Genomic DNA, 72089 nt, shown 5'->3' with positions numbered 1-72089 from the left:
AATATGAGTCAGTATTCTCAATTTAGTTTAAAAAATATGACTTGACACCTACTGGGTACCATGCCCTGTCCTAGGGGCAGGGGATGAACAGATGAAGACCTAACCCTGGCCTCAGGGAATTTCCCTGAAATGGGAGAGACAGCTATGAAAATAGGTAATCATGATGTAAGTGGGTGAGTGCTATGTTTGGGGTGTGTAAAGGGTATTTAGCAAGAGTAGTAACTGACTGAGAATCAGTCAAGGGCACCAAATTGACTCTCTGTCCTTTAGCCCCAGAAAACAAGGTGTCTCAATATACCAGTAATAACACTTCTCCTTTTTAAACCTATAGTCTATCGAACTATTATTATGGACTAGACACTGTGCTAATCACTTTTCTGTTGACTTATTTAATCCTTCCAAAAACCCCATGGGGTAATAAAAAATTAGAAAATGACTCAATGTCATGTCATTCAAGTTCAGTCACTCAGTCGTGTCCAACTCTGTGCGACCCCATGAATCGCAGCACGCCAGGCCTCCCTGTCCATCACCAACTCCCGGAGTTCACTCAGATTCATGTCCATTGAGTCAGTGATGCCATCCAGCCATCTCATCCTCTGTCGTCCCCTTCTCCTCCTGCCCCCAATCCCTCCCAGCATCAGAGTCTTTTCCAATGAGTCAACTCTTGGCATGAAGTGGCCAAAGTACTGGAGTTTCAGCTTTAGCATCATTCCTTCCAAAGAAATCCCGGGGCTAATCTCCTTTAGAATGGACTGATCCGATCTCCTTGCAGTCCAAGGGACTCTCAAGAGTCTTCTCCAACACCACAGTTCAAAAGCATCATTTCTTCGGTACTCAGCCTTCTTCACAGTCCAACTCTCACATCCATACATGACCACAGGAAAAACCATAGCCTTGACTAGATGACCTTTGTTGGCAAAGTAATGTCTCTGCTTTTGAATATGCTATCTAGGTTGGTCATAACTTTTCTTCCAAGGAGTTAGCGTCTTTAATTTCATGGCTGCAATCACCATCTGCAGTGATTTTGGAGCCCAAAAAAATAAAATCCGACACTGTTTCCACTGTTTTGCCATCTATTTCCCATGAAGTGATGGAACCGGATGCCATGATATTCGTTTTCTGAATTTTGAGCTTTAAGCCAACTTTTTCACTCTCTGCTTTCACTTTCATCAAGAGGTTTTGTAGTTCCTCTTCACTTTCTGCCATAAGGGTGGTGTCATCTGCATATCTGAGGTTATTGATATTTCTCCCGGCAATCTTGATTCCACCTTGTGTTTCTTCCAGTCCAGTGTTTCTCATGATGTACTCTGCATAAAAGTTAAATAAGCAGGGTGACAATATACAGCCTTGATGTACTCCTTTTCTTATTTGGAACCAGTTTGTTTTTCCATGTTCAGTTCTAACTGCTGCTTCCTGACCTGCATACAGATTTCTCAAGAGGCAGGTCAGGTGGTCTGTATTCCCATCTCTTTCAGAATTTTCCACAAGTCATTAGGGGAGTGCAAATTAAAACAACAATAAGATATCACAACATGCCTATTAGAATAACCAAACACCAGGATGCTGACAACATCAAATGCTAATGAGAATATGGAGAAATAGGAACTCTTATTCATTGCTGGTGGGAATGAAAAATGGGACAGTCACTTTGGAAGGCAATTTGGGGATTTTTTTTTTTACAGGGGTAAAGATGCTCTTACTATAAAATCCAGCAATTGCACTTCTTGATATTTACTCAAATGAGTTGAAAACTTATGTCCTGACAAAAATCTACACATGATGGTTTATCACAGCTTTCTTCATAATTGCCCAAACCTGAAAGTGACCAGGATGCCCTTCAGCAGGTGAACGGATAAATAAACGGTGGTACAGTCAGACAATGGAATATTATTCAGTCCTAAAAAGAGATGAGTTATCAAGCCATGAAAAGACACAAGGATCTTAAATATTTTTAAAAAAATAAAATGAAAGAAGCTAATCTGAAAAGGCTACATACTATAGGATTCCAACACTATGACATTCTGGAAAAGGCAAAACTATGAAAACAGTAAAAAGATTAGTGGTTGTTGGCAGGGATTGGGGGAAGAGGAATAAACAGAGCACAGAGGATTTTTAGGGCAGTGAAACTACTCTGTATGACATTGTAACTGTGGATACATTATTCAACCAGACACCAAGAGTGACGCGTAAGGTGAACCGCGGACTGTTAGTGGCGATGAGGCGTCAGTGCAGGTTCCTGGAACGTCCCCCTGCGGTGCGGGATTGTCCGCTGTTGGGAAGGGCGCTGCTTGTGGAGAGGCAGCAGGTATGTGTACAGAAGTGAAGTGAATTCGCTCAGTCGCGTCCGACTCTTTGCGACCCCGTGGACTGTAGCCTACCAGGCTCCTCCATCCATGGGATTTTCCAGGCAAGAGTACTGGAGTGGGTAGCCATTTCCTTCTCCAGGGGATCTGCCTGACCCAGGGATCAAACCCAGGTCTCCCGCGTTGTAGGCAGACTCTTTACCGTCTGAGCCACTCTATCTCTAGACCATGGCAAACTCAAACATACACTAATGTCAAACGTGGTTCACGGTGTATTAACACCCACGTGCATGCGTACTCAGTCGCTGAACCGTGCCCCCATGGACTGCCGCTGGCCAGGCTCCTCTTTCCACGGGATATGTACAGAAAACCTCTGTATTTTCTATTCAGATTTGCTCTGAACCTAAAACTGCTCTAAAAAAAAATACAAAGTTTATTAAAAACAGGAAAATAGTTGCCATTCATGTGTACTGAGCTGACTATGTCCTGGGCAGTGGGTTATGGGCTTTGGACTTGCCCTAGGGCCTGTGGTCACTGTCTCCTTACACTAGAGAGCAGTTAACGCTCTCAAGGACTAAGGAAGGAATTTGTCCAAGTTCTCCAGGAGAAGCCAAATCCCATCTTCTGACTCAGAACCCAGGCCACTGAACCCTGTGCTGGACTCTTATTTCGAAGTCCAGACACGCATAATCTCACATTTGGTATAGTCGGCGGCCAGTCTGTACACCACCGGCAGAACTACATTTAGTTTCACGTGTCCATTCATTCAGTCAGCACTTTGGTGGACAGGGGTCTGGCTCCCCTCATCGGGGGCCCGACATTGTGCATTATTGCGTTCCTTTTCACTGTCCTGAGAAGCAGGAAGATTGAAGTACCCGTCCTGCTCCCTCTGGCTCTGGCTTCAAGGATTCGATGTGAAGCACCGGCATTGTAACCAGCCAGCACAATGACTGACCCCTTCCTTACACATGCCTTATTGGATCATTTGAATGTGTGGCAAAGTCTCCTTAATGAAATGGCCTGCTGCCAAAGAATACCAGGAAATTAATATATATATAACGTATGAAGCAGTGCCTGGCACAGTTGCAAACCAATGAACCATCAATTCTAAATGAAGTTGCGCATTTGCCCCAAAGGCCTGGTCTCAGGCTGAGCCAAGATGAGGTTGGGGGAGGAAGCAGGGTAGAGGAAATTCTTCCCCTCCACCCCAGTAGCCAATCTTTTGGTCAGAATTTGCCAGATCAAGGCTTTAATTCTCTCTTCATTTTGGCTGCCACCACCCGACTGGCACTAGGCCTGTGTGCATAAAATCAGTGTCGCCTGTGCAGACAGTCGAATGTAAAACAAGGCCAAGAAGTCAACTTTGAAGCCCACATGGGGCCTCATGTGCCTTGGATAATTGTTTACAGTCATTCAGAGTATTATCGTCTCTCCTTATTATGGAGTGTTTGCTTCCCAGCATCAATATACCCAGATGGCTCGGGTTCAAATTGGCTCCCTCACCTCCTAGCTGTGTGACCTGCGGAAAATGACTTAACCTCTCTGGGCCTCCATCTCCTCATCTGTAAAAATGCGAGAGTAATGATCCTCCTAGGGTCATGGTATGAATTCAATAAAGTAATAAGATGGCTAAATTATTGTCATCACTATTCTACTGGGGACGGATAGATGAAGTGCCTACATTTTTGCTCCTGAGGGGCCCAGAAGAGAAGGTGGAAGGCCAGAATTGCAGTAGCTGCTTGGGTGGGAGCCGTGGCACAGCCTGGTGTCCTGGTCATAGACCTGGGTTAACTTGGAGCACACTGGAAACAGTTCACAGTGTCTGGATTTAATGGTGTTCTACATGCAACTCTAATGAGTTCCAGAAGGAAGGACCATGGCTGTTTATCTTCCTTCCTCCAAATCCTAGTGCAGATTCCTCTGCAGTGTAGATGCTCAATAGATACCTGCAATCAAATGGAGTTCAGCTCTAGACTTTTGTTTCCATGTGGTGTGGACCATGTCAGGTCCATCATTATAACCTTGCAGGGCTTAGCACCCAGCAGAGACCAGCACATGCTTGCTTGCTTGTTGAATAATGAATGAATCAGTCAGTATTGCTCACCTTCTGTGAGATGGATGTCATGACCTTCAGGGACACAATGTGTATAAGAACGCAAGTTAATAGCACACTGAACCCTAGAGAGAAATCGTTTATGTTGATATTTAACTCATGTCTTATTGTTGCTCAGTCGCTAAGTTGTTTCTGACCATTTGGACTCTAACCCACCAGGCTCCTCTGTCCAAGGGACTTCCCAGGCAAGCATACTCGAGTGGGTTACCACTTCCTTCTCCAGGGAATCCTACTGACCCAAGGATTGAGCTCACCTCTCCTGCACTGCAGGCAGATTCTTCACCGCTGAGCCTATTTCCCGTAATCAAGTGGTGGTCCATCTACTTGCAGAAAGAGGAGGGAGTGGAGTTGAGTCAGTGAACATGTGTGGGTCCACCTTTAGGCTCTCCACTTCACAGGATCCCTAACTTTCAAGTGACTCGGTTTCCTCACCTGCAAAAAAGGGATAGTAATAGTTATTTCAGAGGATTTATCTGAGGATTAAATAAGGTTTAATTTAAATAATTTAAATTTAATTTACATGATTAAATTAAATCTTAGGGCACACAAAGCATTTTTATATGCCAGGTGCATTTACTAGAAGCTCCTGAGTTGCTGCTGGGGCACAAAGATGGCCAAACACTGGCCACTGCCCAGAAACTCAATATGTGGGGAGGGAGGCGGATGAGAAACTAATTCTCACACCAGCCAAGATGAGGGGCTGCCTGTGTCCCATCCTTTGACCCTGGAACTTGATAGGAACAGTTTATGAAAAATTTTATGGAAAATATATTACTATATTATATACTTATTTTCTGGTATCAGAGAAGATAAAAAATAAGGACAACATTTCTCTAAGCAAAAATAAAAAAAGGTTATATACCTTGCAAAAGATTCATACAGGACTGGGGAAATAGAAAATACTAGCAACCTTGAGACTGGGACATCGTATGTAAACAGGACGTCTGCAACAGGCTTCGCAGGGTGGCTTGGAAATGAACGGGTGGAGAAGGGGGCAGTGGGTGGGGGAGGGCACAGTACAAATCTCAGGCTGGGAAGGGAGAGCTGTCGAGAAAAGCAGGGAGGGGACTCTGGGTCATGGGTGGAGATTGTTCTGTGTACCTGTGACCACACAGCGGCCAAACCCTCTGGAAAGAGCCAGAAATCCCTGGCTGGGTTCAGATTCTGATTCTGCCACTCACAGGCAAGGCGGGACGGGCCACTTCACATTCTCTGAGCTACTGTCTTTCTGTGTACCCCAGGAACAGAAGTACCTCCTGTTGTGAGAGGGAAGAAAGAAAAACACGGAAAGCGTGTGACTGTACCCAGGACAGGGTCTGACATGCAGTAAGTGGGAACTTGGTGTTAGAACCCGTTTCTCACTTGCTTTTTGCCTCCATCTCCCCTGAGTCCCCAACAAGCAGAAATCTTCAAAATTCCTGTGCAGCTGGCTGAGCTGTGGGAAATGGAGGGAGACACCGGGCAGGTGGTCAGGAAGGGTCATTTTACCCTTCGCCATACACTGGGCATGAAGACCAGGGCTCTGGGATGAGGGTCATGTGTAAGGGGCCACGTGGGCTCATACTTTCTGGAAGGCCCCCCTCACTTCCTCACCCCGGCACGAGGCAGATGGTGTTCCCAGTCCATGGAACAAAGGGAAGCCATTGGCATCAAGGTTTCTGTGCCCCCCGGATCCTTCATTTTCAGGATTCGCATGGTCATCTCCCTTCCCCCATTCATCTCTTAGATCCTAGGCACCTCTCCACCCTGCCTCCCCTTGCCAAACCTTCAGACATCACTGTCATGTGAACTAGGCAGGCCGCCAGCCGGCCAGCGCTTACACAATCCATGGCGCCTACTTAAAGTGTCTGAGAGACTCACCACTCTGTCAGGACCTGGGGGCAGAGAGTCATTATCTCACTCTCTTTCTTTCTTGTCTTTCTTTTTTTTTTTTTGGTCTTGTAAAGATAAGTAAAGAATTGATATTTTCCCCTGAGTTTCCTTCTCGTTCTTTAAAGGGAGAAATAGGGGAATTCCCTGGTGGTCCAGCGGCTGAGACTCTGCTTCTAATGCAGGGGGCATGCATTCAATCCTTGGCCAGGGAACTAAGATGCTGTGTGGCCAAAAGTAAAAAGGAAGAATAAGCGAATCAAAAAGTTTCATATCATTCAGACCATAGTAGATTCCTAACATGACAAATGGGCCCCTTGGAAAGGATCCATCCAAGGGGACTTCAAGGAGACTAAGTGATGGGTTGTACTCCCTGAATGAGTCCTGAATCATATATTTCGTGTAACTGGCTGGTTATGTAGTCAAAGATTTTTGGCAACCCTGAGTCCACCCAGGTTACAAACAGACTCTTTTTCAGACTAATATTTATTCCACCCCATATTGTCTTTGACAAAGGTGAACAGGACACTACTTGCCCTTCAACCATTTACATTCTAGTAACTTCGAAGAATATAATTTCCTGAGTTCCGCAAACAGGTATGAGTGTGCAAGGGGAGGAGGAGAGAGGGGAGTCAAGTAGGGGAGGGGGTGGGGTTATTTAGGAAGCTCCTCCCACTCAGGTTTCTCAGGGTGCTGAACATGAAATGATCTGGGAGTGCAGGAAAGACCCACTCATCATTCAGAATCTAAAAGGCTAAAACATATTTTTCATTTTTTAAATGATGGTGACATGTGGTAGGGAAAGTGTAACATCACATTTTTTCACAGATTTTTTAGTGTAGTTGACCTTTTGTGAAACTAGGACGCATCAAGCGTGAAAGTGGGTAATATTAAGAAATATGTTGGGACAGTAAGCATAAATCTGGGCTGTGCCAGGCAAGTGAGGACACACGGTTACCTTGCTGATCTGGCATCTTCATACAGCTGGAACAAGGCATAGAGTCTTGCGTGACGTTGGACCAGCTGCCGCAAACCTCATGAACTAGCACCAGCCTTGCAGGTGAGCTGCCAGTTCCTTCAGCAGCAAATCAGGAAGATGATGAAAGTTGTTGTACCCAAGCAGCCAGTACTGACAAGCGGCGGCCTGAGGATGTTTTGCCCCCAAAAGCAAAACCTAGAGAGAAATTTTAGTGCCAAGCTCTATTCAGCTCAATAGCTCCTTATATTTCAAATGATGACTTTGCATCATCAAGAAAATATACATTTACTCATCAGCCAATGGTGATCATCTTCACTGGGCTAGAAATTGGAAGTAAAGATGAATGAAACACAGTTTTAAGGAGCTTAGAGCCTGGAGCAAGAAACGGATGTGAGGAAAACAAATAACAACAACGCAGAGAAATTGCTATTGAAAGCAAGTTCATGTGCTCAGCGTACAGTGAGGCCAAACAAATGACAGCTTCTGGGTTTGGAGCAAGAAAAGGTTTATTACGGGGACACAGAAGGGTGGCTCAGGCTCCCCCCGCCCCCACCAAATCCGAGACTCCCTGAAGGGTTTTAGCAAAGTCTTTTCAAAGGCCAGGTGAGGGAGAGGGGTCACAGAGGATGTGATCAGCTCATGCACAGCTCTCTAATTGGTTGATGTTGGCCTAATAGGGCAATGACACAGCAGTGAACCTTGTCAGTCTCTAGGCTCCAGGAGGCCTGGGGGCTATGTGTTCCTGGTCATCAGGCAGTTAGCATCTTCCATTTGCCGGGGAGTTTCCACATGTGTAAAACAACTCAGGAAAAGTGCATCAGATATTATCTAGGTACTTCAGAGAGGACCTACAGCAGAGGATGTGAGGGAAAGATTTGCCCCAAGAGGGCCCAAGAGGGTAATGTTGGGTTATAAAATGTGTGTAGTCAGAGATGTGTGGGTGGTGGGCATAGCAATGCAGGGAATGGAAATGGGCTCATTTATTCTGCCTGACATGACGGAGGGCTTCTCAGAAGAGGTGACAATGAAGCTGGGCTTTGAGGTATAGTTAGGCATTCAGGAGACAGAGAATGGACAGAAAGGCTTCCTGACCAGGATGAACAGCAAGGGGACCAAGGTGCTTGGGAAGCAGCAGGGCACTCAGGGTCGACCCAGCACCACCAACGGAATGTCCTGTTTTTGAGACAAATTGATGGCACCTTATCGTGTGTCCGAAGGCTTAAAAATAATCAAGCTAACTGCCTATTAAAACTATACAAAATGTGAATATTTTTGATGAGAAATGTAGAGAAAATGGAAAAAGTTAAGCAATAAGAATTATTTTCCTCTCTATTTTATGAAATAAATTTTCTTCTAAAATTTCAGTTATCTATTGAAGTTAAAAAAGGAAAAATATAAATTATAGTTGATAAAATCAAATAAAAATTATTTTAAAAGCAGATTAAAAATATGATTTAAGTTTAAGCAAGTTTAAAAAGGTTTTTTAAATGTTATTGAAGTATTGTTGATTTACAATGTTGTATACACAAGTGTTAAAAGTTTCAGTAATACACACATAACATAAAATGTACCATGTGAACTGTTTTTAAGGGTAGAGTTCAGCGGCACTAAGTACATTTACATTGTATAACCGTTACTACCATCCATCCCCATAATTTCCTTCATCTTGCACAATAGAAACTCATTAAACAATAACTCCTCATCTGTCCCCTTCTTCAGCCCCTGGCAACCACCTTTCTACTTTCTGTCTTTATGAATTTGACTACCTTAGAGGGGCTTCCTGGGTAACTCCAAGGGTAAAGAATCTGCCTGCAGTGCAGGAGACCTGGGTTCGATCCCTGGGTTGGTTAGATTCCCTGGAGAAGGGCGTGGCAACTCACTCCAGTATTCTTGCCTGGAGAATTCCATGGACAGAGGAGCCTATGGGCTGTAGTCCATGGGGTCACAAAGAGATGAACACGACTGAGGGACTGGCACACACAGGGGCCTCATATAAGTGGAATCATACAGTGTTTGTCCCTTTGTGAGTGACATTTCAGTTAGCAAATCATCCGAGTGCTTCATGCTGTAGTTTGGGTCAAAATTTCCTTCCTTAAAAGGCACATGTTCTAAATATCTTAAACATATTTTTTCCAGAAATGTTTCAATGGTCATCCAGCTACTAAATAGCAAGCTCCAAACATGTTACACTGAGACCTCCATCTGTACAAATTCGAGTGTCAAATCCATTGCTTAATATTGCAAAATCCCTCAGACTCGAAGTGCTGCTGATGCAAACTCGAAACGTGAAGGGAAGTCAGAAAAGGAGAACCCTGGTGTTTTGTGAAACTGTCCATTCGTACTCTCCGAGGAGAAAGATGGAGTCAGTGAGTGAACTTGTGTCTTCTCCTTCACGAGCTCGCCTGTGGCTCACACACTCTGCTCTCCGAGGCGGCGGCAGCTCCACTGCTGACCATGATAAAGCATGCAATCCTTCCCAGCACTCGAACGCACCTGCCCTGTGTTGCAAGGACAGAAGGCAGAAGATGTGGAAGCATTTCCCAGGGGCCTGAATGGTGTCCGCGATGAAATTGTTAGGGGAAGCACGCTGTTTGAAACAGCACACCCTGGCCAGGCACCATAGTAGCCATTTGCGTGAGTTGTTTTATGACAGGAGATCCTGATAAGGAATAGGGAACTAATAAGCCACCACCAACTGGAAGAGTTCCAGAAAGGTTGAAAGGAGACACCGCGTGTCAGTCGACTTCCCAGAATCCCTCTCACTAGCATCCATCTTGGTTGAGCGATGCGTGCGCCACCAGGAAAGACTGAATTAGAGTGATTGGCCAAAGACCACCCAGAAACTAATCCCATCACCATAAAACCCGAGGCTGTGAGCCACGCGGCAGAGCGGTTCTCCTGGATGCCCTTTCCCAATAACATCGCTTGGTTTGTCGGCACATGTGTCTCCTCGGACAATTCATTTCTGAGTGTTAGATAAGAGCTCAGTTTCGGGCCCTGGAAGGGGTCCCCCTTCCTGCAACAAAATGACTCTTCAGGTGCACGGGTCGTGCTGTCTCCCAGTCCACAGGGACCGAAACACCTGGGTGATATTTATTTTAAGGCATTTCTGCATCTGATTCTGACATATTGCAACCTCGGAAGTGCAGGGCCCAGAGCGGGTAGCACCCTAGCCTGGGTCTGAGGGCATCACTGTCCAGAAGCAACAAACTCTATCTTGGCAGCATTAGTAGGTGTTTCCCCTCCTTCCTTCATCAGCGCCCCCGTCAGCAACACCAGAGAAGCTTACAATCTAAGGAAAATTCCCAGACCGTGTGGGGATAATGAAATGTCTTGAGGACAGGCAACCTAGAAGTCAGCTGGGTCTTGCTGTCTAAAAGCCAGATCTGCGTCTCCATTCCTTCCCTGCAAATAGGTTCATCTATACCATTTTTTGCACATTCCATATACATGTGTTAGTATATTATATTTGTTTCTCTCTTCTAACTTACTTCACTCTGTATAACAGGCTCAGAGAAGAGACTTGTGGACACAGTCAGGGAAGGAAAGAGTGAGAGGAGCGGAGAAAGTAGCATTGATATATATACACCGTGTGTGAAACAGAGAGCTGGAGAGAAGTTGTCATACAGCACAGAGAGCCCAGCCTGGTGCTCTGTGATGACCAGGAGTAGGGAGATGAGGGTAGGGGAGGAAGGCTCGAGAGGCAGATGATGTACATAGGATTATGGCTGATTTGCAGTGGAAACTAACACGACACTGTAAAGCAATTTTCTTCCAATAATAAATATACAAATAAATAAAAGCCAGATCAATTTTGTTCCAATTTCTCCCTCCCAGGGCCTATAGAGGTTCAAAGCTTCCTCTCCAAGGACTAATGTTTCCATCTCCACCTTCGTCTCCTGGGCATTCATTTCCTTGGGTTTTTAACCTCTTTGGGTGCTGTTTCCCATTTGGCATTATGTCCTTTCTAGCCAAAACTTTTGAGTTTCTCCAAAAAAAGAAAGTGCAAACTTTTTTTTTTTTTTTTTTTTTTTACTTTTCACAGACTTTTTCAAAAATCGTAAAACACTGATATGTATGAAAAAATTTGTTTATGGAGCAGGGAGAGCCAGCAGAGGAAATGCTAATATTATTAAAGTGCAAACAATTCCAAATGCAAGGTAGATTTCGCAACTCTTAAAATGCACTTTGGCAGATTGATTTATTTAAACACTGAGGGTGTTTCCGTGCCCAGTGACCAGGGACCCAGTGAGTCCTTGGGGTCCTCAGTGTGACTGACGTGGATTAGTCCTTCCCGTTTCTTTCTTCTCGTATCCTTCACCACCCTCACTGGTACAACAAATTCTTTCCTTGTCTTATGTATAACAACTTCCTTCCTTTCCCACCCTTCCCACATCAGCATACACACAAATACACACACACACCCCTTTGGAACTTTGAGTCAGCTAACATTCTGACTCTCAGTGTTTCAACTTCCCATAAACGACTTGCCAGTGCGTTTCTTCCAAACAAAGGCAGCTCCCTTTCTTAGAAGAATCATTAAGATAATGTCAATGTTAGGAATATAATATTTTAAATTGAAGTAGCGTTGATTTACAAGGTTTCAGATGTAAAGCAAAGTGATTCAGCTATATATACATATACATATATATATTCTTTCTCATTTTCTTTTCTATTATAGGTTATTGCAAGATACTGAATACAGCCCCCTGTGCTCTACAGCATGTCTTTGTCATTTTTCTATTTTTATATGTAGCAGTGTATATCCCGAATTCCCTATTTATCCTCCCCCCCCCACTTTCCCCTTTAGTAGCTGTAAGTTGGTTTTCTATGTCTGTAAGTCTATGTTTGTATTCTATTTCTGTTTGTAAATAAGTTCATCTGTATCATATTTTAGTTCCCACATTTAAGTGATATTATAGGGTATTTCTCTCTGTCTGACTTACTTCACTTAGTATGATAATCTCTAGGTCTCTTCATGTTGTTGCAAATGGCATTGTTTCATTCTCTTTTATGGCTGAGTAACAGTCCACTGCATACCATTTCCGCATCTTTGTCCACTCGTCTGCTGATGACCATTTAGGTTGCTTCCATATCTTGGCTATTGTGAATAGTGGTGCTATGCACACCAGGGTGCATGTATTCTTTCAAATTAGAGGTTTTTTTTTCTGGATATAAACTCAGGAATGGGACTGGACGCTCATATCGTACTCTAGTTTTGTATAGACCCTCCATACTGTTCTCCATAGCAGCTGCGCCAATTCACAAGGAATATAACATTTTTTTCCTATCACATCGCAAAAAAGGATGGACAGAGATTTGTTTATTGCCTGAATGCGAGTGCTGGAGAAGACAATAATTATATGGTGCTGGCTATGAACTGCAAGCTTTGCTGACTGTTAACTGCTGCCACTGCCTTGTAACTGAAATGGGACAGATCAGCATGAATGAAACAAGAATCCCTTTGGAGATATCTCTACTCATCCAAGCATGCAGGTTCCAGATTTAGACACACAAGAAATGATTGAAAATCAAATACACTTAGCTTTTGTCATTTATTTGGAATTACTTGAGAGTTGGAAATGAGTATCGCAAGAGAACACAAATAACAAATTACCATGAACCTATCCTCGGGGGATCCTCCACCTCTCCTGATGGAACCAGGTGTTAATTTGCTGACTGTCAGAGCTGGAAGGGAGCAGAGGCATTATCTAGTCTAGTGACTGATTGTCAAGATTATTTGGCAAAACAACTCTTTTTCTCGAAAAGACTCATTCAGGTACCTGATAAGTTATTCAGATAAAAATGGATATTCTCTAGCTGAAGCAAGCGTTAGAGACCTGAGACCTCATGCTTATGAAAATGACCCCATATTTGGCTCTCATCTTCCACCCCGACCCTCCCATAACCACAAGCCAGCTCAGCAAAGTCTAAGCTTACACAAAAGAAAAACTTATAGGGCACTGTGTGCCAGGCTCTGGGAAGCCCAGAGCAACAAGTAGGCAGCAGGGCTTCCCTGGACTCCAGTGGTTGAGAATCTGCCTGGCAATGCAGGTTTGCTACCTGGCCTGGGAAGATTTCACACTCTGCTGGGCAGCTAGGTCCCATGTGCCACAACTGTTGAACCCACACACCCTACAGCCTGCGCTCCCCAACTAGAGGAGCCACTGCAACGAGACGTCTAAGCACTGCAACAAAGAGCACCCCTGCTCACCATGGCTAGAGAAAGCTCGTGAGCTACAGCAAAGACCCAACACAGCCAAAAGTAAATAAGGTAACTAAGTAAAAAAATGAAGATTAAAAAAGGCAGCAAATAAAGGCGACTGCAGCCCCAGCTTTCGTGGAGCAATCAGTCCAGTGCCCAAAACCATTCTCCGCCCCCTCTACGAGATCTGCAAGGTCAGTTTTCTTTTTCTTTTTTAATTGAAGTATAGCTGATTTATAATATTGTGTTAATTTCTGCTGTACAGCAAAGTGACTCCATCATACATATACATATATTCTTTTTTATATTCTTTTCCATTATAGTCTATTCCAGGACACTGAATATGGTCTCCTATGCTATACAGCAGGACCTTGTTGTTTATCCATCTTATTTATAATAGTTTGCATCTGCTAATCCCAAACACCCAGTCTATCTCTCCCCTATCCTCCACCTTCTCTCTTGACAAACACAAGTCTGTTCTCTATGCCTGAGTCTATTTCTTCTTCCTGCTGCTGCTGCTGCTGCTGCTAAGTCTCCTCGGTCATGTCCGACTCTTTGTGACCCTAGGGACTGCAGACTGCCAAGCTCCTCTGTCCATGGGATTCTCCAGACAAGAATACTGGAGTGGGTTGCCATGCCTTCCTCCAGGGGATCTTCCTGACCCAGAGATCAAACCCGCGTCTCCTAGGTCTCCTGCATTGGAGTGGGTTCTTTACCACTAGAGGCACCTGGGAAGCCCTGAGTTTAGGTGCTGCTGCTGCTGCTAAGTCGCTTCAGTCATGTCCGACTCTGTGCGACCCCATAGACAGCAGCCCACCAGGCTCCCCCGTCCCTGGGATTCACCAGGCAAGAACACTGGAGTGGGTTGCCATTTCCTTCTCCAATACATGAAAGTGAAAAGTGAAAGTGAAGTCACTCAGTCGTGTCCGACTTTAGCGACCCCATGGACTGCAGCCCACCAGGCTCCTCCGCCCATGGGATTCTCCAGGCAAGAGCACTGAGAGTGGGGTGAGGAGATGCCAAGAGCTTCTGTCACTTATCTGGTTCCTCCCAGGGAAAATGACATCAGCCCGCACCTAACCTGGCTCAGACCTCCAATCCCCTGCTGCTTCTAGAGTCCCTGTGCTCTGTGCTTTGCATCTTGCTTAATTAGCAAAACCCTTGAGGTCAATTACCTGGCAATGTTTTGTGTGTTAGTCATGTTGCCTTCAGGGGCCGGCTATGTATAAGATTCCTGGAGGATGGCTTGGATCAGATCATGCTGACCCTGCACTGGACAGGAGGAGGTTGAGGAGGAGATGAAGAAGCATCAAAAGGTTTTGGATATGACTCATTCCAGATCACATGGGAGGGGACTTAGCTCAGATATGAGTGTGGGTTATTATGTCCATGGGCCTGAAGGCAGAGTGACCAGGCTCACTGCCTCCTGTCAGCTGAGTTAATCTGGGTCAGCCTCTTCACCTCTCTGTCTCTGATTTGCATCTCTGTCTCCTATCTCTTCCTGTACCCCATGTCTTAAGATGTTTTTAGCTTAAAAAATCTGTTGAGTTTATTACTGAATAATTAATCCCCTCTAAATTTTATTAAGCATAGATTTGTATACCTGGTGGAAAAAATAAAAAAAAACTAGAGTAACCCCCCTGAGTTACATTAAGCCCAGAATGAAGACTCTTGATGATTTCGTGATTACAAGGACATGTACAGCTTTCTTTGAAATATGCAACTGAACTTTCCATCTGTACTTTCAAAGACCCTGAAAGATTTGGGGTAGTCTCACTTGGAAAAGCAACAGTAACCCCAGCCTTCATGTTCTAGAGGAGAAAACTAATCTACGTTCTAGAGGAGAAAATTCTCTGATCTAGAGGGCTGGCAGCAAAGCCAGGACTTGGGTAGAAATTTCAAGTCCAGACCAAGATCTTTGCTCTACAGCTTACAGTTTTCTCTCCTCTCTCTCCAGGCTGTATCCTAGAAAGGCAGATTTCCTACAGGAGGATCTGTTGAAAGGGAGCCAGAATCTACTGGTTTGTCCAATCAAATGCTATATTTTAAAAATGCCGAATAATGTAAGGAACTTGAACTTCTTCAGTAATGAGCATTTCCACCAAAGTATTTACTCAAACTGAGAAGGATGGCAATTGATAAAAGCAACATCTGTACTCTGCACCCCTAAATATTTCCAATGCAAGGAGGTGAGCATTTATTCTTTGACCTGACCAGTCCTGTCCTCTCTTCGGGGGTGAGCACAGACTGAAATTTCACAGCTTGACTACAGCCACTACAGCTGGTGAAGGCAACCAGTGAAATTCTCTGTTGTCTCCTGGTGCAGGAAGGATCCTGACCCAAGCCTGACCAATGAGATTCTCTCCTGGGAGTCTTTTTAATGAATGCCAAGGGGAAAAGGGCAGTGCAGTCTTACAAAAATGTGAGTGTAAAGCTGCAGGAAACTTCGAAGCCTCACTTGGCTGAGAAAATTAGTCTACAGAGAGAAATAATGCCATCTGCACTGAGAGAGCCTGAGAAAGAGTTTCTGAAGGCATTGGAATTTCTGGTTTTATTTTAAAAAACGTCCTGTCTTTTCAAGAGCAATTTTAGGTTCACAGCAAAATTGAGAGGAAGGTACAGAGGTTTCTCATATACCCCGTGCCTTTACACCTCCATTGTCAATATCCCTCATCAGTTTGGTACCTGTGCTACAATTGATGAGCTTACATTGACACACCATAGTTACCCGGAGTCCGTAGTTTATGTTATGATTCACTCTGGGTGTTGCACATTCTATGCGTTTGGACGAATGTGTAAGGACCTGTGTCCGTTGTTAGAAGATACAGGGTATCTTCATGGCCTTAAAATTCCCCTGTGTTCTGGTTGTTCATTCCTCCTCCACACCCAGACTCTGGTAACCACTGATCTTTTTATTGTCTCCATACTTTTGCTTTTTCCAGAATATTATATCTTCAGAATCATACATATGGCCTTTACAAATTGGATTCTTTTCCTCAGTATTACGCACTGAAATTTTCATTTCTTTTTAGAGCTGAATAGTATTCCATTGCCTGTGTGTATTACAGTGTGTTTATCCATCCACTTACTGAAAGACCTCTTGGTTGCTCCTAAGTTTGGGCAATTATGAATAAAGCCACTATAAACTTCCGTGTGCAGGTTTTTGTGCGGGTATAACTTTTGAACTCATTTGAGTAAAAACCAAGACACGTGATTGCTAGAGCATATGGTAAAAGTATGTTTAGTTTTGTAAGAAAATGACGAAATGTCTTCCAGAATGGGTGTACCACTTTGCAATCTCACCAACAGTGAACAAGGGTTCCCATCACTCCACGTGCTTGTCAGCACTTGGTGTTGCCAGTGTTCTGGACTTTGGCTGAACTAATGGGGATGTAGTGGTGTCTCACTGCATCTTCCTGTGCATTTCCTGGATGGCATAAGACGCGGAGCATCTTTCCGTATGTGTATTTGCCATCTGTATGTCTTCTCTGATGACGTGTCTGTGAAGATTCTCAGGCCATTCTTCAATTAATTTGTTTTCTTATTTTTGCATATTAAGAGGATTTTTTGGGGGGGGAAGGGATATATTTTGGAAAACAGTTCTTTTTCAGGTGTGTCTTTTCCAGGTATTTTCTCTCAGTCTGTGGATTGTCTTCTCATTCTCTTGACACTATGTTTTGAAGAGCAAAAGGTTTAAATTTTAATAATTCTAGCTTATCAGTTATTTCTTTCATGGATTGTGACTTTAGTATTGTATCTAAAAAGTCATTGTCATATTCAAGGTCATCTAGCTTTTCTCCTAAGTCATCTTCCAGGACTTTTATAGTTTTGCACTTTATATTTGGGTCTATGGTCTGTATTGAATTAACTTTCATGACGGCTGTGAGGTCTGTGTCTAGATTCCTTTTTTTAACATGTGATGTCCAATTGTTCCAACACCATTTGTTGAAAAGACTGTCATATTGCGTTTGCGCCTCTGTCAGAGATCTGTTGACTATAGCATGTGGGTCTGTTTCTGGGCCTTCTATTCTGTTCCACTGATCTTTTGTGTGTATTCTTTTAAACAGACAAAATACCATACTCTCTCGATTACTGTAGCTCTACAGTAAACCTTGAAATCAAGTAGTGTAGTCCTCTGACTTTCTAATTCTCCTTTAATATTGTATTGACTATTCTGGATCTTTTGCCTGTCTATAGAACTTTAGAATCAGTTTGTCAATATTCACAAAACTATTGCTGAGGTTTTGTAAGAAACTGTGATGAATCTATAGATCAAGTTGGGAAGAACTGTCATCTTGACAGTATTGATTCTTCCTATTCATGAACATAGAATATATTCCCATTTGTTCTTTGACTTTAGTCATCAGACGTTTGTAGTTTTCCTCAGATGGATCTTGTGTATATTTTATTAGATTTATAACTAAGTATTTTTTGGTGCTAATAGAAATAGACACTAGAGAGTCCATGTGCCCCAACGAAAGATCCTGCATGTTACAGCAAAGATCCCGCTTGCTGCAGCTGAGACCCTATGAAGGCAAATAAATGTGTAAATATATTTATTTTTTAAAGATCATCTCCTTAAATTTAAAGCATAATACAATAGTATTGTGCTTTAAATTTCAATCCCACTTGTTCCTGATGGTATATAGGAAAGTGATTAACTCTTATATGTTAACCTTGTATTCTGCAACCTTGCTGTAACTGTGTATTAGTCTTTCTGTTGATTCTTTCAGATTTTCCACAAAGACGATTATGTCATCTGTGAAGAAAGCTATCTTCAGTTTTTTCTTTCCCAATCTGCATATTTTTCTTTCCTTTCCTTGTACTACTGCACTCATCAGAACTCCTGGTAGTGTTGAAAAGTAGTGGTGAGAAGGGACATTCTTGTCTTGTTCTTAATCTTAGCAGGTTAGCGTCTAGTTTCTCACCATTAGGTATGTTAAATATAAGGGGTTTATAGTTGTTTTAAAATCAAGTTCAGGAAATTTTTCTCTATTCATAGTTTACTTGATTTTGTTTTCTCTGGGGCTCTATTGTAAGCCTGATCTTCTATAATTACAGGAAACTTCCAATTAATTCTCAACCGAACCTATGCTAGTTTACTCTGGGGCTCCATCCTTGGCAAAAAAGGTATCCTGACTAGCGCACATGCCAGTAAATGCTAATGCTGCCTCTTTCTCCTTTCAACGACATGTGTTGAGCACCCAGGATGCACCAGGCAGAGCACTGGACATTTTCTAATGTGGGATTTTCTCTTAGAAATAGCTTTGCAAGGTTTGAATTATGTATTTGTCATCTACAGGGAGGAACAGAGGTTCCAAACATTTATGTACTTCTCACACTCACTGCATTAGCATCCTGTGGCTGCTATAACAATTACCACAAGTTAGTGGCTATAAAACAGCAGACACTTGCTCTGTCACAGTTCTGGAGGGCAGATGTCTGAAATCAAGATATTAGCAGGGCAGCTACTGAGTCCGCATTCTCTTGGACGCTGCATGCCACAACTAGAGAGTCCATGTGCCCCAACGAAAGGTCCTGCATGATACAACAGAGATCCCACTTGCTGCAGCTGAGACCCTATGAAGGCAAATAAATGTGTAAATATATTCATTTTTAAAAGATCATCTCCTTAAAACATGACACTGCAGGGCCATACTCCCTGTGGAGGTTCTATGGGAGAGTCTTTTCCTTGCCCGTATTCCTTGACTTGAGGACTTGAGGCCATGTTACTCCAGTCTCAGCCTCCCCGTTTCTGTCTGTGTCAAACTTCTCTCTGCTTCTCTTTTATAAAGACCCTCCAGCTACAGCTCTTTTGTTGTGGGGGGAGAGCACTGTTCAACCAGCTACTCTTACAGTTACCCGGGTCACCTGTGTCAGTAGTTAGCAGAGCAGACACTGAACCCACGCGACTCAATTCCCTGGCCAAAATCCCATCTAGCTAATCACCGCAGATTCCAGTAGGAAGAGAGGCTTAGAATCACAGAATTAAGGTGTACCTTAAGGGGTTTTTAGAATCTCTTTTGCTTTAATTTACAGCTGGAGAAACTGAGACTTAGACCCAGTGAGTCATTTGCACTAAGTCTCATGGTCCATTCTTTGCCAGAGCCTTCTGCAATCTCAGAATGCCATCTGAAAAAAAATCAACAGAACTTCCAGAAGTTTCTGAACTCTCTTTCTTCAAGGGGGTGACCTGGAGCTAGCTTATTAGCTCTACTAGAGGCTCCCAGGGGCTCATCATTATTATTTATTTTGGGTGGAAAGAGAAGACTCCTTCTGCAGAGAACCATAGTGAAGTACACAGCTCTGTGCTTGACGGATTGCTGACTACACTTTATTAAAGGCCATTACAATTTCCAGCATTTGTCATAAGAAAATATCTTCTAACAAACACCAGCTCATTAGAGACAGACTGCTAGGAATATGAGTTGGTCTTGTTTTGCTCCTACCTCGTCAACTCCAACCCTAGCACCCAATCAAACTATGGCAATCCAAACCCCATACAAGTTCCTAATAGATTTGAAACAGGTGGGGACAGCACGGTCCACTGAAGTAGCACCCAGAGTACATGAAATATATCAAAATCCACTCCCACAGTGAGACTTGCTTCCCCACTTAGAAAAGTGGACAAGAAACAGAGCTCAATGAACCATCCCTTTCTGTGCAAACCATTACCAGCTAAATGATTTTTTTTTTTTTAATGTGTGTTGAGATCATACAATAATGAAAAGCAGTCTGGTTGAAGTGTTGGTGGTTATACAGGGCCTGGTGCAGAAATCTTGATCAAAGCCTCTTGGCATCTGAAGTCATCAGTAATTCGACAGTCTATTTGGGTGAAAAGAGCTCCTTTCTGGCTGTCTGACTTCAGGCCCACCCTGGAGAGGGGCATGACACAAGCAAACAAGGCTGCTGGCAAATCAAGACACCTCTGCTGAAGAGGTGCTACAGAACATGCCTTGGTGGCGGCAGCTGGGTGGCACGATCGGGTTTCACTGGTGGAGTTGTGTGTACATTACACATGCTATTTGCATACGGCATCTGTTCTGACCAGGCTTGCGCATCCTTTACAGAACCCTGAGCAGTGGCCCTTGACTAGGATGAAACTGCAAAACATATCTCACAAGGAGCCATTGCCCTGCAGGCAAGGAGGGGTGAGAACTTGAGCAATGGAACAGTCTGAGGCTAAGGGTCAGGATCACGATTTCATAAAATATTTCCCAATACCCACTTGTGCCAGACCTAGGCTGGTTCCTGGAGTCAGAAAGGTGAATATTCACAACGTTGCCCTTTAAGGGTTCACGGGCTAATTGAAAAGATGGGATATCAAAGTACGATTACATTCAGTATAGTCAGGATTTTGAAGGAAACACCGAGGGCTATGGGGACTGTGAAGGCTCTAACTTAGTATTGGAAAGACAGAGAAAACCATCAGGAAAATGAGAATATCCAAAGCAGAAGCATGGCTGGGAAGGCAGGGTGGTGGAAATTAAAGCTCTTGCTCTTCCCAAGCATAGACTCCAAAGTGTCCTCTTTTATAATGTTTAAAGGTAGTATTTATGGATATTATTATCAAGACTAGTATGAAAAGATACTAGCAGAAGAAAAGTGTAACATGTGATTGACATTCCAGGGGTCAAACTGTGATAAACACATAAAAGGTGGCAGAAGGGGGAAACATTTTTATGGTTACTTTTTCATCAATCAATGGTACAGCCATACCCTCTCCAGCCCTGTCTCCAGAAATGCACCCTCTGAGTTCAGAATCTGGTCATGCATTTGTTTCTCAAATGAAGATGTCAGTAGGTGAAGAGGAGTGGAGGCAGGGGATTAAAGAGGAAAGAATAGATTGGGCTGAGAGAATAGCATGTGCAAAGATACTAGGGTGAAATGCACAAGACAGGCTTCGTGAATTCTTAACACATTGGTTTGAATGGAATGAAGATTTTGTGTAAGGAAATCCTGAGAGGGTGGGGGATGTCTGAGAGATTGGTGTCACTGGTAGTGGTCCTTCGTTATCAAGCCAAGAATTTAGGTTGCAGGCATCTGAACAAGGGGGTGATGGATTCCAATTTTCACTTTATGAACTTGAAAGTGAATTCAACCCTATTCTATGTTCTGGGAGGGGCACAAAATTTAACCTCATGATTGTATCCCTGGAGGAGATAACAGCCGGCTTGGGAGTGATAAGACGTATATACAGCAACAACTAGAGAGTGACTATAAGTTTGTATTAATTAACACGTCCCATAGTATATTGAAAAGCAGAGACATTACTTTGCTAACAAAGGTCCGTCTAATCAAGGCTATGGTTTTTCCAGTGGTCATGAGCTGAGCACCAAAGAACTGATGCTTTTGAACTGTGGTGTTGGAGAGGACTCTTGAGAGTCCCTTGGACTGCAAGGAGATCCAACCAGTCCATCCTAAAGGAGATCAGCCCTGGGTGTTCTTTGGAAGGACTGATGCTAAAGCTGAAACTCCAGTACTTTGGCCACCTCATGCGAAGATTTGACTCATTGGAAAAGACTCTGATGCTGGGAGGGATTGGGCGCAGGAGGAAAAGGGGACGACAGGGGATGAGACAGCTGGATGGCATCACCGACTCGATGGACATGAGTTTGAGTGAACTCCAGGAGATGGTGATGGACAGGGAGGCCTGGTGTTCTGCGATTCATGGGGTCACAAAGAGTCGGACACGGCTGAGCGACTGAACTGAACTGAACTGAGTCTGTCTTGTACTAGCAGTTGGTCCCGAGCCTTCAACTCATTTTCCCCTCCTGGGTTTCAGTTTCTAGGTTTTTAAAATGGGGCATTATCTTCCCTACCTCATGGAGTCATTGTAGAAAATGCAAAGGATAACCCATGTAAACGTATCTGATACTGTGCTGTGCTTGGTCACTCAGCTGTGTTCTATTCTTTGCGACCCCATGGACTGTAGCCCGCCAGGCTTCTCTGTCCAAGGGGATTCTCCAGGCAAGAATATTGGAGTGGGTAGCCATGCCCTCCTCCAGGGGATCTTCCCAACCCAGGGACTGAAACCTGATCCCCCGAATTGCAGGTAGATTCTTTACTGTCTGAATCACCAGGGGAGACCAAAGTATCTGATAGTGCCTGCTAAATTGTAGATTCAGGAAGAATGGAGCTTCTGTACTATAAGGAAATTTTATCATCTTTGATGGGTCAAACAATTATTTTCCAGGCATAGGATAAATATCATTTTTGTACAATTTGGCCACACTGCACAGCATGTAGGATCATAGTTTCTCAACCAGGGATTGAACCCACACCTCCTACTTCGGAAGCTCAGAGACTTAACTGCTGGGCTGCCTGGGAAGTACCCAGATATCTTACAAGAGTCTTGTGTGTCTGTCTAGTTGCTCAGTTGTGTTCGACTCTTTGCAACCCCATGGACTGTAGCCCACCAGGCTCCTCTGTCCATGGAATTCTCCAGACAAGAATACTGGAGTGGGTTGCCCTTCTCTTTTCCAGAGGATCTTTCCAACCCAGGGATTGAACCTGGGTCTCCTGCATTACAGGCAGATTCTTTACCGTCTGAGCCACAAGGGAAGTCCTTATGAGTCTTAGATAAGGTTTTAGACAGATTTTTTTTTTTCCTCCCTAATTTAAGATTGGGGTTAAAAAAAAGAGAGGAAATATTGATATTATGTAAAATGGAAGAATTTTGGAGATAAGGATGTCTCCTTCAACTCTCCTGGCACCAATGAACCTATTTGCAGGGCAGGAATAGAGACACAGACATAGAGAACAGACTTTGGTCACAAGCAAGGTAAGGAGAGGGTGAGACACATTGAGAGAGTAGCACTGAAACATATACATTAACGTATGTCAAATAGACAGTTAGTGGGAAGTTTCTGCAGAAGCACAGGGAGTTGTGTTGAGCACAGGGAGCTCAACCAGGAGCTCTGTGACACCTTAGAGGGGCGGATGGGGGGTGCGGGGAGGCTCAGGAGGAAGGGGGTATATGTACACTTATGGCTGATTCACACTGTTGTATGGCAGAAGCCAACACAATATGGTAAAGCAATCATTCCCCAATTAAAGCTAAATTTAAAGAGAAATACCATAATATTCTATGGGAGTGAACATTATTTCTTATTGGACTCTTCCAGGAAATTCTGCAGGAATGGAGGAAATGCTTGATGGGCAATGCTTTGCTGTGGAAACTGGCCAAGATGTGCCTGCAGTTGAGAGAGGACATATGGGAATAGAGAAAAAATGAAGATCATGGCATCCGGTCCCATCACTTCACGGCAAATAGATGGGGAAACAATGGAAACAGTGACAGACTTTATTTTCCTGGGCTCCAAAATCATTGCAGATGGTGACTGCAGGCATGAAATTAAAAGATGCTTGCTACCTGGAAGAAAAGCTATGACAAACCTAGACAGTGTATTAAAAAGCAGACATTACTTTGCCGACAAAGGTCCATCTAGTCAAACTATGGTTTTCCCAGTAGTCATGTATGGATGTGAGAGCTGGACCATAACGAAGCCTGAATGCTAAAGAATTGATGCTTTTGAGCTCTGGTGTTGGAGAAGACTGTTAAGAGTCCCTTGGACTACAAGGAGATCAAACCACTCAATCCTAAAGGAAATCAGTTCTGAATATTCATTGGAAGGACTGATACCGAAGCTGAAACTCTAATACTTTGGCCACCTGATGCGAAGAATTGACTCATTTGAGAAGACCCTGATGCTGGGAAAGATTGAAGGCAGGAGGAGAAGGGGACGACAGAGGATGACATGGTTGGATGGCATCACCTACTCAATGGACATGAGTTTGAGCAAGCTCCGGGAGATGGTGAAGGACAGGGAACCCTGGAGTGCTGCAGTCCATGGTGTTGCAAAGAGTTGGACATGATTGAGCAACTGAACAAAAAAAGTTCAGAAAGATATGATAATGGGGATTTGACCCATTTGGACCTCGAGAGCTGGAGTAAGCTGAGCTGGCATCAGAGCTGCGGATACAAATGTGCGTGATGTGAACAGTAGAGAAGGACAGAGACTGAGTCCAACTGAGAAACAGCATTTCCTCGTCAGGAGGCAGAATAAACACCAAGTATTCAAATTCATCCTCTAGAACGCAGTTGGCTCACCAATCCCATATTATCTGAGCTCTTCCTGAAAACCTTTGCATTTGAGCGTCCCAGGAGCCGAGTTCTTCCTTAAGCTCTTGATTGTCTAAACCTCAGAATTAATTTTAAAGAAATAACTAAGGATGCTCAAAATGTCAGCCACAAGGCTGTTTGCCCCAAGTACAGTTTGTAAGAAGAAAATGCTAGAAACAATGTGGACAACCAACAGAGGGAGAATGGTTAAATTGTGACACGGGCAGAAAATGAAATATTGTGTGGCCATTGACAATCGTGATGTGAGGCTGTATTTATTGACACGGGAAAATGCCCACAATATAGTATTACAGAAATAATAACCATTCAAAAATGTAACCATGCTTGCAGTTTTTGAATGGTTATTTTTTCTGTAATATTATATTGTGGGCCTTTTCACATGTCAATAGATTTGTGCAAAAACAAATGTAATGTATATATATTCTCCTACATAGAGAAAGCCTGGGGAGGACCTACATGGTGAAGTGAACAGTGATTACTTCAGGCTGGTGGGGTGGGGGTGATTTTTTACATCATCATTTTCCGCATCATCTTCATGGTTTTGACAATGTATATTTATAACCATATAAATTCATAAAGCTATATCTACTCTAGGACCGAAAATCAAAGCAACGCTTATGTATCATAGTACTTTTTTGTTATATATTTAAAAGTACATATTTATATATATAGAAAGGTGTATGCGGTAAAGCTGTAGGAGTCAGAAGTCGCTACCTTGTAGTGAGTGGAATTATGGACGGTTTATAATTTATTATTTTGGCTTAACTCTATTTTGAAAATGATCTACAAAGGAAAAGTGTTGTGGGGGGAGAAAACTAACAGTGGAATGACTCTCCTCCATAGCTCTCCTGTGGGTCGTTCAGTCCTCTCTCAGCCCTCCAATGTTCAAGACGCTCTCAGGCAGAGAGATGGCATTGGAAAGTTACCAAGTTCAGATATAATGATGGCAAGAGAAGGGGAAGAAAATGAGTATTTAGAACAGAGGTCCTGCCTGGGTTTTGAATCCTGTTTCTGCCACTTTCTAGTTCTATGACTTTGGGCAAATTACTTAACATCTCTGTGGCTCAGTTGCCTCACCTGTAAAATGGGCACGGTGATCATTTCCACCTCAGAGCTCTGAGAGATTTGGGGAAGAATGAACCAGCCCCAGTCTGTATTTTTTTTTTTTAATTAATATTTCACGGAGGAGGCTGTGAGTGCTCAGTGAGGCCAAGACAGTTGCCCAATGTCACACAGCAATGGGTAGCACAGCTGAGATTCAAATGACTCCAAGTACAGTGCTCCTTCACACAACTTTAGAGGTGAAGAGCCCACCAGTCATTCTTGATTATATTTTTTATTATGAAAACAGATTCCACCAAGATAAGCAGAAATAATGGGAAAACCTCTCTCCTAGTAGCATTTAGCATGCCACATACATTTGCTTTCTGATGTTTTCATGTTCCTTCAGCCTCTTGCTCTCATTCTGTCTTTGCTTCATTTTCCAGGGAAGAGGTGGAGGATAAGGCCTCTTAAACTGCTGTGAATTTGGCTACAAAAAAAGAGGAGAAAAGAAACATAACACAAATGAACAAAAAACATGAGATGCTGTTTGGGAGAAGATGCATGTTATGAAGTATCTGGCCCAGGTGTCAAGCAGTGGGTCCAGTGAGAAATAGCAAAGCTGGCAATTCCCAGAGGAGCTGGTCACTTTCCAGCTCCACTATCCGTGAGCCCATGGATAGCTCAGAAGCAGGAAAAACAACATAGGGAATGCAAAAGTAGGGTGTCAAGAAATACCTGGAGTAACGGGCAAATTTGGCCTTTGAGTACAGAATGAAGCAGGGCAAAGGCTAATAGAGATATCTTCATAGGATGGTGGGGTGGTGGTGAAGGAACTTGAGGGAGAACAAAGGATACTTTTCATTTTCACTCTAATTTTCTAGATTGAAATCTAGAAATGGATGAGAACTGGCTCACATGGACCCAGAAACAGTGGATAAACCTGAACCCACACAGTGCTGGTGTTGGCAGTTGAATCTCCACTCAGTAATGTCCAACTCTTTCCGACCCCATGAACTGTAGCCCCCCAGGCTCCTCTGTCCATGGAATTCTCCAGGCAAGAATACTGAAATGGGTTGCCATTTCCTTCTCCAGGGGATCTTCCCGACCCAGGGATCGAACTCAGGTCTCCTGCCTTGCAGGGGGATGCTTTACCCTCTGAGCTACTAGGGAAGCCCAGAACCTTAGCCCGAGGTGATGTTGCCCTGACACTCAGAGCGTGAAAACCTCCATGCTAAGGGGAGAAGACGGCAGCAGTAAAGGTAGTGGTGGATGGGAGGAACATAGTCCCCCACACACAAACCTGGCTGGTTGCAACCCCGACTCCAGCTCCCGGCACTGGGCCCTTTGCCAGGCGTGGTTAAGAGCTTGGATTCTGGAATGATACCAGGGCTGACTAGCTTGTTCCACCACTTAGCAGCTAAGATCTGTCTAAGCTTCAGCTGTAAAATGAGGCTGATAATAATAGCAGTTCCTTCATCCCCTGCAGTGACTTGGGAATGGGTTCATGCAAGTAAAATAATAACATGGTCCTAGATTCTCAAAAATCCTCATGGTTATCATTATTGATTTAACTTCTCTGCAGCTCATTTTTCTTATCTCTGAAAAGGCACTCATACTGACCGCCCCTCTAGCTGTCCTAAGGCTTCAGCGAGAGACAACAGCCATGCAGATGCTTTGTAAACACATTGCTCTTCTGTCGACCACACTTATCTCCAAGAATCTCTCACCAACAACTATGGGTGGCAGTCTGTGAAAGTCCCTGCCCCACAGTAGGTATTTCATTAAACAAGCAGCAGTTAAGTTCTTGGCTTGTGTCTGTTTAGGCCAGACAAATGGCAGCGCTCTGAATAGCTTCCTATAAACAGGCATTTCATGCATAACGAGCAAGCAAGCGTCCCTGATTGTTTCTCAGTAATAGCATTTAGGGCCAAAAAATTATCTAGAGGATCAACCTGACTCCCTGTATGTACCTGGCAGAGGAAGAAAAGGTGGGCCCACGGGCAGGCCTCTGGGCAGCTGTGATGGGTGTCTTGGCATCATGCAGACCACAGCATGAGCTGACAGCCTCCCGAGAATCTGACAGCAGCTTCTGCGGGCAGGAGGGACATCATCTTCTGTGATCACTCTTTCAAAGGGACTCAAAGAGAGACCCCTAGGTGTTGACCTCTTGTGCCCTCCAGATGGTCACTGGTAGAAAGCCACGTCTGGCAGCAGATAGATCCCTTCCAGAGGCCTTCTCAGCTCCACCTAAGGGCCATCTGACCTTTGTGCCAGAGTGTGTTGGGGAAAGGGGGTAGGATAGGAGGGTATCTCTGCCTGAGACAGTCCAGCATAAATAACAACCTTCACTTATCGCCTATCATTCTCAGGCACTGAGCCGGGCTCTCAGAACAATAAAAAGTACATCATAAGCGAATGAAAGAACACCCACTGAATGGGAGAAGATACTTGCCAGTGATGTGATGTGACTAACGAGGGATTAGTCTCCAAAATTTATTAGCGGCTTATGTGGTTTATTGTCATTAGAACAAACATCCCAATCAAAAAATGGGCAGAAGACCTAAATGGACATTTCTTCAAAGAAAACATATAGATGGGCAAGAGGCACATGAAAAGATGTTTAACGTCTCTAATTATTCGAGAAATACAAATCAAAACTACAATGAGATGTCACCTGACACCAGTCAGAATGGCCATCAACAAAAAATCTACAGACAACAAATGCTGGAGAGGGTGTGGAGAGAAGGGAATCCTCCTGCACTGGTGGTGGGAATGTAAATTGATACAACCACTTTGGAGAACAGTATGAAGTTTCCTTAAAAAACTAAAAATAGAGCTGCTCACTCCCAGGCATGTATCTGGATAAAGCATGATCCAAAAGGGTACACGCACCCCAGTGTTCATTGTAGCACCGTTTACAATAGCCAAGACATAGAAGCCACCTAAATGTCCATCGATAGAGGGATGGATAAAGAAGAGGTGGTGAACATATACAATGGAATATTACTCAGCCTTTAAAAAGAATGAAATAATGCCATTTGCAGCAACATGGATAAGTCTAGAAAAGGTCATAATGAGAGAAGTCAGACAGAGAAAGAGAAATATCGTATGACATGGCTTACATGCAGAATCTAAAAAGGGATTATATAAATGAACTTATTTACCAAACAGAAATAGACTCACAGACTTAGAGAACTAACTTATGGCTACCAGGGGTGGGAGGAAGGGATAGTTAGGGATTTTGGGTCCGACATATACACACTGCTATATTTAAAGCAGATAACCAACAAGGACCTAGATAACCCAACAGGCCATGCTGTTCAATACTATGTAACGACTTAAATGGAGAAATAACTTGAAAAGGGATCGATACATACATATGTGTAACTGAATCATTTTATTTTATACCTGAAACTGACACAGCATTGCTAATCAACCAGACCCCCATGTAAAACAAAATAAACAAAAATAATTTTTTAATAAAAGAATAATAAAAACAATGATAACGAAACCATTTCTACTGTCTGCCAGGCTGTGCACTGAGCATTTTACAAATGGTAGTCCTTTTAATTGCCATAATTGTCCTAAGTTATGGAATGGGATGAGTGAGCTCTATTTTAAAGATGGGGAGACAAGCCCAGACAGACCTCCCCTAGAGCATAGGGACCCACCTCCAGGATCAAGATGATGTTTCTGAGCACGACACTCAAGGCCCCTGCCTCTTCCGGCCTCATTTGTGCTTTGAAGGATGCTGTGTCTACAGAACACGTGGCTGTTTCAGAAGCCCCTGGCTCTCTTTGTCTGCCTTTGTGCATCAGCTCCCCGAGTCTGTCTGGAAGGCTCTCCACCCTCCCCTCCTGCGCTTGGGTTCCAGCTTGTCTTTCAGTAAGAGTCAGCATCAGAGAGTGTCTCTAGAGGCCAGACACTTTATCCAGAGCAACCCTGAGAGTTAGGCATTATCATACCCACTTTAAGGAACCAGAAACTGAGGCATAGAATAGCCAAGCAACTAGCAACAAGGTCACAGAACCAGAAAGAAGCAGACCTAAGATTCAAATCCCTGGAGTTGGACTTTGGATGGAGCCCAATATCTTCTCCACCCTATGGTGCTTCTCGGACCAGCAATCTCCTTCTCTGGGAAGCCCTTCTTGACCTCTCCTGTTGGGTTAGGCCCAGGAATGTGCCGGAGCCTGTCCTTACCAGTCTGTGAAAGCCAATTATTAAATTGTCAGGAATTTTGCAAGCTGGTTGTTAAACATGGCAATTATTAAAGATTAAATTATAAACACTTATAATTAAGTAAATGATATTAAAAACAAAGGTCATAAATACTCAAAACTCATCACTTCCTAATTATTTTATTACATTTTACTATTATCTATGCTCTGAAGATTATTCGTATCCAGTGCATCTGTGTGGTGGAGATGCTATATAATGGGGTATGGCCGTGTACCTTTCAGTGATAATACATTAGTGGCTTTGAAATCAGCCACAGTTGGAATATCTACACCATAGAAACTAGCAAATGTTACCTATCAGGGCTGAGTTTATTGCTGTGCTGTTTGATCAGATTTAACAAAGTGGTGGAGAAAATACAGCTTCAATACAGCTAAACGATACAGCTTCAACTTGCTAAGTGGGCACGTTGGCAGCCACTGTATGTGAATAGCCCCCTAAAATGGAAGACAATATTCTGATATCTGAAAACTTGTATTCCATATAGCAAAGTGCTCATTCCATCGATAAACAAGTGGGCTTGAAACCTAGTCCTTGTTTGATTTTCATCTTGATTGTTAACGTCAATGAAAATATCATGTCAGAAGTGTACTTAAAGAACCGCTGTTTGGTGCTCAGCAGCACACCAGCTGTCTTTCTCTCCATAGCAGCCCTAATTCCAGGTTTCTGAAACTTTCCCACCTATGCTCAGTTCTCTGGACTCCTCCTGAGAGCAGAGGCTGAGTCTTTCTCTTTATCAAATCCTCAGGTCTTACGGTAGGTGCTTAATTATTACGGAATACGTCAATGCGTGCATGAATGACTGTGGGAATAAAGAATTACTATCCCCAGTGAAGTTCCCTATCTTCAACAAAATGAATTTTTTAGATATTCACTTATGCGTAATGTATTCCTCCATCGTATTTTGCTCAGAACCTTCTCCATGTCAGCTGCGTTAATACTAACTTTCCTGGGCTGGCCCCACTGTCGTGAAGAGCACTAAGATAGAAAAGATAACAAATTTCTAGACATAAGGACTTTTTCTGTCTCCTGTTCAAAACAACCCACCCAGACTAGTGTATTACTTGAGGAAAAGTGAAGTTATCAACCGTCCAACTTCCCTCACCCCCAAGGATCCTAAGTGAGCCTTAGGAAGGATGACTGAAATCTCATTCAGGGACAATGCCGTGCCCGGTACTGAGGGCCTGGATATCACGGAGGGCCAGAGTTGTGTTTGCTTCCCCATAAATGTCTCTGACTTTGATCTTCCCTAGTGACAAGAGGGAGGCGATTTTCCTGTGAGTCCAGAGCTGGTTTCTTGTCTGTAAACGGTCACCATGTACCTGGGAGTGTCACCTTAGGTCTGCTGAGGCAGAAAGAAGAAACGGCTCAAAATAATTTACAGCGCAAGGCTTAGAGGATTGCAAGATGCCAGCCGATGTGCCTGTTGCCAGCGGCTCACAGTAAGCCCCCTCTTCTCTTCTCTCTTTGCTGGTTTCGTGCAACTCAAATGGCAAGACTATCTTAGCAGATAAACAATGTAGCGTGTATCCCATTATGGTATTACTACAAAGATAGGTGGTCTTAAACTCACTAAGCAAATAATTAGTCACCAAATGAATAAGAGAAAAGAACAGCCATTAACTCACTAAGTCACCTGTCAAAGGTGGCTGTGTTTATACTGGGGGGTGGGGGGATGGGGAGGAGCACTTTCCCAGGCCAAGCAGGCATGACATTGGTTGCAGCAGGCCTGAGACGTCCTCCAATATATGTCTCTTTTCCTTAAAAAGAAGAGATGAGGAAGGAAAAAAAAATCAGTTGCTTTGACTTGAAAGTCAGTGCTAAAGGAGGCATTAGAAAGAGACTTTCTTGTGGCTCAGAGCCCTGATTACCACAATTAAAGTTCAAGGTGTGGTGCTATTTGCTCAGCATGCTCTGACACATGAAAGAAAATGATTCAGGCAAGGAAAATAATTACACATTAATTTGTGTTTGGCAACTGTGTTTTATCCCTTTGGCCCACAAAGCGAAGATAAAAGGTGATATTGTTGAAAATGTTTTATCTGCCTTCAATGGGGTTGCCATGGGCTGCATTTGGAGACGGGCCTCTTTGGTTGGGCATTTTCCTGGCATGGTGGGGCTGCCTTTGTGCTCCACTGCCAGGGCTGGCCAGGAGGAGCTGAGGAAAGGCAGGTTATTAGCTGTTTACTGCCCTGAAGACTTAGCATTTGAGGGTTTCCCATGGGTTTGGCTAAGTGTCAAGAGAAGTGACCCTGTCCTGGGTGAAAGCGCCAGTCCGTGTGCTGGGGGGCACTCACCCTGTATCACACTAGTGCATTTCGCCACGGAACAAAGAGGCAGACCAGCCAGGACCACAAACCCAGTCCTCTAAGGAGACAGATGGAGGGCATCCACGGGCAAGCTGCACGGGCAGGCAGTGTGCCAGGAGGAAACGCACGCCCCGTGTGGCCAAACCTTCCAGACCTTCAAAAGAAAAGTAACGCAATCTGAAGTTTTAGAATAAAAATCTCTCCATTTTTGCACACTGGCTTAGTGCAAAACAAATAAACCATGTCTGCACCTGGCCTACGGGTGCCCAGTTTGGGCCTCTGAAATGCAGCATGGGCCTTAAACACTAGTTCCTGAAGCCAGAAAGATCCAGACTCTCAGCTCAGATTCATGGCTTCCCAGCTGGGTGATGTTGGACAAGTTAGTTAATCTCTCTAAGCCTTGATTTCCTGTTTGTAAAATGGAGACAATAACCATTATACCTCCCTCGGAGAGTTACTGTGGGGATTAAATGAGATAATGCAAGCAAGAGGCAAGTTCTTTGCACAGTCCCTGGCAAACAGAAAGCGCTGAATAGATGTCAATGATTATCCCTAGTTATAATTGAGCCATGGGAGAGTGAAAAAGCACATCATCTTCCCCAGGCTTTCTGTCAATGAGGACGTCTGGGACTCCTTGACTGCTCTGAACATAATTAAGTACTTGCTGAATCAATGGATGGATAGATGGATGGATGGAGAGACGGAGGGAGGGTGGGATGAAGATGCCAGCTAGGGGGCGGAATGAACAATCCATCTACCATCTTCTCTTTCTGGTGATGTCCTTAGTTGTCTTTGTGCCAGTTATTTCCCTTCTCGGACCTCAGTTTCTCTACCTGTAAAATGGACTGGATGTCCTTCTTTGGCTAGCTCCAAGGATGCTCTCCTATCTACTGACAAGATCTTTCAAGGACTCTCAGAACAAGCTAGGAATGGCTGTGTACGGGTGTGCTCAGTTCCTAAGTCATGTCTGACTCTTTGCAACCCCGTGGACTGTAGCCTGCTAAGCCCCTCTGTCCATGGGATTTTCCAGGTAAGAATACTGGAGTAGGTTGCCATTTCCTCCTCCAGGGGATCTTCCCCACTCAGGGATAGAACCTGTGTCTCCTGCATTGGCAGGCAGATTCTTTACCACTGAGCAACCTGGGAAGACCTAGGACTGGCCAGCAGGGACTTTACCACCTGGCTTTGGGAGGGGAGGCCATTTGCAGCTTGGAAAGTGAAAGTGAAGTCCCTCAGTTATGTCCGACTCTTTGTGACCTTATGGACTGTAGCATACCAGGCTCCTCCATCCATGGGATTTTCCAGGCAAGAGTACTGGAGTGGGTTGCCATTTCCTTCTCCAGAGGATCTTCCCAACCCAGGGATCAAACCCGGGTCTCCCATATTGCACGCAGGTGCTTTACCGTCTGAGCCACCAGGGAAGCCTGTTCATAATTGAAAGAATATCGGTCCTCCATCATCCCACCCCGTATCTGCTCTCTACTCTTCTCTCTCCTGTTTTTTTTTTTTTTTTTTTTTGTCCCAGAAGGCTGACCTGGAAAACTATCTCCTTCACACTCTGCTTTCAATGTGATTTGGTTAGGAGGGAGCCTAGCTGGAAATCTGAAGTTTAGGGAAAGAGGGATGTGAGGTCTGAATCCTCCGCACCCAAGCCCCACCCTGCCAAAGGGGCCTCCTATATGACCCTCTGTTCAGACTCCTGGAACTGCTGCCTCCCTTCATCCCTTTGGGCCTAGGGGCATAGTTCTCCAGGCACTGCATCTCACCTTTGCCCACAACTTTGAACCTCACTGACCATCTGGAACTCAGGTGAGGTGCCTGCTATATCCTGCCCAGACCCTAACAGATACAAGCAGATACCTCTCCACCATCCAACACATGAAAGATGGATTCTAAGGAAGAAGCCTTCCAAATACCCAGTAGAGAACACAAGCCTGGGGATCAGACAGGCGGGAGCTCAAATCCCTGTTAGCCACTTACGGGCTCCGTGAACCTGGGCAGGTTCCGTCATGATGCCGAGTCTGCTTCCTAATCTGTGCAGCAAGACGCATGCAACATCTTCCAGGGCTCTGGGGCTGAGAAGGACCATCTAGCCAGCCCTGCACAGTGCCAGCCTCTCAGGAAGGCTCTTCCTCTCCTTTTTCTGCCTCTTCTTCTTTCTGCTCCTTTTTTTCCTTCTTGAAGCAAGATTTTTTGTTTAATCTTGCTTTTCACTTTTGTACTCTTGTTGGACTGAGCCTAATGAAAATCACTCCCACTGGTGGAGCCTCTCCTGGCTCACCTGTGTTCCTGCTAACCCCTGACCATCAGGAATGGTAGTTATGGTGAAAGGACATGATGGCCCCCAACCAGATGTAAGGCAAGAACTTAAAGTCATTAACATCATTCTTGAAAATCCTTTAAAGATATTTACTTATAAGTTGTGATATGTCTAGTGTGGGATATAGCCTCTGCACCCTGGATATATAAATATTCTAGAATGTACAATATATTACAGCAATGTACAGTATATTAACTCCCCAGCTGGCACAGTGGTAAAGAATCCACCTGCCAAAGCAGAAATGCTGGAGATGTGGCTTCTGTCCTTGGGTCAGGAAGATCCCCTGGAAGAGGAAATGCCAACCCACTCCAATATTCTTGCCTGGAGAATCCCACGACAGAGGAGCCTGATAGCCTACAGTCCATGGGGTCTCAAAGAGCTGGACACGGCTGAGCACTTCACTCACAGGGTATATTAAGGACTACACATGCAAAATAACATTTTGTACTATTGTGTTAAAGAAAGAGAGAGCACGTGTAGCTGAACTTGTTGGGGCCAAAGACACCTAAGATAGAGCCATACTGATTTTACAAATAAAGACATTGAGGCTCGGAGGTTGGGGGAAACTAAAAAAAGACATTGAGGCTCAGAGAGGTCAAGCAATCCAAGGCCACACAGCTATTAAGTGGCAGAGTCAAAATTCAAATACAGGTCTATCTGACTCTAAAATCTCTTTTCACCTTGTGCCAGAAGACTGGATTTATGTGAGTTGGTATAAACAACCATTCAAGCCGGCACCATCAAAATAATTTTAGAATTATTAAATGGGAAATGGCTTCCCACACTGGGCCCACTGCCTGTTTCCCTCCTGTCTCTTGACTTCACCGGAATCTCAGCCACCCCGACTGGTGAGCCCAGGACCCTGGGCCCCCTCACTGGGGATGGGAGATGGTATTGGTGCCTGGCACCCACTCTCTTCTGTAGGCCACTGGAGTCAGCACACGACAGAGACCTCTGCTGCTGGCCGAGCCAGGGAGAGATTTTTTTTTCTTTTGGCCACCAGTGAACAGTGATAATTATCAGGAGATTAATTTAAGATTCTCAGATGAAAGATACTACCACCAAAGTGCCAGGTACAGAGAGGGATGTAAGGAGGGAGCGAGCCTGGCATTCTCCCCGTGGCTCCAGGGCTGACTCGGCCCTGACCTTGGGCAAGTCATTTGACTTTTCTCATCTGTAAAATCAGCCCAATGATGCCTTCTCTTCCAAACCACTTTGATTCTCAGATGAAAGCGTCCATAAAACTGCACAGGATTGCTATTAATTGGGCCATTATTATTTTTATTATTAAGTAGATGAAGTCTACTAAACTTTAACTGTGTTTTGACTCTTCCCCGACTGGCAGGATGAGCCGTTGACTATCAGATGACAGGCCTCTCTGATGTTGCCCTTTGCAATGAGGCCGGTAGATGCGCGCTCCCAGCAACAAGGCTGTGGCCTGTGCCTGCGCAGACTGTGCTGGGCGCGCCCGGCTGTCTCCATGTCCACTCTTAGAAACGAGTGCATCCAACCAAGAGTGGGCAATGTGCTCAGCAGTTAGAACCAGGAGCCAGAAGTGCCCGGCTTCCAGGTCTCGGCTGTGCGATTTTATGGGCACATTCTGGAAACCCGTTGCCCATCGGCTTCTGAAGTTTGGGAATGGGAAGCAACATCATCCCACCCACCCCCAGGCCAGGCAGGCGGTGCTGTGCAGGCATCAGTGCCATCATCTGGTCAGGTGTGACCATCCTCCCATCTCTTAAAACATCAGTGTTGGGGGATTTCCTGCTGGTCCATTGGTTAGGACTCTGTGCTTTCACTGAGGAAGGTGTGGGTTCAATCCCCGGTCGGGGAACTGCTAGGTACGATGACTAGAGACCAAGCACTTGGCAAATAGCAAAAATGAACTTTCCCCTATATTTCCCTTAATATTGATCTTTCTGGATTTATGAGGCATATTAAAAACTAACTTTGCTTTCCTTTGAGTTATTATTATTATTTTTTAACACAGAAACCAGATTACAGAAGTGATACACAGCCTGGAGAAGATGGCAATTAGCATGAACTTTCCAAAAGCCCTATCCCAGGGTGCCCCCGAGGAGGCCTTCTGATGAGTGTGTGTATCTCCCACCTTCTGATACTTTTGCCCCACAAACCCTAGGGAGCTAATGTTGCAGATCTCAAGGTCAAAAGGGAACATTTAGTGGGAAAGAGCCCCAATTCCAAGAGCTGAGTATAAAACCCCCTGCGCTACTAGTTATCTGTGCCATATTTTCTTCCTCGGTGCTGTGTGTTGTCCTTTAGAACACACGTGACTGGATCAATTGTCGAGTGTGGAACAGGGACACATTTTTATATTCTAATCACTGTGTTTATTAGAAATTCATGAACTGGAGCAGATGCACATATTAGAAAAGTCTATATCCAGCAAATCGAATCTATGATTTCATGAATAAATATTGATCCGACATGTATATAATCAATCTTTACTATATATAATATAAATCCATAAATGTAATAAATTTATATAATATATATAATAAATCTGTATGTTTCAACATGTCAGTCAGTCAGTTCAGTTGCTCAGTCGTGTCCGACTGCAGCATGCCAGGCCTCCCTGCCCATCACCAACTCCCGGAGTTTACTCAAACTCATGTCCATTTGAGTCGGTGATGCCATCCAACCATCTCATCCTCTGTCATCTCTTTCTCCTCCCACCTTCAATCTTTCCCAGCATCAGGGTCTTTTCCAATGAGTCAGTTCTCCACATCAGGTGGCCAAAGTACTGGAGCTTCAGCTTCAGCATCAGTCCTTCCAATGAATATTCAGGACTGATTTCCTTTAGGATCGAGTGGCTGGATCTCCTTGCAGTCCAAGGGACTCTCAAGAGTCTTCTCCAACACCACAGATCAAAAGCATCAGTTCTTCAGTGCTCAGCTTTTTTATGGTCCAACTCTCACATCCATACATGACTACTGGAAAAACCATAGCTTTCACTATATGGACCTTCATTGTCAAAGTAATGTCTCTGCTTTTTAATATGCTGTCTAGGTTTGTCATAGCTTTTCTTCCAAGGAGCAAGCATCTTTTAATTTCAAGGCTGCAGTCACCATCTGCAGTGATTCTGGAGCCCAAGAAAACAAAGACTTTCATTGTTTCCATTCTTTCCCCCTCTATTTGCCATGAAGTGATGGGACCAGATGCCATGATCTTTGTTTTTTGAATGTTGAGTTATAAGCCAGCTTTTTCACTCTCCTCTTTTAACATATAATTTATTATAAAACATATAACTATGTTTTAACATATAATTTATTATATATCGTGTATTTCAATACATCCATGTAAATTTAAAAATGAGTTTATTTCAAGCAAACACTAAATAAATAGCAGTGCAGGTGGCTTTCAGATATGGCCGGCCTTCTCCGGATGCAGCAGTGAAGAGCTGGAAGACACTGGACTGGACCATCTCTCGATTATTTCCTGCTCTAAAGTTTTCCAAAGGGACTGGGAGAATCAGTCATCTGGCCTCTTGCAGGCCTGTCCAACCAACTCTGACGATGTTCAGACCACCCCCAATTTTTCACTGACTGCTCCATGTTATCCCAAAACTCCACTCTGCACCGTAGCTGCCATGTGCCACATAGAAGCAGATCCATGCTTGGGGGAAGAGGGAACGAGTATGGTCCAGGAAGGCTTTTTAAAGCCTGTCAGATCCTGCAGGAATTTATTGAGCACTTGCTATATGCCGGTCAATATGCCAAATCCTTGTTCATGATCTTCTAACCCTGTGAAATTGTACCTGAGCTTTTGTCACTAGTGGGGCCTTTATCCAGTTGTTAGGTCCTAGGACCCATTTTATCTTCCGTAAAATGAGATGATGAAACCTGTGTTGTGCTCCTCATTTGATTAGCATCAGAATCAAAAGAGACTGTGTATGGGGACTGCTTTGGGAGCTACAAAGTCCTGTCCAAAGAGCAGGTAAAGATAGACAATGAAAAAAAAGAACCCAGAAAATCTCTTCCTTCTCTTCTCTTCTTTAACAAAACCCACTGTGTGCCATTAGATTACCCGTGAGGTTCTATGACATCATTTGTCAGAGGTCTTGTTTCTCCAGCCCCTTCTCAGATGTAATCACTGGCTCCTGTGACCAGTTAGGAGCATTTAAGTTCTAAGCCCTAAGGGCTGATAAACTCCAGTTTGAATTCCTCCCTGGAACTTGTGAGCAGTGCTCCCTCTGGGCCTATCCTCCTACTGATAAATCAGGGGATGATGGCAGTTGTTGCCCAGTTGTCTGTTGGGAAGACGTGACGTGCTGAACTGTGTAAAGCACTGGGCACAAATTCCTGGCTTGCAACACGTGGTAAACGTGTACAGTCATTGTTATTATCTACTCTGTGAGGTCTGATTGTTATTATTCCCATTCAAAAGACAAAGAAACTGAGGCTCAGGGAGGTGAAGCTGCTCGTTCAAGGCTACACAATGAGTAAGCAGTGGGGCAGAGCTTTGAAGCCAGTTGTGACTCGGGTCATGCTTGTTTGCAATGTGTCATGAGTCTTCTCTATGGGAAGGGAAAGTGTGTGTGTTAGTCACTCAGGCGTGTCCAGCTCCTTGTGACCCCATGGACTGTAGACTGCTGGGCTCCTCTGTCCATGGAATTCTCCAGGCAAGATTACTGGAGGGGGTTACCATTCTCTTCTCCAGGGGATCTTCCCAACCCAGGGATTGAACCCAGGTGTCCTGAGTTGCAGGCAGATTCTTTACTGTCTGAGCCACCAGGGAAGCCCTGGGAAGGGAGGTGGTGTTCTTATAAGAGAGAAGAGAGAGAGAGAAAGAGAGGTAGAGAGAGAAAGAAAGAGAGAAGAGAGAGAGAGAGAAAGAGAAGAGAGAGAAAGAGAAGAGAGAGAGAGAGAAACAGAGAAGAGAGAGAGAGAAAGAGAAGAGAGAAAAAGAGAAGAGAGAGAGAGAAACAGAGAAGAGAGAGAGAAAGAGAGGTAGAGAGAGGGGTGCTTTTGATCTGGATCACGTACAGTTCTCTTTCTTTTTTATGCTGCTTCCTGATTTCAATAGCATTTTCATTCATTATCTCATAAAACCTGGCTGATGTGATCATTGCCAAGCCTGTATTATACTTGAGGCTCCCATCTCTAGAGGCTCAATTCTGCCGAAAATGTCCTTCAGTTTCATAATCTGCCGACTGAAAATTGGGAGCATCACTCGACGCATCATTTATGCATCCTCCTACAGCAGATGACAGAATATCTGAAATAAGCCTGTCGTGGAAAACTTATTTTATTTGATTTCTGCACAGAAATAGTTCATCTGCTTGTAAATCATGCCCTCCCATCTCCAGCCTGTAGCGAATTCTAAGCTGGCCATCTGTGCTGGTCTGTGATCCTTACTGTCTTTAGGGGTGTCAGGGTGAGTAGAGCCCTGGCCACCTGCTGCTGGACACAGCTGGGAACTGGGCTGGAAAGGACAAGCGGTGAGACCTGTGAGCCTGGGCACCTTCTTGGAGACAGGTTCAAATCTTGCATCACTGCTCACCAGATAATTAGCTGCACTCAGCCTTTCTTAGCTGAAGTTTCTTGATCCAAGTTATCATCTTTATCTTGAAGGGTTTTGTTGAAGAGAAATGAGATAATCCATGTAAACCATTTAACTCACTTAGCTAACAGTAAGTGCTTAATAACTACTGACAATTATCCCTGAAGCTTCCCCTCAAGTGAAGAGGTTGGTCTCGTTTGCTGATGAAAATGAAAGTGTTAGTTGCTCAGTCGTGTTTGACTCTTTGAAATCCCGTGGACTATGGCCCTCCATGCTCCTCTGTCCATGGGATTCTCCAGGTAAGAATACTGGAGTGGGTAGCCATTCCCTTCTCCAGGGGATCTTCCTGACCCTGGGATCAACCCTGGGTCTCTGGCATTGAGGCAGATTCTTTTCCATCTGTGCCATCAGGGAAGCCCTCATCTCCTTTGCTGACACCCAGCCTGAGATCCAGTCTGATCGTGTCTGTGGCTATTTCCTGGGCACTTGGAATTTCCTGCCTGGCATGTGAGTCCCTACTCTGGCTATAACCTGCAAACAGGCCTCTGCATAGATCTTGTAGAATTTTCCCCAACAGTTACTACCTCACTTCCTTGTTTCCGAGGAATTTATTTATTCGTTTGTTTATTTATTTCAAATTCTGAACTTGTCTGAAATCAGAACAGGTCTTTAAATCTCTCCATACAGGTAACATAGTAGTAACTCTTTTTATTTTCTTCCCTCCAGAAAAGCTGGTGAACCATCAGTGACAACTCGGAGTGAGTAAAAACACATAGTTCCCATTTTTTGGATCATTTCCAACCTTGTGTCTGTTGGCTGTGGTTGCCAGACCTTCAGAACTCCACTGCTCTGGATCCTGGCATCTTTGGGGAAAGGGGCCTTTAGGGAATGAGCTGGTGCCACAGCGCCCTCTGGTGTCCAAGAGGCTCTGCCAACACATGCAATGGACCGCCTAAAAGCAACGAGGGGGTTTCAGAACATCTGCCCAGCTTTTCTTCCTCCCCAGGGAGGGCAGTGTAAGAGGCGTCATGCCTGCCTTATATGAGGCAATGGCACCCCACTCCAGTACTCTTGCCTAGAAAATCCCATGGACGGAGCAGCCTGGTGGGCTGCAGTCCATGGGGTCGCTAAGAGTCGGACACGACTGAGTGACTTCACTTTCACTTTTCACTTTCATGCACTGGAGAAGGAACTGGCAATCCACTCCAGTGTTCTTGCCTGGAGAATCCCAGGGACGGGGGAGCCTGGTGGGCTGCCGTCTATGGGGTCGCACAGAGTCGGACATGACTGAAGCGACTTAGCAGCAGCAGCAGCATATGAGACAGTGAGAAAGTGGGGATCAGATTGACCTTCCATGAGCCAATAAATTAGCAACCACAACCCAAATGATGAATCCTGACCTGGTGTGCCTGCTCTCCAGCAGGGCCTGGGAGACCTCCAGTTTCTTTTAGCTGCTTCTTTGCTAAAGCTAAACCTGACTTTGGTTTTCAGAGAAGATTTAATCCCCAGGATCTCTGCTCTGGCTTGTGCCTGCCAGGGACTGGGAAAGAAGGGATGCTGGGTCAGAGAAGGGACTCTTTGAAACAAGAGAAGGGGAATTAGGGTACATTTCCAGGCCACCCTTGGCCCATTCCTGCTAATGCTCTCTTGATACCAGGGTTCACCCTCTGTCACATCCTGCTGACTGTCTCTGCTGCTGGCTGCACTCAGTGGGGCTCTGCTTTTACTTCAAGAGCCAGGATCCTGCATCCAGCCCCAGACATTGGTTGGGCTCCCCTTCCTGAATTTACTAGTTAGGTCTCATCATGGACCTCTGGAAGAGAGTAGATTGTATGAGCACCCAGCCTGATCCAGGACAGAATGAGGCTCAATGGGTCAGAAGAAAATGAGACAGGACCTCCAGCCTCAACCACTCCAACAGGGCCAAGTTCACACTGTGCCTGAGCAGGTCTCCCATCAAGATGTGGACAGTTAGCATTCAGACAGTTTCACTGAGTGCTCTGATAATTCACCTGATGTCTCCTTGGGTTTAATGTACAAGGAAGACCTGTGAGGCTGAACAGCATCTCTAGAGTCTTATACATGTTTTCAGGCAGTGTTTCTCAAACTGTAGTCTCCTAACAGCCTTAGCATTAACGGGGAACTTTCTGAGACTTTCTCTGGATGCAAATTCTTGCCCCTTGTCCCTACCGGAGCAAATCAGGAATTCTGGGGATGGAGCAATCCACGTTTTATCAAGCTTCGCAGGTGGGCCAGATACATCTGGAGTCTGAGAAATACTATTTTTAGGGAAAATGGAGAGAGGATCCATTATGAGCCACGCCGCTTGCTTGATACTTTCTTGTGTTTATTTATATTTTCCTGGTCATTTTTGAGTCGTGGGTTTGGAATAGGTTGAGACGACGCTGAGCCTGGAAGTAGAAGACTTACTGACTGCCTCACTGCTCCAGGATGCATGCCACCATGCCATTTGAAGTGGAGTTCCGGAACTTGTGACGTACAACATTTAAACATAAAGACTTGTTACCAGCAAAAACATAAAAGAAGCTCCTGGAATTGCTGCCCTTTTGAATTATATGCTCTTGCTTTCGTTCGATTTGGGGTCATGAAAATTGGACCGTACCTATTCGGGAAATGCTGTCCTGAGTTTGCGACTCAGTTTCTCCTTTTCTACATGGTTTGCCATCTTCAGAGAATCCCCTTTGTATAATTTCAACATCATGGGAAATGACAGAAAATCAGCTGCCAAATCTCTGGAAAAGGAGCTAACAGAGGCAGTCCCCTGCTGAAAACAGCAGCGGCTCCTCTCTGCTGGGAGAAGAGGCTCACAAACTTGAGTCTGGCTTTCACGATCTTCTCTGGCCCTTGGCCTGCCTTCTTAGCTCTGAGCCCTGCATTCTCCTTTACAGGTTCCTCTAAGTTCAGCAAAACCATCCACTCTTCCTCAAATGCTCTGCCTCTGTTCCACGTCCTTTCTCCACTGTCCCTCAATTCGTGGTTCCTTCCACAACTTGGTGAACCTGTCTGTATCCACCAAGGGCTCAGCTCAGAGGCCAATTCCTATATGAGATCTACCTAATCCCTCCCTGCCCCCCAGGCAGAGTTTGCCCCAACATTAGCCCCATTCAATGCATCAAACTCACTTACATACATGACATTTCAGTAAGTCTCATGTTGGCATATAATTTTTTTATTTTCGAACTTTTTATTTTGTATTGGGGTATAGCTGATTAACAAACAATGTTGTGATAGTTTCAGATCAACAGCGAGGGGACCCAGCCATAGATATACAAGTATCATGTTTCCCCCAGACTCCCCTCCTGTTCAGGCTGCCACACAACATTAAGCAGGGCTCCATGTGCTATACAGTAGGTCCTTGTTGGTTTTCCATTTCAAACATAGCAGGGTGTACATGTCCATCTCAAGCTCCCCAACTATCCGTTCCCCCCACCCCACACCCTGGCAAACATAAGTTCGTCCTCCAAGTCTGTGGGTTTACTTCTGTTTTGTGAGCTCATTTCTTTTTAGATTCCACATAAGAGGGATGACGTATGATATTTCTCCTTCTCTTTCTGACTTACTTCACTCAGCTCATCCATGTGGCTGCAAATGGCATGATTTCGTTTTTAACGGCTGAGTAGTATTCCACTGCACGCATGCTCCGCATCTTCTTTATCCATTCTTCTGTTAATGGGCATTTAAGCTGTTTCCATGGCTTGGCTATTGTAAGCAGGGGCATATAATTCTTTATCTGTATCTCTGTCTCTTCCGTAAGACTGTGCATTCGCTCTTCGGTAGCTGGGGCTTCTGTTATTCACCATGGTCAGTGATCGGCACAAACAGATGTTTAATAGAATGTTCCGAATGAGTGAATGAGCCAAAAGTAAGGAGAGGAATAGGATAAAATTTAATGGCCATCGATAAACCTGACCGGGCAGGTCATCTGCTGCCACCACTGCCAGGACCAGCCCTCAGTTGGCTGTGCATTGGAAGTTCCAGCTGGAGGGGGGCCCTCCAAACTGTGCTCACATCACCACCCCCATCCCGATGCAACCTTCAAAGAGGAGCCTCCCCTACTTTCTTACTTTGAGAGTCACTATGAGTTAAGGAAGCTATTACTGAAGGGACTCCCCAATGACCTATCAATAGTATAAAGGCAAACAAAGAGTTGAAAGCCATTGTTTTCAAGTTCTTCTTTGAATAAAAAGGCATAAGAATGTAAATGGATACTGAAATACCCAACAGTCAGGAGATGACAAAATTCTGACATCAGCGGGCGCGTTTCTCCTGCTTTCTCTCCTGGGCTCTTTTCTTCTCTTGGTGTGGTGCTCACTTGGCACACGATCATGAAAGGATAGCTACTCCAAAAAATAAAATTAGTCAAAATGTGATGGACACCGTAATTCAATGAAAATAAAAGTTTTGTCTTCAGGGAGTTGTATCTCTTTAGGGTTTGTTGAACCCCCCCCTTCTTTTAAAGCCAAGATATATAATTTTTCCTTTTCATTTTCATCTTGCTTACATAGGTAGTTGATGACATACCCAGAAAGTTGATTTAATTTATGGAACTGATTCACTTCTATAGTTACAATTTTCATAAAAGAAAGGCTTATCAGTTTGCATCTGTGAAATACAAAACAGAAGCCTTCGTGGGGCTGTGAAAGCTCAAGTGCCAGCTACTTCTTAAATTTTCCAGGAATAAATGAAAATCCAAAGAGGGTTCAGAGACAATTTGAACCAGTGAAGCATAAATAGGCACCTTTTATTACATACTCACTTTGTGCCAAGAACTTTCAAAACATGATCTTATTTAATCCTCATGGCAACCCTGTGGGGTAGGTATTTTAAATCCTCACTTTATAGACAGAAGGGGAAACTGAAGCTCAGAGAGTTTAAGCAACTTGCCTAAGGTCACACAGCTACTGTTTCAGACTTGTGTTTCTTTGTGGAATTATTGGATTCAAAAGCCATGCTTCCTAATCATTATGAGATTGGCCAGGTACAGCCCATAAGGACTGAAACCATAAGTGCTATTAAAGGCACAGTGGGGCTCTAGATCCAGCCTCAGTTGGTGCCACATCTTCAAATTCCTCCATAGAAACTGGCCAGCCTGACTTTTATGGAATGATACTAAGATGTTGGTAATTATTTAAAAACTGTTTGCAATGCCATGCAGGCACATATGTAGGGTCCCTGTGGGATTGGCTGAGGTCTAATTGTGACTTTTTCTCTATTCAACTCCTCTCTCCCCAATCTTCCTTCCCTCCTTGACAGTGTCAGTTTAGAGAAAATTCATAGCTCCCCCTGCCAAAAAAAGAAAAAAAAAATCTTGTATAACTGATAATTCTCTATCTTTGAGTCTATTTCTCTGGAACTTAACCTGTTTACACAAAGTTTGGGGTGAGAGGAACTCTGTATATCTGAGCATTTTACCCCAAAGAGATTGAAATAGCTAAGGACCTATGTTGAACCAGACTGAGTTCACCAGATTAAACTAAACCGACTGCCCATCTCCTTCTCTTCTTGTGCCCACTGCTGGTCAGCAAAGTGGAGGCACCAAGGCAGATTCAATCAGTGTAGGTAAAGAAGCCCCATACACACGTGCACACAAGCATGTGTAAACTAGCAACTCTGCTCTCTGTGCTTTTAAACAGCCTTAACCTAAATGGTTGTGAGCAGTGGTGTGCTGGTAAATATTAGACAGTGGACAACCTGGAAGGGGAAAAGAAGTGCTTTGCTTTAGAGCATGGCTGATTTCTATGGTGCAAACATTCCTACCATGGTTGATTTCAAGTGAGCTCTGTGAGGTTCCTGAACGCTGGTTGGGAAGAGGTGCGCACAATCAGATCTTGTGAACAGGTGTGAACGTGCTCCAACACCCCACTGTTTTTGGGTTTCTTACAAGTCAGCAGTAGTCTCAGTGCTTGGCTGTGTAATATACAGCAATCCAACAGGCATTCCAGAAGCACCTGCTACATTCCAAGATGGTGCATTTGCTCCTGAGAGATGCTTAGAGAAGAAGAGATTAGTTCTAATACACAGCTGCGTGGAAACTTCACAGAGATTCTGCAGAGTAAATGCCTACCCTGAGGAAAAGTCGGAGAAGACCATTGGCTTTTATCTCCATCTATCCTGGGACCTACATTCCAGAGAGAGTCACATCAGTGGTTTCTGGTCCTCTGGTCCTCCATCTATGCCTCTGTCACCTTTACTCATCATAACCCAGTCTGGGTTTTGTAAGCGCGCATGCCTCTGGGGCACAGATGAAACACTCACATCTCCAGATGATAGTATCTCCCTCCTGAGAGGTTTGTTAGTGCTTCTACAAGGCAGTCAGAGCAAGTCATCTCTTTCCACTCAGGGAGCGAGTTTTGTGAGGTGGGTTTCAGGTATGCATATGGCACCATCTATTTCTGTTTGCCCTTATTCCTAGAATCTCACCCTTCTAGAATCCCAATTAAAATCCTGAGTTTCTCCAAGGCTCCTCTTCCTTAATGGACCCTGAATTCTTTTTTAATTTTAACCACCCCTCCTCCTACCATTCATGTTCAGGAACATATTCAGGTCCCCCTTGCAGAGAGGGCGCCACCAAATCCTGGACTCCCTTCTGGGTGTTTCCTTTGACCCCTAATGTCTTGGCTGCCTTGATAGACCTCAGTGCCACCTTTTGGTTCTCGGCCTGTGAGGCTCCGGAAGACTCTGCTCAGCCCCTCTGCCTCCCAGCTGCCGCTATCTCCAGGGCGTCAGCAGCCTCCATCTGCCCAGCTTAGGCACTGGTGCACGACTTGAAATCGTCTGCTTCATTCTCAAGTATTTTCCTTTCCTCTGGAGCCCTATTTCCTCAAGCCCTGGCATCCTTAGCAGCCCTGCAGTGTTAGCCCTCCAATAGGGGTTTTTAAGTCCAGCTTCTCCAGTCATTTGCTGTGGGAGGGTTGGTCTGAATCAAGCCAGTCCATCACAGCTAAACGTGAACGACGTAACCCCTGAATTCTGTGTTGGCAACGGATCTAATTTTTTGAAATATACTGTGTGATCCAATTCCTAGGAGCCAAACAAAACATATCTTTAGGCCAGTTTGAGTCCACCGGCTGCCAATTTGTGACCTCTGGTGTTTTGGAATGCGAGTGAGTGAAAGCTGTGCTCTAAGAGGAAGGCTGAGCTCTGATTGGGGTTTGTGAGTAGAGCTCAGGGAAACAGAGCAGCCTGGACTCTCTTTGGTCAGGTATCAGAGCACAGACATCAAAATCCAGCTGTTTTCTTTTTCTCTTTTCCCCTCCCCAAGTCGTTTCCCCCTCTTGGCTTCTCAAAAAGGACATGTGTTTGTATAAGTTGAGGTCTGTAGAGTCAGATGCACATGGGCTCGAATCCTGAATCTGCTACCTACGTGCTAAGTGATTTTGTCTAAGTCGCCTAACCTGTTCTGTAAGCTGTTACTATTCCCCTCAGAGGATTCAAACTGTGGGGATTAAATGAGATGAGGATGTGACTGCAGAGAGTAAGTAGTATATATTCAATATCTATCATTTTGAAGCCAGGTCCTGCCTCCCACAAATCTTCTTCTCTTTGGCCTCCTTTTCTATTGTCCCTGTTCAGACCTGCAGACCCTTTGATCTGTTGTTTTTTCAACCCTGGGTCCTTTGGTCTTTCCCAAAGGAGACAGAAAGGCAGCGCTATCTACTCCCTATGCTTGTTCACTGCCATATATCCACCACAGGAGTCAGCCAGCTCCAGCCCACGGGCCATGCCGGGCTGGGGAGATTTATTTCTGGGGAAAACTCAGGCTTAGGGGTCAGGAAGGTTTAAGAATTAATCCCCCATAAAACTTGAGAAGATGAAGAAGAGAAGACAAAAGAGTCATCCAGTGTCATTCTAGACTCATCGGTTGTCCAACTCTCCCCAGCTTTGGAGGAAAGAGAGCGTGCTATTGATTAATGTAGGTTTCTAGATGTCACAAGCATAAGAAAATATTGGGCGGCAGGCTGCTTCCAATGACAAAACGCTAGCCATCTATTTTGTTGTTGTTGCTGTAGTTGTTTGAAAGCAACAAAACACTGGGAGACAGGTGATAAAGTGTTGAGAAATGCCCTCTTCCCATTTCTTCCGGGGCTCAGCAAAGCAAAAAGCTGCAAGATAATTTAGAAACACCTTCCATCAAATGCCAACCCGCTAACCGATTTTGGAAAAGACCCTGAAACTGAATTCTCCGCATGCCCCAGAATATGTAGGCCCTTACAAGGAAAGAGTGACAGAGGAGGAGAGAGGAAGAAGTACATTTAAGACCAGTAACCTCTGTAGTTTAAGGACCTTGGCAATCACTGAGAGCTTCACTTGACCCACGGAGCTGTAATTCGAAGTTACAGATTTTAATTCAAAATGATACTCAAAGGCAAGAATACCAGGGGGGAAAAAAAATAATAGATTCTTCTGAAAGCCTGCCCGTTAATTTTTATGAACTCTAGAGAAGAGATTGTTAATTTAGTAGAAGGTGAAACTGCTCTTTGCCAAGTATTGTTAAAAACTCGCGGAATGCTCACAAAAGCTCCGGGAGGTCAGTGTGTCTCGTCTCCTCGGGTGGCAGCAACACCAGGGTTCAGACTCAATTCTTTCCTTTGCTCCCACCCCAGTCCCTGCTGTGCTGGAAGAAAACATGCCTTCAAAAAGTCACTCCGTGCGAGTATGTCTAGATCCAAAAGCTCACACGTAGCTGTGTGGCAGATTCTCTTTGAGCTTTCATCGAGGGGAATTACATAATAATATCACATGATTTTGCAAGAAGTTCACCAGGGCTGTGTCGGAGGCTGTCAGCCAAGACACTGTTCAGACAGGGAGGCGTCAGAGCTGCCACTACAAAGTGGATGTTAATTACCTAAAACAATGTGTGTAATAGGCAAAGAAAAAAACAGGACCTGCTCTCTCAGCCTGAACTCATCTATTACAGCGCCAACTGCACAGTTATTTAGCCCGGAGGAGTTGTAATTAGCTGGTTTGCAAATTAATAAGACCTTTCAAAAAAAAAAAAAAAAAAGACTACAATGGGGAAAGAATGGTGGGAAACTTTATATCTCTGATTCTCCAGGAATATATTTAACCTGCAATTACCTCATTAAGTGTCCAAAATTCACTTCATATATGCTGCGTACATTCCGCCCAGTTGGAGTCGCTGAGTATTGCCCAGACCCTGAGGGGCGGGCAGCCAGGGCAGGGTATCTGGAGGAACAGTCTATCACCCTGCTTCTATCTTAATCCCAGATTGCTTGTCTGGTTTGAGTTTGCAGATGCTAATAACCATGCTTGATTATGCCAGAGAAAGGAAAACACATCCAGGTGAACCAAACGCTCTATCATGCTGGTTCTTAAAAAGCTGGGGACCGGGCATGACTCAGCCCTGGTAACAATGGATAATACCAAACCCAGGACACTGTAATTAGCTCTTTAATCCTATTGGCCTTTAATAACAAAATGGACTTAATGAATGGTTAGTCAGTTTTGTTTGATTGAAGGATGCTTTCTCTCCCAGCAGTGAAAAAGTTTTTTTCTCTTCTTTTTGTTTGTCCTCTTGGCAAAGGAAGTTTCAAGATGAAAAGAGACTTAACTAGCTAGAGGATTGATGTTAGAGCATGCTTAACCAATCAGCGGAGTCACCCCAGATTCTCTCAATTCCAACTTCAAGGCTTCTACACAGGATACAACCATGACTACTATTGTAGTAAACAAATTGTAATGACCATCAATTCAGTATTCACTCTGTTTTAGCCATACAAATTATTTAAATCTCCGTTTCAACTCTGCAAAGGGAATATGATGAGTCTCACATCAAAGACGAGATGCTTGAAGCTCAGATGGGTTTTGAAGTTTACTCAGGGTCCCAAGTGAGAGAGGATTTGAATTTAGGTGTCTTGTCCCCTGTGTCCTTTGTCCCATGTTCCCTGACCACAAGAATCTTTCATGAGGATTAAGGTTGGTCCTACAGAAGGGCCAAGGAGTCATGATCAAATTATCTGAGCTAATTTTGCTTTCATCAGTTTTCCCAGGGAAGATCAGTCTTGTAGACATCAATCTAGGGTGTGTAGCTTTAGCTGCCCTTCCTACAGAGTCTCCAGTTTTCCAGAGACTAGGATCTCCATTTACTGGCAGACTTCTGACAACCCACCAATAGAACTTCATTTATTGGGTAATTCTCAACCTGGGTAAAATGAAAATCTCAATGAATGGACCAACCATTACATAAGAGTCACTGATAAAAATGAAAGATGGATGGGAAGAGGCCAAGTGGGCCATGGATAGGAAAGTGCTGAAAACATGAAGAAGGAGGTGCCTTAGACTAGTATTGTCCACTCGATGAATTTTAGAGGATCAAGCCTTGTGCAGCAAGGGAGGACCCACCAAGACCAAGTCAAATATGAGCATGCTAGCTGTGTGGAGACAGTCAAGGGGGTGAATGTGCTGTTTCTTTGTAAGCTCCATGAGGGCAGGTCTCTTTTTGCTTAATACTCTATAACTCTTTACAGTCCCTTGGACAGCAAGGAGATCAAAACAATCAATCCTAAAGGAAATCAACCTTGAATATTCATTGGAAGGACTGATGCTGAAGCTGAAGCTCCAATACTTGGGCCATCTGATGCAAAGAGCCAACTCACTGGAAAAGACCCTGATGCTGGGAAAGACTGAGGAAAAGAGGAGAAGGGGGCAACAGAGAATGAGATGAGACAGTTGGATAGCATCACTGACTCAATGGACATGAATTTGAGCAAACTCGGGAGTAGTGAAGGACAGGGAAGCCTGGAGTGCTATAGTCCATGAGGTCAGAAAGAGTTGGGCACGATTGAGCACCTGAACAGAAACAACTAACTCCAGCACCTTAAATAGTGCATGGCACCTGATAGGTGTTCAAAAATAGGTGTCCAGTGAAAAAGTGAGGTGAATGAATGAATGCCCTTCTCTCTTCTCCCAATGAAATCTTGCTACTCCATGAAAGACAGCAAGTGTGGCTATAATTGTCAAGTTAAAGCAGCTCATGCTTTCATGCATGCTAACTTTTCTGTCAGAAATGCCTTTCTCTATTTTTTTCCCGTGATAAATTCTTATTCTTCGAAACTCAGCTCAGCATGGCTCCTTAGCCTGCGATGATCCCCTAAGAGAAGGAACTGTTCCTTCTCTGTGTTCTCATAGCTCTTTGCACATATATCCCTTGTCCATGGATAGAGCCCTTCTTAAAGTGATCTTTTGTTTGGACAAAAGATCGCATCTATTATGAGAGATGGATATAAGAAGTAGATTAAATTATTATTTAGCTCAGTTTAATGGAACTATCAGACTTACTACCCACAAACTAGACTGTGAGCTCACGGCATGACATAATTAAAAAGTCATCCAGGGCTTTCAGTTAGAATGTTGTCAGCTGCGAGTAACAACGATCTTGTCCCCATACTGCCATAAGCAATGAGGATAATTGCTGTTTTTCAAAAGCAGAAGTCCTGCCTGTGAGAGGACAGGCTTCAGGGTTTAATGATGTCATCAAGTTCTCATGTTCTTTCTGTTTCTCTGCTCTGCCATGCTCAAAATGGCTCCATCCTCAGACCACAACATTTCTAAGCCTCACGGGGTGTAACAGCCCTCACAGGAAGACAAATGACTGATTTCTTCCATGACTCGCTTTTATGAGTAAAGAACTTTTCCTCGTAGTGCCTTCACTGACTTTTACTCACATCTCATGAACTTGAACTAGGTCCAGTGACCTATCCTTATCCAAACACCAGTAAGTGAAGTGGAATCCTTCTTGGATCTACCAGCCCCTTCCCCAACTGCTGGGGTGAAATTAACTCTCCCTGATGTACATGGCTGGAGAAGGCGATGGCACCCCACTCCAGTGCTCTTGCCTGGAAAACTCCTTGGACGGAGGATCCTGGTAGGCTGCGGTCCATGGGGTCGCTAAGAGTCGGACACAACTGAGCGACTTCACTTTCACTTTTCACTTTCATGCACTGGAGAAGGAAATGGCAACCCACTCCAGTGTTCCTGCCTGGAGAATCCCAGGGACGGGGGAGCCTGGTGGGCTGCCGTCTGTGGGGTCACACGGAGTCGGACACGACTGCAGCGACTCGGCAGCAGCAGCAACAGCAGCAGGTGTACATGACTGCATGGGGTTGCATAGATACTTGAATGCAACTGGGGTTCTAGAAAGAGAGGAAAGGGAACTGTACCCTGGAGAGACATCCTTAGACATGAAGAACATTATAGAGTGCCTATCAAAAGGTTAAGGCAAGGAAGGAACAGTCAGTAAAATTTTAGCATTCAGTGTAGACAAACTTCTGACTTGTAAGTTGGAGGCAATTTTGTCTCTGTTTCAAGTGATGCCCCAGTGGTTCTGGCTAAGACAGTGTGTTTTCAAGTCAACCATCAACTACCTGACTAACTGGTGAGGTAGGTAACTGGTTTGATAACTTGCTAAGGTCATACGACTTTGTTAGATTCAGTCCCGATCTGATGACACTGGTTTGGGCCTGTCAGGATAGAGGATAGAGATCCAAGGAGATCAAATGATGTGCCCAAGGCCACATCATTCTAATGTACTTATCATCAACATCGCATTTTCTTCAACCTTGTATTATGGAGAATAGTTTTTTAAATTTTTTAACATAATCATAGGTCCACTTACAGTATTACTCATATATTTGTTATGGGTTGAAGAAATACATTAACAATTGACAGCAGAAATACTATCTAAAGAAATAAAATACTTTTCTTCAGGAAAAAACACGGTTAAAAGACAAGGTATACACACACACACACACACAAATCCTGACTGCTTTTCATTAGATTTGGGAGTGACGAAGCAAGTGGGAGAGGAAAGGGGATAGTCAGCAATGGAGGTGGAATTTTTTTAGAACAGATGTAGAGTATTCATCTTTAAGCTATGGTAGGTGCTTAAATGAAATCACTGTTCTGTAACCTCAAAATCTTTCATCAAAATCTTCTTCCTTTTTGTTGACCACACCATGAAGCATGTGGGGTCTTAGTTCCCTCACCAGGGATCAAATCTGCCCCCCTCATTGGGAGTGTGGAATTTTAACCACTGGACTGCCAGTGTGTTAACAGCTCAGTCATATTCAACTCTTTGCAATACCATGGACTGTGTCTGTCAGGCTCCTCTGTCCATGAAATTCTCCAGGGGATCTTCCCGACCCAGGGACTGAACCTGTCTCCTGAATTGCAGGCAGATTCTTTAAGGTCTGAGCCACCAGGAAGTACTTAAAATACACAGAGGTCATATGTTTATAGAAAGGGATACATTTTACGACCTGGAGGCAAAAGATTTCAGAATAGGAGTTACAGAAAAAGCATGTGCTATTATAGTTACACTCTGATCAATGGTGTCAACTGTGGTTCTTAATTATACCTTTAGGTCTTTGGCTCTACAAGATAAAAGGAGTTCTCTCTTTCTCTAAGGAAGGCGTTGGCCCTGAAACTTCCTGAAGGATCAGAAGAGGGATGTGACGTGAGAGCACAGCTCGCAAATGAGGGCCGAGAAACTTAACCAAACAGGCAAAGAAGTTCAAGGTTGATCAAGGAGAGGAGGCCAAGACTTTAGCCCCTTACCTAACATCCTCTCTCCACACTATTTTGAGAATCAAGCAAAAGCATAATATTTGAATATAGAAAGATTTGAAATCTGTGTACTAAATATATCACTAATAGAATTTTTTTAAACCAAGAATTTTTGAAAGTATTTGTACCACAAATGGCAGAGAGTTAGTATATTTAATATAGAAAAATCTCTTTCAGGTCACTAAGAAGGTAAAACACCCCAGCAGAGAAACTGGCAGGAAACATGATTCACCAACAAACATTAATGCATCATTCTCCAAAGCATAGACTCCAAATACATAAAGAAAAAAGAAAGGCAATGAGAGATTAATAGAAACACCAGGGGAAAGGAGAACATTAACAAATCTTTCTTCTCTTTGAGAGTGAAGAAAGCATCAAACAAATAGAAAAACAGAAAAGGATTATTTAGCTCAAATTAGTGGGTACATATTGAACTTAGTACCTACAAAGAATATGCATTCTTCTCAAGTTTTGTGAGCACAGTTGCAAAAAATGACCGATTGAAATCATAAAGAAAAATCTCAAGAAGAAACTGTCTTTCAAAATTAGAAAATTTATAGAAATATCTTTTGACCACAATAATAGATTTGAAACAAAGTAATTACCCTAAAATCACAATCTGTGTGCTTATGGAAATGAAAACCAATCTAAACAATTCTTAAAACGGAGAAAAATAAAAGTGTAATTATGGGTCATTTGGAAAATAACAATGAAAATCTATCAGATCTTAAGAGATGTGGTCAAACTAATTCAAAGAAAAGATGGCCTTCGCTTCTTGAATGAATGCAAATAAATGAGCCAAACATCTTGCCCAAAAGAACTTAAAAGAAAATAATAAAGTCAGCTTTAAAAAAAAAGCCATTGCTTTAAAAAAAAAAAAGCAAAAGTATAAATTAATCAATTAGATATGATGGAAACAAATGCCCAGTAAAACTGATAAATCTGAGAACCAATTCTTCAAAAGACCAAATAAAAAGAATGTTTTGGAAATTCTAATTAATTATTTTTAAAAAGGAATACGGGCATTTAAAATAATTAAAATAGTTTGTTAACTGATGGAGCAGTAAGAAATCAGATCAAAGGAAAGCAATAGGGGTCTAGAAATTGAACTAAGTATTATAAAAATAAAGGATAAAACAATTAAGCCAGCATTCAAAATCATCAAAGAAATAAAACATATTGCAAACAGACAAACCATGGATTAAAAGCAATCATTTTCCCTACTACACACTAAACAATACATAAATTCCAAAATAGATTAAAATTCTAGATGTACAAAATACAGCCATAATCTGGAAGGTTAGAGTGGTCAGGCAATGCTGGTTCCTTTGTTCTCAATACTCATAAGTTGAGAAGGGCTTTCTGGGTCTGACCACAAAAGCAGAAGGTTAAAGACCTATGGATTTGGCTATAGGTTTAAATATATTCCATTATTTATTCAGTAAATAGATAATGTCTCCAATGTCCATGTACTATTAAAGGCGCTCAGGGAGCAACTGTGAACAAACTGACAGAGATCACTGCCCTCCCTTGGGAGCGATAGATCCCAGGCAATAGTAAATTAATACATAAATAAATTCTAGATTTTCAGGAAGCGATAAACTATAATTTGTTCAAGTTTGAAAAAATAACTATGCGTAAAGCATTTTTATTTTTTAAGGGGGTTGGGGATGCAGAGGTGGGGGCACTGTCACTGTGAGTAATCCGGTCAGTATAGGGTTCACTGAGCAGGTGACGGTGGTGACGGCTGAAAGAGGCGAGGCAGGCACCATGCGACTGTCCCAGAGAAGAATGTTCTGGGCAGAAGCAGATGTGCGAAGCCCCTAAGGTGGGAACATGCCTGGACCATTCAAAGACTAGCAAATGGGAGATGAAATAGCTATGGCTGGAGACGAAATAGCCTAGGACAGAGCCCAGGGAGGTGAGGTCAGAGACGTCACGGGGCAGGAGGGTTATGGCAAGGTCGTTGGCTTTACTCCAAGAGACGTGGGAGAGGTTTGAACAGAGGAAGGACAGGGTCTCAGCTGGCTCACTCGCAGGCTGAGAATGGACTCTAGGAGGTTGAGAGCAAAGGTAGGGAACTCAGGAGGCTGCTGCATTCCCCCCTTCTTAAAATGAAAATTTCTCTTTCTTAGAGAAAAATGCCATTTTAGAATCCATGTTTAAAAATATAATCATTCTGAATGCCCTTGAAAATGTATTTTTTTGGACTTGTCTCCTGGGTAGGCAGATGGTTACAGGGCAGAGACTTGGAAACTGAAAAATGCAGGTCAAGTCTCAGCTTTTCCTCTGTGTGACCTCGGATAGGTTTCCAAATCTCTCCCAGGGTTGGCTTCCTCACACTGAAAGTGGAGAATGACACTTGAATGCACAGTGATACAGGCACGGGCTTGTAGCACTCGTCACCTATATTGGGATATCTGTGAGAGTGAAAGGGGGCCCCATGAATAACGCTACTGGGACAGGTATAGATGGGGACTGTCCTGGGCTGGGGGACTCAGGATGTAGATTTGCCTTGCTGCAAAGACTGCTGGGTGTTTGGAATGAACTAAGGAGCTGGGCGTGGAGGAGGGGCTCCGTCAGTGGTAGTTTTCTTCCCGGTGCATCTCTGTTGGCTGTACTTTGGAAGCAGGGTAACAGAGGGGTGTTTCTCAACCTTGGCTCCCTTTGGAATCACGAGGAGATTAAAAAAACACGAATGCTCTTCACACTTGGCCTCAGTTGCAGCCAGGTCATCAGGATTTTTCACACGTTTTAGGCGACTGTAGCGGGGAGCCAGGCAGCATTCCTGTTCCGGTGCAAGCGATTCTGGTCCCCTTGCACTCCTCAGCCACCTACCCCTTTTTCTATTGTAGTAAAATATGCATAAGTCTTACCATGTTGACCATTATTAAGTGTGCAGTTCAGTGGCATTAAGTTCACTCACATTGTTGTGTGACCATCACCACCATCCGTCTCCAGAACTGTCTCCAATCTTTTCCAATTGAAACTCTGTACCCGTTAAACACTAACTCCTCCTTGCCCACTTCCCCCAGCCCCTGGTAACCTCTATTCTACTCTGTCTCTATGAATTGGACTATTCTAGGTACTTTATGTCAGCAGAATCATCTAATATTTGTCCTTTAATGTCTGGCTTAGTGTACTGTCTTTAAGAGTCATCCATGTTGTGATATGTGTCAGAATTTCTTTCCTCTTTATGACCGAGTAATATTCCATTGAATATATTACTATATAGCACACTTGATGTACCATCCCCATGCGTCTGTTGATGGACACTTGAGTTGTCTCCATCTTTGGGCCATTGTGAACAATGTTGCTATGAACCTGGCTGCGCAAATGTCTGTTTGGGTTCCTGCTTTCAGTCCTTTGGCGGGTAAATACTCAGAAGTGGAACTGTTGATTCTTTGTCCTTCTCCTTTTGATTACCATCTCACACCTTCCCCACCGAGACATTTGTCAAACACAAATCATTTACTCCCAAACTGAATCATCCTAAATCAACTTAAAGGCTGGGCTGAAGAAGACTTGCAGAAAAGAAAGGACTAACATTTAAGTTAATGGCCTCTGAGCAGAGCAAAAATCCGTTACAGATTCACATCGTCCCTGAACCTGGAGTGTGGAGTGTTTGGTGCCTATAGGGGAGGTTTTTGCTGATAAAGCACAGGTGCTGTGATGCCAAACAGCTCAGGCTCATTTTCAACTGATTCTGACATGAGCTGATGGTTTCCTGTCTGAGTTCATGGCTGGGAGGTCTCCCAGCCATTGTTCCCCTGGAGCCCAGACCTCCTGATGCTGGGAGGTTGTGACAGTCCTGGGAGGAAGTGGCTCAGACTTTGCCTCCTCCGTGACATATGCAATAGAATGTGGGCATTGCAGGGGGCCTCCTGGGCATCACCCCCCTTCTTGACAAGTCTTGGATCTCCAGACTCCGGAGGGGCCTTCCTCCTCAGTTTGTAGGAGCGGCCCTCCTATCAGGAGCCTAGAGGCTGTGGGAATGACACGCATTGCTTTCTTGGAGTTCATGGCTCCCAAAAGGGATATAATTCCCCAAGTACAGAGATCGAGTTTAGTACTGCGTTAGGCAATGATGATCTTCAAATATGGTAAAGATTAGTCAACCCTGACATTGGAAGCCATGATTAAACTGATTCCAAAGTTTCTGTGACAGCACCAGTCATCCTTGAAATGCAAGAGGAAAGAGCCAGGAAGTGAAATAAGACCCAAGGGAGAGCTGCTTCTAAATAGCTTAACTCATTTTAGGAATTCCCTGACTGTAGCAAGTAAATGGTCAAGTCATCTGACAAGGACAGTTTCCTGAATACCAAGACAGGACAGGCTTTGTCCTGGGAGGCAGGATAGCTCCAATATTCAGAGCATAGATGGGCGTCGACATGCCCTGAGTTGTTGGTAGACATCTCCTTGGACAAAGTCTTGATAGGGATAATCATAGGCTTACAGGGAGAATCTACTCAGCGTTAGCTCCAGTAATGACTCTACTACTGGCTGAGCAAACAAGAGTTCTGGTCCTCCCAACACCCAGTGAAGGAACTGAACCTTCCCATTTTACGGATGGGCAAATGGGTTCAGCAGAGTGAAGTAATCTCAGTCAGTCCCCTACTGTTGCTGTAAGAAGCTGTCCCAAACCCAGTGGTGTGAAAACAGCATGCATCTATTCTCTTACAGTTCTGCAGGCCAGAAATCTGAAAAGGGTTTCATTTGACCCAAATCAAGGTCAGTGATGGCCAGGCCATGATCCCTCTGAAGGCTCCGAAGGAAAATCCATTTCTGCCGGGGTCCAGCCCCGGTGGATCCAGGGCGATTCAAAGGTGGGGGGACGGAGTCGGCGTCTTTGGAAAAATACATATTTAATCACAGATATAGAGAGATTAGAAATGGATAGTGTAGTAGGAAGATTAGTGGAGAAAAGGAGGCTGAATAACTTGGATTACGTGGAATAGCATCCATGCTCCAGATGGGAATTCAGCCAGAAAAATGGGAGCAAGAAAGAAGTGACATGGGGGAATCAGTCTTTCCGGAAACTGATCTGATGTCTTTATTTTTGGGTTTGCTTATATACCTTTTGTTACACATAGGGATGAATACAGAGTCGTGCGGGGGTCAGCAGTCCTGACCTTTATCAAAATCAGGTGCTTCACATAAATGTATTAAAAAAAGGTCTTAGGAATATTACATCATCTTCTGGCCATGAGTGAGACCTGCTGACATTTTATGATCCTTTCTTTCTGATAACCAAAAACTTATTTCTTCCAAGGGTGTTTTTTCTTAAACCAGGCACCACCCTCCAAATAAAGTTACATTCCTATAGGGTGAGGGTGTAGTGAGTTACAATCAAGAAAGGGATTTATTTAACCCAAGGTTAACATGATTAGTCTTAAAGGTTAATACTTACTTCTCCTATATGCTTAAAGGTTAATACTTATTTCTTCCTATATGCTAGTTATATTCATTATAAGGGTAGGGAACATGGAGATTTAGCAGCAAACATCAACCCAACAAATGAAAATCCTTTCACCAATGCTCCCCTTAAGATCTATTTAGTCTTAAGATGTGATAAAGTTACATTTTTAGATAGCAAGGACACAGTGATTTATAACAAAGTACAGTGATCTATTACAAAAGAGAAAATCCATTAACTCAAAAAGTCTAGTATTGCTAACATCAAACTACTATATTTCCTTTGCTATATTCCAAATACATTGATTAATATATTCTCAAGTGCCTAAGGATATGGAGGCCTGGCGGCAGTCATTGACTCAACAAGAAGAAAAAGTCCTATGCTAATTAAGACTCTCAAAATACTCCAAAACTCTCTGTGCTGTTTACGGTTAAGAGGTAGTAAACAATCATGTGCCTAGTGGCAGCAGTATGGATAATCCTGTCACACAAGCTAGTCTGTCAGCAGAGAGGTTTGACCTGAGACATCCTTGTCCCACCCAGAGCAGGGAATTAGCAACAATTATTGACACAACAAATGAAAAAACCCTTCACCAATATAATTCCTAACCAACTATACTAATAATTTCTAACTCCCCAAAATAATTTGCCTTTAGTAAGTCTAAAACATCTCATTCCTCTCAGGTTGGGAGGCTATAAACAATCACATGTGGCCGGACAAACCTATACAGGTGGGCTAGATAACCTTCAGAGGAGTCCGTAAGCTGAAACACTCTTGTCACGCCCAGGAATTTTTATTGCCTTGGAGCTGCACGTTTACTCCTTCTCCAAGAGAAACGGTTATGGGGGAGAGCCCCCCGTAAAAGTCAGAGGTGTAGGTGAGAGCATAAAACAGACTCTGGCTTTGGGGGTAGATGCTCGGGAACAGGGGGTTTCCTGAGGCTTGATCACGCCTTTGCGTATGCCAAGCCTCCTTCCTCATGACCTTTGCCATGGGCGGAATTCCTCACGCTGGCCCCCGGCACATTTCCTTGCTCTTTCCTGCTTCTGGAGGATATCCTTATCCCTTGTTCATGCATCTTCCGTCCCATCATCTTTTCTGCCCTTGATTCCCTCGTCTCCTTCTTCCGCCTCTGCCGTCTATTTTCCCTCTGTCTCCCTCTTACAAGAACCCGTGTGATTACATTTAGGTCCACCTTATAATCCAGGATGATCTCCCAAGATCCTAAACTTAACCACATCTCCAAAGACCTTTTGCCACGTGTTACCATTCACAGGCTCCAGGGATTAGGATGTGGACATCTTGGAGGCGGGCGTTATTCAGCTACCACAGTGGCTGAAGCCGCATAGTCAGTGAGTGACAGAGCTCAGACTCACTTTGCATCAGATTGCATCTTTCTCTTAAAAACCTTTTAATTACATTAAATATCAGAACATTTTTTTTTTAAAGTTCAGAATGTTACAGGGAAAGTTAATGTCTCTTTTGACAACTCCTTCCCCAGTGCAGTCTTGGCTCCTTCCCAGCTTCAGAGATGTATTTATTCTGCTAGGCATCAGTTTGGGAGGCTGCCCGCCAGTACATTACTCAATCATTTGCACTCATAGCTACCTACCCATAATAAACACATAAGTATATTATGTGCTATATTACATGGTGTCCTGCCATTATGCTCTTTCTATAGCTTGGTCTTCCATCTAACAGTATATCTTGGGCTTCTACCTGGTACTGTGGATCCTATGAAGACCCCTCATCCTTTTAAACATCTGTGTAGTATTCCATTAAATAGTCATGCCATTATTTTTATACCCCTATTTCCACTGTTTCCAATTTTACACTGTACAAATGTTCTTTAGGCCTCCTGGACCACATGTGGGGATGTTTCTCTAGAGTGGATACACAGAAATGGAATTGATGGTTGATAGATTTTAAATTTTATTAGATTGCTGGAAAATTGCTCTCTAATAAAACTCAGGCTTTCCTAGACACATTAGGTTCTCGTGCAAGTGAAAAAGCATTTAGGAAAACGTTCTCCTGCCTAGACTTAGGTATCTGCCATGGTGCCTTACCCAGTAAGCTTCTGAAGAAGTCTCCCTCACTTAATGGTGAAGTTCCCACTTGACTGTCCCAAGCTAGAGGACCCAGGAAAACTTAGTGGGCAGGAATAAATGCTTGGGTGTTTGCTTCAATTAACTATTTTCTTATCTTCAAATCTTGTGTCCACAGACAGCCCTGGAATGGGAGCTAGGAGACTGAAATTCTATAATCCCCTCCATTAGGATTTCTCCATGTCTTATACATACAAAACATGTGCTATATTTAATGAATGCATCCTGTTTGACTTTGTCAGGATCCCTTAAATATTCTATACTTAGCTTTTTTTTCAATAAGTTATAAAAATCCAACAGAGTTATTTTTCAAATTTAACTGGGTGTCCTATATTTTTGTTTGCGCTCTCTGGCAACTCTAAATTTAACCAGCTTTCTTATTTGGAAGGCGGATAAATCTAGAGGCTTTAAACACAACTGCATTCATATATCAGCTGTATTAGTTTCCTAGAGATGCTGTAACAAATAGCACAGATGGAGTGGCTTAAACACCAGAAATCTATTTTCTCACAATTCTGGAGACTAGAAGTTTGAGATCAAGGTGTTGGCAAGGTTAGTTTCTTCTAAGCCCTCCTGGTTTGTGGACAATCACCTTCCCCCTTAGTCCTCACATGGTCTTTCCTGCATAAATGTCTGTGTACTAATATCCTTTTCTTATAAGGACACCAGTTATATTGGATTAGGAGAAACTCACATGACCTCATTTTAACTTAGCTTCCTCTTGAAAGACCCTGTCTCCAAATATAGTCACATTCTGAGGCACTGAGGGTTAGGACTTCAACATATTCAGCCCTAACACCAACTCTGGCACTTACCTGCTGAATCCATTCATTGGACAGTGGTGGATAGTGAGTGAAATCTACACGGCACCAAACAGTGACTAGGTGGTAGGTAGAAACGAATGAGACAGATACAGCCCCACTATCCCCACCATTGTGGACCTTGCATTTTGATGAAAGCAGACAATCACTAAATATTACATAAACAGAAAAAACATATAAACATAGGCAGTATGCTAAGCTGAGAGAGTGCCTGGGTGTTAGTTTAGCTAAGTTGGTCAGAGGAGGCCTGAGGAAGTGACGTTTAAGCAGAACCTTGAACAACAAGAAGGACCAGCTCTTCTGAGATGAGGGAATAGAGTGTTTCCAGCTCAGGACTCCAAGGTCCTGAGGTGAGAATGGGCTTAAGGTGTTGAATCAGCAGAATTTCCTGCTCTGAAATCCTGAGACTGTAAGAAACTTTTTATTATGGGATTTTTCAGACACATACAATAAACAGAATAATATAATGACCCCATGTGTGTCCAGCATCCAGCTTTGACAAAGATCAACATCCTGGCATTGTTTTTGTACTTTTGCCTCCCCAGTCCTCCAAACCCCAACTCGATCATTGGGTGTTTTTTTTTTTTTTTTTTTTTTTTTGTAGTTTTTAAGGTAAAATTTACATGCACTGAAATACATGAATATTAAATGTACAGTTCTGACAAAATGGTACACTCATGTAATTCACGTCTCTGTCATGTCAAATCTTGCCATTCACTCCAGACTGTTCCCCCATCGGCATGCTCAATCAATTCCTCTCTCTCTCGAGACAACAGTATTCTGAATTTTTCCAGCATACGTTAGCTTTGCCTCCTCCTGAACCTCGTGTGAATGGGATCATGCCGCGGGTACTCTTTCGTCTCTGGCTTTTGTTCTCAGCCCCACATCTGTGAGGTGCATCCATGTAGTTGTGTGTATCAATATTTGCTCCTTGTGATTGCTGAATCTTATTCCTTTGTGTGAATACGACACCGTTGATTTAGTCATTCCCCTGTTGATGGACTGTTGGATTGCTTCCAGTTTGGGACTATTATAAATAAAGCTGTTATAAGTTTTCATGTCCAGATCATTTCATGGATATGTGTTCATTTCTCTTGGGTGAATGCTGGTTTATACAATAGATGTAAGTTTAAATCTATGAGTTACTGCTAAATTTTTTTCTGCAGTGATTGTACTTTTTATCCTCCAAAGAAATGGGTCTTTTTTACTCTACCTCCTTGCCAACACTTGGCATTCTCAAACTTTTAAAATCTCAACCATTCTAGTAAGTTTGCAGTGGTATCTCAATGTGATTTTATTTCACACTTTCTTAATAAACTGTGACATTGATTATTTTTGTATGGTTATTAACCATTGAGATATCTTCTTTTCTGAAGTGTCTTTGCCTATATTTTAAACTTGACTATTGTTTCTCATTATTACTGAGTTTTAGGAGTTATTTATGCATTTTGGACAGAAGTTCTGTGTCAGATATGTTTTGCAAATATTTCAACCTGTCTATAGCCTGCCTCCTCATTTTAAAAATATGTACTCTTAAAAAGTTATTTTGTAGTCACTTTATTTTTAGAGCAGTTTTAGATTCATAACAAAATTGAGCAGAAGGTACAGAAGTCTCTCATATATCCTCGGCCCCCATGTATGCACAAACTCCGCCACTGTCAACATCTTATACCAGAGGGTACTTTTGTTACGTGATGAGCCCACACTGACACATCATTAGCACCCCACCTCCATAGTTTATGTTAGGAGTCCTTCCAAGTGCTGAGCAGTCTATGGATTTGGACAAATGTATAATGACATCTTCATTCTTTTTAATTGTGTCTTCAGAAGAGTAGAAGTTACTAATTTTGATGAATTCTAATTTATCAATTATTTATTATATGACTATTGCCATCTATACCCCATCTAAGTGTCCTTGGTCTATCTGCCTCTGCTTCAGACACAGGCTATCACCTGGTGAAGTAAACCTTTTAATTTTAGATAGTTCTGTACCCTCTCTGGGCCTGAATAATGTAAGCCACTCTGCCTCTCCCAGAACTTATCTGAATTGCCAGTACTGGACAAATATCCCATCATAGGAAGCAAATGAGAGACATATCTTTGTTTATATGGAAGATTCAGTGTTTCAGTTCAGTTCAGTTCAGTTGCTCATTTGTGTCGGACTCTTGGCGACCCCATGGACTGCAGCACACCAGGCTTCCCTGTCTATCACCAGCTCCCAGAGCTCGCCCAAACTCATGTCCATCCAGTCAGTGATGCCATCCAACCATCTCATCCTTTGTCATCCCCTTCTCCTCCTGCCTTCAATCTTTCCCAGCATCCAGGTCTTTTCCAATGAGTCAGTTCTTTGCATTAGGTGGCCAAAGTGCTAGAGTTTCAGCTTTAGCATCAGTCCTTCCAATGATAAAAAAATATTTTTGTTCATGTGGAAGATTCAGTGTTTAGGAGAGACAAATCAGAGGAGCTGAGAGTAAATATCCATCTAAGGTAGAATCAAGAGAAAAAGACATATATATGTATGTATGTATACATGTCATATATATATGACATATATAATATATATATTATATAAAGAAAGAAGATATATATATATATATATATATATATATATAGAGAGAGAGAGAGAGAGAGAGATCAATCTGAGGACCCAAGAGTAAATATCCATCTAAGGAAGACATATATTTATATACATATATATGAAATCAACCTAGGTTTTTGAGAAGGGAACATTCTGAGATCTAAAATGGTTGTTTTGAGATGTTTAATAGAAGCAATCATATTTCTAAAAACTCATCAGAAATCATGAGCAGCTCATTGGTACATTAAAAAACATAGCCAATAAATCGAGGTCTTGTGATGAATATGAATATCCAAGGAAACAAGTAACATGGAGCAAAGGGTCATTTTATCACCAAAAGACACTGTGTTAGTACTTTGATATATTTGTATTTATCAGTGGAAATGCAATATATACCCAAGTTTCTTCCATTGTGCACGAAGGAAGCCACATTAACTTAAATATAGCTGCCTTCCCACCATCTTCCCCCTGCAACAGTTCATTGAGTTATCTCCAGGATCCCCGGGGGAGGGTCTCATGCAGGCTCTCTTAGCCCTCAGGCATTCCCCTGGGGCTATGCCTTGTTTAAGGACTATCTCAAAGGCAGTGTCTGCTCCAGTCATTCATTGTAATTATGAAGCCCTGACCCAGCAGTGGCTTGATGGCAAGAATCATGACAGTGTCCCCTCTACCTGTACTGTAAAGCCTTGGGATATACTCCTGGCTCTATAATGGGTACAGCCAGCCCCCATATCTGTGAGTTCCACATCTGCAGATTCAACCAGTGGGTTTTCCAGCCACAGTTGGTGGAATTCACAGACATAGAATCCACAGATATGATGGCTGACTATACAATGCCATCTAATAGAAAGGACTTGAACATCCAAGGATTTGGGTACCCACGGGGTCTGGGGGGAGAGGAGCAGTTATGGAACCAGTGCCCCTAGGAAACCAAGGGGCAAATGGACTTTCCAGTCCCTCTGCCTGCAAACTTTTAGTCCATCAAGACCCGGTTCTTACGTCATGTTTATGGGAAATCTTCTCTTCATCTCTCATTCACACGATTAGTGGAAAAATCCAGTTGTCCAGACTGTAGAGAAAAATAGACCTGGTCTTCTCTGCCACTCTGCAGCTTGTGACTGGGACCACCTCTCTTGTCTGTGAACAGGGTCCACAGGGGGATGTTCCTCAGAGGCCAGTTTGCAGATGTAACAAGATAGCATGGGAAGAGGGTAGTGGTATCCTGGTCTAGACTAAGCGGCTATTAGTGTTGAAAAGCACATTCGAGCAGTTTAAGGGCCTTAAACTGATGACATGTGGACCAGGTGCAGCACTGGATAGGTTCTGTTGGGACCAGATAGTGTTCACTTTAAAACCAGAATTAGTTAACATCCTGCAACATAAGAAGCTTAAACCTTCAAGTCAGGTGCCTCCCCTCACCCCATTGGCACCACCAAAAGTGGATTCTGTTTCCTCTTGAGAATTCCTCTTAAAGATGAGGCACCCTTTGAAGACCCTGCTCTGTTACAGTCTTCTTTCAATGGGGTCTGGGTACCATTCTCCACCTACATAGCAGGTGGCTTCCCTCCTTCCTATTACCTGTGGGTCCCTGACCTACGAGGGCCCCAGTCCCAAGAGACAGCTTTGCACAGACACTGTGCTCACCCTGGGGAGGTTCATTCAGTGGAGCATTAGTCCTCCCCAACCTGCCTTCCCTCCGCACCCTGCCTCGCTCACCCCACCTCTAGGCCCTGAGTGCCTCTGAGACAGAGAAGATGTCTTACCATCTCTATAACCCCCTGTTTGTGAAGTGGACTAAAGTCTTTTAAAAAACTCATCTCTTCCCCAGTGATCAGTCTCAGGAAAGATCAAAACACCCAAGAGCTGTGTCAGCATAACAGTGATTCTTAAGAATGCGTGAAAAAAACAGGGTCAAGGTTGGAAAAGATGATGCCCTCCTCCCAATGCCATCTTCTGCCTAGGCTACCCCACCCTTCTGGTTGGCCAGAGTCTTCACTTGCAGTGGCTCTGGCTCTTGATCTAAATGTTCGCTGCCTTCTCCAACTAGTGTAATTGTTATTCATGGATACCATAGGACATTATATTTGGATTAGAACAGCCCTGGAGAATCCAGAGGTGCAGATGCTGTCACTATTAATTTTTTTCTTAGAACAATAAATAGGACCCAGCAGAGGCTGGCACAAGTTTAAAGGCCAGGTAAAATCCATTGTTGGTGTGAAGCAATAAAACTTCTCATTTACAGCACATGCTTACCAGGTGATACGGGAGAAAATGGTTTATCTTAGCAATTCTTATAATAATGATAACTTGAAAGTGTGTTATTCACTCGGGCATGTCCGGCCTTTTGTGACCCCATAGGCTGTAGCCCACCGGGCTTCTCTGTCCATGGAATTCTTCAGGCAAGAATATTGGAGTGAGTTGTCATTCCCCTCTCCAGGGGATCTTCCCGGCCCAGAGATTGAACCCAGGTCTCCCGAGTTGCAGGCAGATTCTTTACTGTCTGAGCCACCAGGGAAGCCCTCAGACAAGACTGAAATTCAACCTATGCAAACAAGTGGGCTGGTTTGCCTTTCTGAAACAGCTCCTCGGCCGGCAGGGATCAGGGTCTCTAGGGTTGAGCTGGTTTGTGTCGGTGGCACTACATTCAGAGGCTATCTGTTTGAAACATGTGAATATTCTTTTTGCCTTCTGTTTTCTTCATGAGCTAAAGAGCTGAACAGATCTGAAATTACCAATAAATAACAACCCATGTATTATATTTGAAATGTTATCAGTCCAGTGAATAAGCTACACAGCCATCGTTCAAGCCCAATCTCTCCACCAAGTTGCTTTCTTATCACATTTGCCCTTCAAGGGAAGTCTGAACAACACAAACATTGTTTGTTGTTTAACTGAATAACAGTTAAAAATGAAACACACAATAAAAAGATAAAGAAGCGAAGGATTCCAAACTCCACTGTGTGGGAGGTCAGGACTTTGGGCCTTGACTTTGAAAAGGAAAAAAAATGCCCATCAGCAGTCATTCCGGGTGTGATGACACAGCATAATAACGCTCAGGACTGATGAGAAAGTTCAGCCTTTTCTAGAGTGGTTTCTATACGTTACCAGATGTCACATTTGGTTCCTAGAGATTTAGTCAAATATTAGTATCTCTTTTTGTCAAGTATGATATACAAAAAGATGGGAATAGTAGATGTGCCCTAAAGATATGAAAATATATATAAAACAAAACCATTATAAATTACATAGATTTGCAGTATAAAATTGTTTCTCCCCCCATTTAAATACCATCCAAGTTTACAGATCATTGAAGTGAATTAAATATGCACACATATCTGAATCCTTTTCAGAACTTTAAGAAAAAATCATTACAGATATGATCAGATGACTCAGAAACCGGAAACTGCTTACTTTTGAGAAGAATGACCTAAGACCCAAAAGGCATGGCTTGGGATTTAGGCTTAAGTTGTAAAACTGCCTCAAAGAACCATATGTAGCCATACTTCTATAAATTTATAGGAAGCTGAACAATTTATCTTTGAAAAATGATAACTTAGAAACAGCCTAAAGTCTGGTCAATAAGAGAATTGAGACCTGTGTAATGTTTATGCAGTGGATTACTACCAACAATGACAACGAGTTAACTAGAGCTACCAAAAGCCATCCTCCATGTGAAAAGTAAACAGCATCCAGATGTAAATACTATGCTGTCATTTGTATAGTTTAAAAACAGCAAAACTCAAAGCTGTATAGTTTTAGGGATAATAAATAGCATGGCCACACTGAAGAAGGTGGGAATTCGTCCAATCAAGATAGGATACACAGGGAGAACCAATCATATCTGAAGTGGTTTATTTCTCTAAAAGAGTATCTGAAATAAATAAGGCAAAACATTGGATTTGACAGTGCTAGACAGTGGCTAATACATGTTTATTATATTATTGCCTACACCATAGTGTGTGCTTAAACTTTTCAAAATAAAAAGAAACTAATTCATCACCTACCATGTATCAGGCTATTATATGTATCACTCATCTTTAATTAAAATGGCTTGGGTAGGAGTTATTTCTATCCCTAGTTTACAGATGAAGAAACAGGTTTTGGGGCATTTTGTGACTTGCCAAGGCCAACATAGCTGGTAACGAGGTTTCCAGACTCTGTTAATTCTAAAATGCACATTCTTACAAGAGAGCACGTGTACGCTCAGTTGTGTCTGACTCTTTGCAACCCCATGGACTGTAGCCCACCAGGCTCCTCAGTCCATGGGATTTTTCAGGTAAGAGTACTAGAGTGAGTTGTCGTTTTCTTCTTCCAGGGGATCTTCCCAACCCAGGGATTGAAGCTGCATCTCCTGTGTCTCCTGCTTAGCAGGTGAGTTCTTTACCAGAAGCACCACCTGGGAAGCCACGACCCTTAAAAGATGAACTTGAACTTATTTCCCACGGTTAAACTCTTCTCCTATTCCTTTTTCATACTTCCCCTCCCATGTCTCCCTGCGTCCTGGCACCAGGCCCTGCCTTTTCTTCAATATCCTTACCACTTGTGTGACATGGCCAGCCCTAGCCCAGACCCAAAGCAATCAAGATGTGCTCTGGTTTAAGAGTAAAGAGTATGAACAGACTTTGTCTGTTTCCAGATCCTCTGGGGTTATCGATCAGTATTTCCTTCCCTGGGGTACTGGGTGGCTTTGGCCGAAACCCACTGATTATTAGTACAGCTATTGATCTTATGACCCTAATCACCGATCCTTTCTGTTTTCCACAAATCCTCCTTGGAACAGGGCAACAGATTCCTTTGTCCTTTTTCCATCTTTTGTAGACCTGGTTTAGACTACCTGATTTAGCTCACTGGGTACATCCTCATCAATCTCGTCTCCAGTCTTAGTGTCTCCAATCCAAACCCACACTGATGAATGGAATGATCATTCAGCCATTCAGCAAACTTTTGCTGAGGACTTGTAGTCTTGAGTTTCATGGGATTGAGAAGATATAGTCAGTCCCTAACTTAAACCATTAAAGATCTAAAATGTATCTTGGAAGGACATGGCACTTCCTTGCTTAAAAATGGTCAGTGATTCCCCAGGCCCACTGACCAGACCCTCTGTTGGAGATGCCCAGAAACAAGCATTTGACACACTCCCTAGATGGTTCCCTGGTAAAGCATCTACCTACAGTGCGGGAGACCTGGGTTCAATCCCTGGGTAGGGAAGATCTCCTGGAGAAGGAAATGGCAACCCACTCCAGTATTCTTGCCTGGAAAATCCCATGGATGGAGGAGTCTGGTGGGCTACAGTCCATGGGGTCGCAGAGTCGGACATGACTGAGTGACTTCACTTTCTTTTTTTCTAGGTGGTTCAAACACTACAGTTTGAGAACACTGGCCTAAGGAGTAAAACTGAAAGTTACTGAATTGGATATGACAAAAGAGAAAGCAGAGTCCATGGAGGGCCTTTTCCAGCAAGAGAGCAGTGACATCACCCTGACCATCATTTATATCCCACACCACCTGGTTTGCATCATGCTGATGTGGCTACTATGGCAGTGATGATCTGCACCTCCCAGCCTGGTGGGACACTTCAGCACCATATGCTGTGTACTCATGAAATGAAATTCTTTTAAGACAGAATGCCACAAAAACCATTCTAGTGACTAGATATCCGAATGAATGACCTACTTGAGATCCCTCTTAATAGGCTCTGCTCCCTCAAATCCTTGATCCACAGCAGATGCTTACCCTTCTGCCTAAAATGCTTGTCCTCTTTGTTTTCCAGGCAGTCTTCTATTCATTATCAAAACTGTCTCCTCTGAGCAGCCTTCCTTGCTTTCTGCTTTTTACCCCCGTAACTTCTTAGGACTTTCTCTCCTGTTATCTGAATTGCAGGCTGCAGTAAGAAGGACACTGCATTTATCTTCATCCTGGAAGCTCACTGACTCCAGCCCCATCTTTTCATTCAAGCCTCTGAATCCCTGCATGGGTTCCTGGAATATGTGGGAGTATTCTATTCTACTAGACCCCAGGTCAAATCCTCCTTTGTAGCTTCAAAGCTCCCCTGAAAAATATTCATGTAACTTGTCTCTTCTTGTTTGAGAAAAAGATTTGTTTTTCTTGTTTGAGAAAAAGATTTGTAGTACTTGTTTGAGAAAAAGTACTACAAGCAAACACTTGTAGTACTATTAATAATTATTCTCAAGTAAGCCACAGTGGGATATATGTACACAATTTTCCAGAAAGATAAATTCACATGTGTGCAATAAACGTAATGTCTGATGCTTGCAAAGTCCTTATGAGAAATGTTTGTTTAAAAGCATGCAGCTAACACAAATGCTCATCCACTAATAAACAGACAGATAAAATCTGGTCTATCCAAACCATGGAATACTATTCAGACATAAAAAGGAATGAAATATTGACTCGCTGCAACACGGATGAATCTTTTTTAAAGGATTTATTTATTTTGCTTTTTGACTGTGGTGGATCTTTCTTGCTACGTGAAGGCTTTCTCTAATTGCAGCGAGCAGAGGCTACTCTTCATTTTGATGTGTTGACTTCTCGTTGCAGTGGCTTCTCTTGTAGAGAACAGGCTCTGGAGCTCTCGTTCAGTAGTTGTGGCAGACAGGCTTAGTTGCTTTGCAGCAGGTGGGATCTTCCTGGGCCTTGGATTGAACTGGTGCCCCACTCATTGCAAGGTGGATTCCTCATCACTAAACCACCAGGGAAGCCCATGGATGAACCTTGAATACACGATGCAGTGTGAAAGAAGCCAGTCACAAAAGGCCATATATTATACGACTTTTCTAAAAAGAGAGAAAACAGATCATGGTTGCCAGGGTCTGGTGGGGAGGGAGAATGGGGAGTGATTGTTTAATAGGTACAGAGGATTTCCATTCGGGATGATGAAAATGTTCTCAAAATAGGTAGTGGGTATGGTTGCACAACCTTGTGAATATATGAAAACCCACTAAATTATACATTATGCAAGGGTGAATTTTATGGTATATGAATTATATCTCAGTTTTAAAAACCATGTAGCTACTGAATAACTATAGAGAGACAACTGCTGGCTAAGTGTGCCTATAATGTGGGGAGGGCCCCCAAATTAGATTTCTTTGCTGCCAATCATGCCTGTCCCAGGAGAGGGTACAAGAAGGTGCAGAACACTTTCCATTTCGAAGACTACTGGTTGTGAGGAAAAAGCCTCAGGTTCAACCTCTGCCCCTTCCTCAACTGCCAAAGTGGAAGGCGTTCTGATAAGTTCAGAAGTATGAAAAAGAAGAAATCTCAAAAGCAGAGGAATAGAATTAGAATGGTCCCTTTGGCCGGGACCGTCTCATTTTACACCTGCTTTCCCAGCATAACTGGTAAGATTGTCCCCTGCTATTCTCTAAATTATAAGTTTGGATGATAAATTATTTAACCACCCCACCTAACCCTGTTGGGGAAACAGCTGTGTGTTAGGTAATGTCTCATTGAATATAAAATAAAGGGCAATGGAGTCATTCGCTGACTATCTCTGAGTC

The sequence above is a fragment of the Ovis aries genome, chromosome 16, assembly GCF_016772045.2.
Source record: "Ovis aries strain OAR_USU_Benz2616 breed Rambouillet chromosome 16, ARS-UI_Ramb_v3.0, whole genome shotgun sequence".
Classification (NCBI taxonomy): Eukaryota; Metazoa; Chordata; class Mammalia; order Artiodactyla; family Bovidae; genus Ovis; species Ovis aries.
This window is presented reverse-complemented; position numbering follows the sequence as displayed.